Raw genomic sequence first — 72089 nt, forward strand, 5'->3', positions numbered from 1 at the left:
CGAAACCACCTCAAAGTTATTCTTTCCAATCAAACCGTTGGGCTATTCCTATAAGTGTCACAAACAGCCCTAGAGTTCGTACTAGAATAACACCTTAAGACACAAATCAACCAAAACCCTAATGTCACCTAGATACTCCAATGTCACCTCAAGTATCCGTGGGTATGATTATACGATATGCATCACACAATCTCAGATTCATCTATTCAACCAACACAAAGGATCTCAAAGAGTGCCCCAAAGTTCTACCGGAGAATCACGACGAAAATGTGTGCCAACCCCTATGCATAGGTTCATGGGCGAACCCGCAAGTTGATCACCAAAACATACATCAAGTGAATCACGTGATATCCCATTGTCACCACAGATATCCACGGCAAGACATACATCAAGTGTTCTCAAATCTTTAAAGACTCAATCCGATAAGATTACTTCAAAGGGGAAACTCAATTCATTACAAGAGAGAAGAGGGGGGAAGAAACATCATAGGATCCAAATATAATAGCGAAGCTCGCGATACATCAAGATCGTATCACCTCAAGAACACGAGAGAGAGAGAGAGAGAGAGAGAGAGAGATCAAACACATAGCTACTGGTACATACCCTAAGCCCCAAGGGAGAACTACTCCCTCCTCGTCATGAAGAGCACCGGGATGATGAAGATGGCCACCGGAGAAGGATTGCCCCCTCTGACAGGGTGCCGGAACGGGTCTAGATTGGTTTTCGGTGGCTACGGAGGCTTCTGGCGGCGGAACTCCCGATCTATTGTGTGTTCTGGATGTTTTAGGGTATATGGAGTTATATAGGCAGAAGAAGCACGTCAGGGGAGCCACAGGGGCCCCACGAGGCAGGGGGCGCGCCCCCCACCCTCGTGGGCAGCTCCCGTATCTTCTAACGTGGGGTCCAAGTCTATCAGGTGTGTTTCCTTCCAAAAATAACTTCTCTAGTTGATTTCGTTCCGTTTCGACTCCGTCTGATATTCCTTTTCTACAAAACACTGAAATAGGCATAAAACAGCAAATCTGGGCTGGGCCTCCGGTTAATAGGTTAGTCCCAAAAATAATATAAAAGTGGATAATAAAGCCCAATATTGCCCAAAACAGTAGATAATATAGCATGGAGCAATCAAAAATTATAGATACGTTGGAGATGTATCAAGCATCCCCAAGCTTAATTCCTGCTCGTCCTCGAGTAGGTAAATGATAAAAAAATAATTTTTGATGTGGAATGCTAGTTGGCATAATTTCATTGTGATTCTTCTTAATTGTGGTATGAATATTCAGATCTATGAGATTCAAGACAAAAGTTCATATTGACATAAAAATGATAATACTTCAAGCATACTAACTAAGCAATTATGTCTTCTCAAAATAACATGGCCAAAGAAAGCTATCCCTACAAAATCATATAGTCTGGCTATGCTCTATCTTCACCACACAAAATATTTAAATCATGCACAACCCCGATGAGAAGCCAAGCAATTGTTTCATACTTTTGACATTCTCAAAACTTTTTCAATCTTCACGCAATACATGAGCGTGAGCCATGGACATAGCACTATAGGTGGAATAGAGTGGTGGTTGTGAGAAGACAAAAAGGAGAAGATAGTCTCACATCAACTGGGCGTATCAACGGGCTATGAAGATGCCCATGAATAGATATCAATGTGAGTGAGTAGGGATTGCCATGCAACGGATGCACTAGAGCTATAAGTATATGAAAGCTCAAAAAAAAACTAAGTGGGTGTGCATCCAACTTGCTTGCTCATGAAGACCTAGGGCAATTTGAGGAAGCCCATCATTGGAATATACAAGCCAAGTTCTATAATGAAAAATTCCCACTAGTATATGAAAGTGATAACATGAGAGACTCTCTACTATGAAGATCATGGTGCTACTTTGAAGCACAAGTGTGGTAAAAGGATAGTAACATTGTCCCTTCTCTCTTTTTCTCTCATATTTTTTATTTTTTTATTTGGGCCTTTTCTCTTTTTTATGGCCTCTTTTATTTTTTATTTGGGCTTCTTTGGCCTCTTTTCTTTCTTTCTTTTTTATTTGGGCTTCTTTGGCCTCTTTTATTTATTTTTCGTCCAGAGTCTCATCCCGACTTGTGGGGGAATCATAGTCTCCATCATCCTTTCCTCACTGGGACAATGCTCTAATAATGATGATCATCACACTTTTATTTACTTACAACTCAAGAGTTGCAACTCGATACTTAGAACAAGATATGACTCTATATGAATGCCTTCGGCGGTGTACCGGGATGTGCAATGACTCATGGGTGACATGTATGGAAGAATTATGAACGGTGGCTTTGCCACAAATACGATGTCAATTACATGATCATGCTAAGCAATATGACAATGATGAAGCGTGTCATAATAAACGGAACGGTGGAAAGTTGCATGGCAATATATCTCGGAATGGCTATGGAAATGCCATAATAGGTAGGTATGGTGGCTGTTTTGAGGAAGATATATGGTGGGTGTATGATATCGGGGAAAGGTGCGCGGTATTAGAGATGCTAGCAATGGTGGTAGGGTGAGAGTGCGTATAATCCATGGACTCAACATTAGTCATAAAGAACTCACATAATTATTGCAAAAATCTATTAGTTATCGAAACAAAGTATTACGCGCATGCTCCTAGGGGGATATATTGGTAGGAAAAGACCATCGCTCGTCCCCGACCGCCACTCATAAGGAGGACAATCAATAAAAACCTCATGCTCCGACTTCGTTACATAACGGTTCACCATACATGCATGCTACGGGAATCACAAACTTCAACACAAGTATCTCTCAAATTCACAACTACTCAACTAGCATGACTCTAATATCACCATCTTCATATCTCAAAACAATTATCAAGTATCAAAATTCTCATAGTATTCAACACACTCATAAGAGAATTTTATTATTCTTGAATACCTAGCATATTAAGATTTTAAGCAAATTACCATGCTATTTAAGACTCTCAAAATAATCTAAGTGAAGCATGAGAGTTCATCTATTTTTTCAAAATAAAACTACCATCATGCTCTAAAAGATATAAGTGAAGCACTAGAGCAAATGACAAATTACTCCGAAAGATATAAGTGAAGATCAATGAGTAGTTGAATAATTATGCAACTATGTGAAGACTCTCTAATATTTAATAATTTCAGATCTTGGTAATTTATTCAAACAACAAGCAAAGCAAAATAAAATGACATCTAAGAATAGCAAACATCATGTGAAGAAGCAAAAACTTAGGATCAACCGATACTAACTGATAATTGTTGAGAAGAAAGGTGGGATGCCAACCGGGGCATCCCCAAGCTTAGACGCTTGAGACTTCTTGAAATATTATCTTGTGGTGCCTTGGGAATCCCCAAGCTTGAGCTTTTGTGTCTCCTTAATTCCTCTTATATCACGGTCTCCCTAAATCTCAAAAGTTTCATCCACACAAAACTCAACAAGGACTCGTGAGATAAGTTAGTATAAACCATTGCAAAAACCTTATCATATTCTACTGTAGCAAACCACTAAAATTATTATTTAACACTGAATACTAAATGCCTCTGCATATTTAATAGTCCTATCCTCAAATATAATCATTAAAGAAGCAAACATATGCAAACAATGCAAACATAACAGCAATCTGCCTAAACAGGATAGTCTGTAAAGAATGCTGCAACATCCATACTTCACTAGCTCCAAAAATTATGAAATAAAATTCCCACTGTAGTAAATTTATCAGAGCTTATTATTCAAAAGGTTTCAACATTTTATCACATTCTGACTTTTCTAGGGAATTATTGCAACATCGGTAAATTTTCTGTTTTCAAACATCAACATGTATACTTGTAACATAGGCATAGTAAAGGCTATCAATGCCACTTTTATTGAAATAAAAGATGCAAAACATTATTCTAAATAACATCAAGCAAATGCAAACAAAATAAATTGACGCTCCAAGCAAAACACATATCATGTGGCGAATAAAAATATAGCTCCAAGTAAAGTTACCGATGAACGAAGACGAAAGAGGGGATGCCTTCCGGGGCATCCCCAAGCTTAGACTCTTGGCTATCCTTGAATATTACCTTGGGGTGCCTTGGGCATCCCCAAGATTAGGCTCTTGCCACTCCTTATTCCATAGTCTATCGAATCCTTAACCAAAACTTGAAAACTTCACAACACAAAACTTAACAGAAAACTCGTAAGCTCCGTTAGTATAAGAAAGTAAATCACCACTTCAAGGTACTGTAATGAACTTATTCTTTATTTATATTGGTGTTAAATCTACTGTATTCCAACTTCTCTATGGTTTATAAACTATTTTACTAGCCATAGATTCATCAAAATAAGCAAACAATACACGAAAAACAGAATCTATCAAAAACATAACAGTCTGTAGTAATCTGGATCAAACATATACTTCTGGAACTCATAAAATTCTCAAATAAATTGCTGGACCTGAGGAATTTATCTATTAATCATCTTAAAAAAGAATTAACTAAATAGCACTCTCCAAATAAAAATTGCAGCAATTCTCGTGAGCGCTAAAGTTTCTGTTTTTTAGAGCATGATCAACAAGACTTTCTCCAAGTCTTCCCAAAGGTTCTACTTGGCACAGGAACTAATTAAAAGCATAAAACAACATCTAAACAGAGGCTAAATGAATTATTTATTACTAAACAGGAACAAAAGGCAAGGAACTAAAATAAAATTGGGTTGCCTCCCAACAAGCGCTATCGTTTAACGCCCCTAGCTAGGCATGATGATGTCAATGATGCTCACATAAAAGATAAGAATTGTAACATAAGAAGAGCATCATGAAGAATATGACTAGCACATTTAAGTTTAACATACTTCCTATGCATAGGGATTTTGTGCTTAAACAACTTATGAGAATAAGAATCAACTTGCATAGTAAGGTAAAACAAGCATAACTTCAAAACTTTAAGCACATAGAGAGGAAACTTGATATTATAGCAATTCCTACAAGCATATATTCCTCCCTCATAATAATTTTCAGTAGCATCATGAATGAATTCAACAATATAACCAACACATAAAGCATTCTTTTCATGATCTACAAGCATAGAAATTTTATTACTCTCCACATAAGCAAAATTCTTCCCATTCGGAATAGTGAAAGTATCATAAGAGACTTGAATACAATAAATTGTTTTCACATTAAAAGAGTAATGTTCAGAAAATAGGTAACCACAATCATGAAAAGTTTTATAAATATAATCATTAATACTTTTTATAGCATATGTATTATCACAATAATTATCATAAGTAGGAAGCATGCTATCATCATAACAACTTTGCATATCAAAACTTGAGAGGCTAAAGGTGTCATCTTCATTAAACATAGCATCCCCAAGCTTGGGACAAACATTAATTGCAGCAAATATATTCTTAAATATGTCATCCTCATCAAACATAGCTTCCCCAAGCTTGAGCCTTTTCATATCGTAAGCATAATCACTCTCATCATTAATAGTATGGATAGCACCAATAGTGTAGCAAATATTATATCCTTCCAAGCAAATGCCAAAAAAATTCAAGATCATAAGAAATATCATTATCTTGCCAATCATAATCATCACAACAAGTAATAGGCATAATGAGATCATCATCAAGTGTATCATCTTCATTTTCATGAGGCACAACAATAATAGGAGCAACTTTATTTGGGAGAGATACCTTTTTACTTCTCTTCCTTTTTCTTTTCTTCCTCTTCACCATATCATGTGGGGGTTCAATCCTCTTTTTGGAGCTCCTTATTAATGAGATTGGTTGAGTAGAAGGCTCCTCCTCGTTACCTGATTCATCATAAGAAATAATAGGAGGATATTGGGAAGTCTCTTCCCTTTCATTAGTATTCTCTTCATCCTCTATTTGTTTTCTTTTCTTTATGTAATTGGCAATATAAGGATTTTTAATACAATTCACCGCACAATACATATAATTTTCTTCTAGATCAAAGTCAAGAAGTTTGTAACGGGCAAATTCTGGAAGATCATTAGTTAAGCGTTTCATTTCTTCATAACCCAGAAGCAAACTAAGTTCATTACAATGTGCAAGGGAAATCAAGTCATCACAATTTTTGGACACGATTAGATCGTGAAACAATTTGCATCGGATAGCTAAATGACCACTTTCATTGCAAAGTCCACAAGTACGGCCAAGATAATTTAAATTTTCAGCACATTCATCTACCTCTTCTTGCAACAATTTGGTTTCTAAGTATTTATGCTTTTTGCAATATCTATCTTCCCTATTTGGTGTGTACTTACAAACCCAATGCACTCCACAAAAATTGACATGTTTATAGGAGACATTTTCATCATAACTAGTGCAATCATCATTATCATCATGGATATTCAAAGAATTCGTACTAACAACATTACAATCATGCTCATCATTTAAAGATTTAGTGCCAAACATTTTATAGATTTCTTCTTCTAGCACTAGAGCACAATTTTCCTTTCCATCATACTCACGAAAGATATTAAAAAGATGAAGCCTATGAGACAAACTCAATTCCAATTTTTTGTAGTTTTCTTTTATAAACTAAACTAGTGATAAAACAAGAAACTAAAAGACTCGATTACAAGATCTAAAGATATACCTTCAAGTGCTAACCTCCCTGGCAACGGCGCCAGAAAAGAGCTTGATGTCTACTACACAACCTTCTTCTTGTAGACATTGTTGGGCCTCCAAGTGCAGAGGTTTGTAGGACAGTACAAATTTCCCTTAAGTGGATGACCTAAGGTTTATCAATCCGTAGGAGGCGTAGGATGAAGATGGTCTCTCTCAAGCAACCCTGCAACCAAATAACAAAGAGTCTCTTGTGTCCCCAACACACCCAATACAATGGTAAATTGTATAGGTGCACTAGTTCGGCGAAGAGATGGTGATACAAGTGGTATATGGATGGTAGATAATAGTATTTGTAATCTGAAAATACAAAAACAGCAAGGTAACTAATGATAAAAGTGAGCGTAAATTGTATTGCAATGCGTGGAAATAAGGCCTAGGGTTCATACTTTCGCTAGTGTAAGTTTCCTCAACAATACTAACATAATTGGATCATAAAACTATCCCTCAATATGCAACAAAGAGTCACTCCAAAGTCACAAATAGCGGAGAACGAACGAAGAGATTATGAGGGTACGAAACCACCTCAAAGTTATTCTTTCCAATCAATCCGTTGGGCTATTCCTATAAGTGTCACAAACAACCCTAGAGTTCGTACTAGAATAACACCTTAGGACACAAATCAACCAAAACCCTAATGTCACCTACATACTCCAATGTCACCTCAAGTATCTGTGGGTATGATTATACGATATGCATCACACAATCTCAGATCCATCTATTCAACCAACACAAAGGACCTCAAATAGTGCCCCAAAGTTTCTACCGGAGAATCACGACGAAAACGTGCGCCGACCCCTATGCATAGGTTCATGGGCGGAACCCGCAAGTTGATCACCAAAACATACATCAAGTGAATCACGTGATATCTCATTGTCACCACAGATATCCACGGCAAGACATACATCAAGTGTTCTCAAATATTAAAGACACAATCCGATAAGATTACTTCAAAGGGAAAACTCAATTCATTATAAGAGAGAAGAGGGGGGAAGAAACATCATAGGATCCAAATATAATAGCAAAGCTCGCGATACATCAAGATCGTGTCATCTCAAGAACACGAGAGAGAGAGAGAGATCAAACACATAGCTACTGGTACATACCCTCAGCCCCGAGGGAGAACTACTCCCTCCTCGTCTTGGAGAGGACCGGGATGATGAAGATGGCCACCGGAAAAGGGTTACCCCCTCCGGCAAGGTGCCGGAATGGTTCTAGATTGGTTTTCGGTGGCTACGGAGGCTTCTGGCGGCGGAACTCCCGATCTATTGTGCATTCTGAAAGTTTTAGGGTATATGGAGTTATATAGGCAGAAGAAGCACGTTAGGGGAGCCATGGGGGCCCCACGAGGCAGGGGGCGCGCCCTAGGGGGGTGGGCGTGCCCCCCATCCTCGTGGGAAGCTCTCGTATCTTCTGACATGGGGTCCAAGTCTATCAGGTGTGTTTCCTTCCAAAAATAACTTCTCCAGTTGATTTCGTTCCGTTTCGACTCCGTCTGATATTCCTTTTCTTCAAAACACTGAAATAGGCATAAAACAGTAAATCTGGGCTGGGCCTCCGGTTAATAGGTTAGTCCCAAAAATAATATAAAAGTGGATAATAAAGCCCAATATTGCCCAAAATAGTAGATAATATAGTATGGAGCAATCAAAAATTATAGATACGTTGGAGACGTATCACACACCAGCAAAGATTCCTTCTTCGTCGAGCTTGTCTCCCACAAACCTTTATCGGGTGATGCTTGGTTGGCCCTTGGGGATTTTAATCAAATATACCGCGCAAGAGATAAAAACAAGAGAAGGGTAAACTGGAGTAGGATCAATCGTTTCCGTGCTGCACTGCAATCTTGCGAGCTCAAAGAGATTCATCTCCCAAACAGGCGCTTCACTTGGAGCAACGAGAGGGGAAACCCCACCCTTTGCAAGCTCGACTCCTTTTTTTGCAATGCGGAGTGGGACATGGCTTTCAACACACACGTGTTACATGCTTTATCATCTTCCCTCTCGGATCATTGGCCCCTTCTGCTCGCTAACGATAAGGGGCCTAGACGGCCACGTTCTTTCAAATTCGAAAATTTCTGGGTATCTTTGCCTGGTTTCAGCGACGTGGTTCAGAAGGCGTAGGATGAGCGTGTCAACCATATAGAGCCTTTCCAAATACTTCATCACAGGCTAAAGAAAACCGCGATTCGGCTTACTGAGTGGAGCAAGAAATTTTACTCCAAGGCCAAGATCCAACTTCATGCGGCTCATCTTGTGATCCTCCATTTGGATATTGCACATGAGAGTAGGACCCTTTCCCCGGAGGAACGGGACCTATGTGCTAGACTCAAGCGAAGAGTGGTTAGCTTGGCGGTCCTTGAGCGGACTCGAAAACACCAGTGTGCTAGGTTGACAAATCTGAGGGAGGGCGATGCCAACACCAAATTCTTCCACCGTCGCATCAGTGCTCGTAGGCGAAAAAACCACATTCACCGGTTAAAGCATGCACAAGGTTGGGTGACCGAGCACAAGGAAAAGGAGAAGATCATCCACAACCACTTCTCTGAGGTCATGGGTCGGCCAAGCACGAGCAACAACGACTTCAACTGGGAGGAGCTGGGCATCGAGAGCCATGCTTTGCAAGACCTCAACTCTGCCATCACCGAGGAGGAGGTTTGGGAGGCTATAAAGGAGATGCCAAATGATAAGGCGCCGGGTCCGGATGAATTCACGGGGATGTTCTTCAAGAAGTGTTGGGGAATCATCAAGCATTCGATCATGAGGGTCATCCAATGCTTCGATTCATTGCACACCTCCAACCTTCAGTGGCTAAATTCTGCCAATGTGGTTCTACTGCCGAAAAAGGATGGCGCGGAAGACATCTCTGATTATAGACCCATTAGTCTCATCCACGCCGTTGCTAAAATCATTGCCAAGATTCTCTCACTTCGACTTGCCCCCACATGGATGACCTTGTTTCCAACGCCCAGAGTGCATTCATCAAAAGGCGAAGTATCCACGACAACTTCATGTATGTTCAAAATTTCGCCCGACGTCTACACAAATGCAAAACGCCCGCTCTCCTCTTCAAGCCTGATATAAAGCAGGCATTCGACTTAGTCAAGTGGGGATACTACTTCGAGATTCTCCAACAGTTGGGATTCCCCCCAAAATTTCGGGCTTGGATTGCCGCGTTGTTATCATCTTCATCCTCCCGGATTATGTTAAATGGGTTGCCCGGCCCACCGGTCAAGCATGGTCGCGGATTCCGTCAGGGAGACCCCATTTCCCCCTCCTCTTCATCCTTGCGACTGACCCCTTGCATAAGATCCTTGACTTGGCGACGAGGAAAGGTCTCCTCCACAAGATCTGTGGTCGTGGGTCCATGGTGCGTACCTCCCTCTATGCGGACGATGCAGCGGTGTTTGTGGCTCCCATCAAACGGGACATTGCCAATCTCGCCTCTATCCTGAGAGGTTTTGGGGACGTGACGGGCCTTTGCTCCAATTTCCAAAAAAGCTCGGTTGTGCCTATTCGTTGCAACGACCTTGACCTTGAGCAAATCCTTTAGAGCATGCCGGCAACACGGGCCACTTTTCCGATCAAATACCTAGGCCTCCCACTTTCAGTTTGGCAACTTAAGAAGATGGATTTCCAATACCTTGAGGATAAGGCGGCCGGAAAATTGGTTTCCTGGGAGGGCCAAAACATCACTACCATCAGTCGTACGACTCTTGTTAGGTCGGTCATCTCCTCCCAAGCGGTGTTCTCCATCACGCGCCTCGTCGTGCCTCAGGGCTGCCTCGATAGCCTTAACAAAATCGAGAGGGCTTTCCTTTGGTCTGGTGCGGACAAGGCAACGGGAGCCAAATGCAAGGTCAACTGGAAGGTGGTTTATAGACCAAAAGAATACGGTGGCCTGGGGGTGCTCAACACCGACAAATTCGCACGTGCTTTGCGGCTTCGATGGTTGTGGTATGAATGGAATGAGCCCCGCAAATTATGGGTTGGCCTGGGAAACCCCTGTACCGTCGAGGACTTCGAGTTTTTCTATGCTTCTACGACTATCTAGATGCTCCTGAATGATGTCCACATTCGAGAATTTTTCACTCTTTAGATGCTCCTGAATGATGTCCACCTTCATGAACAAACTGAAGATACCATCATATGGAAGCACGCAAACGACGGGATATACACGGCGGCCACTGCGTACAAAGCTCAATTCCTAGGCTTGACTCTTTCCCCCTTGGACCGTATGGTTTGGAAGGCATGGGCACCTCCAAAGGTTAAATTTTTTGCGTGGTTGGCAATACAAGATTGTTGGAAATATGCCCTAGAGGCAATAATAAAAGCATTATTATTATATTTCCTTGTTCATGATAATTGTCTTTATTCATGTTATAATTGTGTTATCCGAAAATCGTAATACATGTGTGAATAATAGACACCAACATGTCCCTAGTAAGCCTCTAGTTGACTAGCTCGTTGATCAACAGATAGTCATGGTTTCCTGACTATGGACATTGGATGTCATTGATAACGAGATCACATCATTAGGAGAATGATGTGATGGACAAGACCCAATCCTAAACATAGCATAAGATCGTATAGTTCGTTTGCTAGAGTTTTTCCAATGTCAAGTATCCTTTCCTTAGACCATGAGATCGTGTAACTCCCGGATACCGTAGGAGTGCTTTGGGTGTACCAAACGTCACAACGTAACTGGGTGACTATAAAGGTATACTACGGGTATCTCCGAAAGTGTCTGTTGGGTTGACACGGATCAAGACTGGGATTTGTCACTCTGTATGACAGAGAGGTATCACTGGGCCCACTCGGTAATGCATCATCATTATGAGCTTAAAGTGACCAAGTGTCTGGTCACGGGATCATGCATTACGGCATGAGTAAAGTGACTTGCCGGTAACGAGATTGAACGAGGTATTGGGATACCGACGATCGGATCTTGGACAAGTAACATACCGATTGACAAAAGGAATTATATACGGGGTTGCTTGAATCCTCGACATCGTGGTTCATCCGATGAGATCATCGAGGAGCATGTGGGAGCCAACATGGGTATCCAGATCCCGCTGTTGGTTATTGACCGGAGAGCATCTCGGTCATGTCTACATGTCTCCCGAACCCGTAGGGTCTACACACTTAAGGTTCGGTGACGCTAGGGTTGTAGGGATATGTATATGCAGTAACCCGAATGTTGTTCGGAGTCCCAAATGAAATCCCGGACGTCACGAGGAGTTCCGGAATGGTCCGGAGGTAAAGAATTATATATAGGAAGTGCTATTTCGGGCATCGGGACAAGTTTTGGGGTCACCGGTATTATACCGGGACCACCGGAAGGGTCCCGGGGGTCCACCGGGTGGGGCCACCTGCCCCGGGGGGCCACATGGGTTGTAGGGGGTGTGCCTTGGCCTATATGGGCCAAGGGCACCAGCCCCAAGAGGCCCATGCACCTAGGGTTCAAGAAGGGAAGAGTCCCAAAGGGGGAAGGCACCTCCTAGGTGCCTTGGGGAGGAGGGATTCCTCCCCTTGGCCGCACCCCCCTAGGAGATTGGATCTCCTAGGCCCCCCCCCCCCTTGGACTCCCTATATATAGTGGGGGAAGGAGGGCCTCTCATAACACATCTTTGGGGCCTCCCTCTCCCTCTCCAACACATCCTCCTCCTCCATAGTGCTTGGCGAAGCCCTGCCGGAGTACTGCAGCTCCACCACCACCACGCCGTCGTGCTGCTGCTGGAGCCATCTTCCTCAACCTCTCCTTCCCTCTTGCTGGATCAAGAAGAAGGAGACGTCACGCTGACCGTACGTGTGTTGAACGCGGAGGTGCCGTCCGTTCGGCGCTAGGATCTCCGGTGATTTGGATCACGTCGAGTACGCCTTCCTCATCCCCGTTCTTTGAACGCTTCCGCGCGTGATCTACAAAGGTATGTAGATGCAATCCGATCACTCGTTGCTAGATGAACTCCTAGATGGATCTTGGTGAAACCATAGGAAATTTTTTGTCTTCTGCAACATTCCCCAACAGTGGCATCATGAGCTAGGTCTTTGCGTAGTTCTCTTGCACGAGTAGAACACAATTTGTTGTGGGCGTTGATGTTGTCAACTTTCTTGCCGCTACTAGTCTTATCTTACTTCAACGGTATTGTGGGATGAAGCGGCCCGGACCAACCTTACACGTACGCTTACGTGAGACCGGTTCCACCGACTAACATGCACAAGTTGCATAATGTGGCTGGCGGGTGTCTGTCTCTCCCACTTTAGTTGGAGCGGATTCGATGAAAAGGGTCCTTATGAAGGGTAAATAGAAGTTGACAAATCACGTTGTGGCTTTCACGTAGGTAAGAAAACGTTCTTGCTAGAACCGTACTTCAGCCACGTAAAACTTGCAACAACAATTAGAGGACGTCTAACTTGTTTTTGCAGCAAGTGCTTTGTGATATGATATGGCCAAAGTTGTGATGAATGATGAATGATATATATGTGATGTATGAGATGTTCATGCTATTGTAATAGGAATCATGACTTGCATGTCGATGAGTATGACAACCGGCAGGAGCCATAGGAGTTGTCTATATTTTTGTATGACCTGCGTGTCATTGAGAAACGTCATGTAAATTACTTTACTTTATTGCTAAACGCGTTAGCCATAGTAGTAGAAGTAATAGTTGGCGAGCAACTTCATGGAGACACGATGATGGAGATCATGGTGTCATGTCGGTGACAAGATGATCATGGAGCTCCAAGATGGAGATCAAAGGAGCTATGTGATATTGGCCATATCATGTCACTATTATTATTTGATTGCATGTGATGTTTATCATGTTTTTGCATCTTGTTTGCTTAGAACGACGGTAGTAAATAAGATGATCCCTCATAATAATTTCAAGAAAGTGTTCCCCCTAACTGTGCACCGTTGCGACAGTTCGTTGTTTCGAAGCACCACGTGATGATCGGGTGTGATAGATTCCAACGTTCACATACAACGGGTGTAAGACAGATTTACACATGCAAACACTTAGGTTGACTTGACGAGCCTAGCATGTACATACATGGCCTCGGAACACAGAAGACCAAAAGGTCGAGCATGAGTCGTATAGAAGATACGATCAACATGAACATGTTCACTGACGTTGACTAGTCCGTCTCACGTGATGATCGGACACGGCCTAGTTAACTCGGATCATGTTATACTTAGATTACAGGAGGGATGTCTATCTAAGTGGGAGTTCATTGAATAATTTGATTAGATGAACTTAATTATCATGAACTTAGTCTAAAATATTTACAATATATCTTGTAGATCAAATGGCCAACGTAGTCCTCAACTTCAACGCGTTCCTAGAGAAAACCAAGCTGAAAGACGATGGCAGCAACTACACGGACTGGGTCCGGAACCTGAGGATCATCCTCATAGCTGCCAAGAAAGATTATGTCCTACAAGCATCGCTGGGTGACGCACATGTTCTCCCTGCAGAAGAAGACGTTATGAACGCTTGGCAGGCACGTACCGATGACTACTCCCTCGTTCAGTGCGGCATGCTTTACAGCTTAGAGCCGGGGCTCCAAAAGCGTTTTGAGAGACACGGAGCATATGAGATGTTCGAAGAGCTGAAAATGGTTTTCCAAGCTCATGCCCGGGTCGAGAGCTATCAAGTCTCCGACAAGTTCTTCAGCTGTAAGATGGAGAAAAACAGTTCTGTCAGTGAGCACATACTCACTATGTCTGGGTTACATAACCGCTTGACTCAGCTGGGAGTTAATCTCCCGAATGACGCGGTCATTGACAGAATCCTTCAGTCGATTCCACCGAGCTACAAGAGCTTTGTGATGAACTTCAATATGCAGGGGATGAAAAAGACCATTCCTGAAGTATTTGCAATGCTGAAATCAGCAGAGGTAGAAGTCAAAAAGGAACATCAAGTGTTAATGGTGAATAAAACCACTAAGTTCAAGAAGGGTAAGGGTAAGAAAGCCTTCAAGAAGGACGGCAAGGGAGTTTCCGCGCCCGGCAAGCAAGCTGCTGGAAAGAAGCCAAAGAATGGACCCAAGCCTGAGACTGGGTGCTTTTATTGCAAGGAAAGTAGTCACTGGAAGCGAAACTGCCCCAAATACTTAGCGGACAAGAAGGCCGGCAAAACGAAAGGTATATGTGATATACATGTAATTGATGTGTACCTTAAGTGTACTCGTAGTAGCTCCTGGGTATTTGATACCGGTGCAGTTACTCACATTTGTACTCAAAGCAGGAGCTGCGGAATAGGGGAGACTGGCGAAGGACGAGGTGACGATGCGCGTCGGGAATGGTTCCAAGGTCGATGTGATCGCCGTCGGCACGCTACCTCTACATTTACCTACGGGATTAGTTTTGAACCTCAATAATTGTTATTTAGTGCCAAGTTTGAGCATGAACATTGTATCAGGATCTCGTTTAATACGAGATGGCTACTCATTTAAATCCGAGAATAATGATTGTTCTATTTATATGAGAGATATGTTTTATGGTCATGCTCCGATGGTGAATGGTTTATTCTTAATGAATCTCGAGCGTAATGCTACACATATTCATAGTGTGAATACCAAAAGATGTAAGATTGATAATGATAGTCCCACATACTTGTGGCACTGCCGCCTTGGTCACATAGGTGTCAAACACATGAAGAAGCTCCATGCAGATGGACTTTTAGAGTCTCTTGATTACGAATCATTTGACACGTGCGAACCATGCCTTATGGGTAAAATGACCAAGACTCCGTTCTCGGGAACAATGGAGCGAGCAACCAACTTATTGGAAATCATACATACTGATGTATGCGGTCCAATGAGCGTTGAGGCTCGCGGTGGCTATCGTTATGTTCTCACCCTCACTGATGACTTGAGTAGATATGGGTATGTCTACTTAATGAAACACAAGTCTGAGACCTTTAAAAAGTTTAAGGAATTTCAGAGTGAGGTTGAGAATCAACGTGACAGGAAAATCAAGTTCCTGCGATCGGATCGTGGAGAAGAATACTTGAGTCACGAGTTTGGCATACACTTAAGAAAATGTGGAAGCACAACTCACGCCGCCTAGAACACCTCAGCGTAATGGTGTGTCCGAATGTCGTAATCGCACTCTATTAGAATATGGTGCGATCTATGATGTCTCTTACCGATTTACCGCTATCTTTTTGGGGCTATGCTTTAGAGACTGCCGCATTCACTTTAAATAGGGCTCCGTCGAAATCCGTTGAGACGACACCGTATGAATTATGGTTTGGGAAGAAACCTAAGCTGTCGTTTCTAAAAGTTTGGGGATGCGATGCTTATGTCAAGAAACTTCAACCTGAAAAGCTCGAACCCAAATCGGAAAAATGTGTCTTCATAGGATACCCTAAAGAAACTATTGGGTATACCTTCTACCTCAGATCCGAAGGCAAGATCTTTGTTGCCAAGAATGGATCCTTTCTGGAGAAAGAGTTTCTCTCGAAAGAAGTAAGTGGGAGGAAAGTAGAACTTGATGAAGTATTACCTCTTGAACCGGAAAATGGCGCAACTCAAGAAAATGTTCCTGAGGTGCCTGCACCGACTAGAGAGGAAGTTAATGATGATGATCAAGATACTTTTGATCAAGCTCCTACTGAAATTCGAAGGTCCACAAGGACACGTTCCGCACCAGAGTGGTACGGCAACCCTGTCTTGAAAATCATGTTGTTAGACAACGATGAACCTTCGAACTATGAAGAAGCGATGGCGGGCCCGGATTCCGACAAATGGCTAGAAGCCATGAAATCCGAGATAGGATCCATGTATGAAAACGAAGTATGGACTTTGACTGACTTGCCCGTTGAGCGGCGAGCCATAGAAAATAAATGGATCTTTAAGAAGAAGACAGACGCGGATGGTAATGTGACCATCTATAAAGCTCGGCTTGTCGCTAAGGGTTATCGACAAGTTCAAGGGGTTGACTATGATGAGACTTTCTCACCGGTAGCGAAGCTAAAGTTTGTCCGAATCTTGTTAGCAATTGCCGCATTCTATGATTATGAAATATGGCAAATGGACGTCAAAACGGCATTCCTTAATGGTTTCCTTAAGGAAGAATTGTATATGATGCAGCCGAAAGGTTTTGTCGATCCTAAGAATGCTGACAAGGTGTGCAAGCTCCAATGCTCGATTTATGGGCTGGTGCAAGCATCTCGGAGTTGGAACATTCGCTTTGATGAGATGATCAAAGCGTTTGGGTTTACGCAGACTTATGGAGAAGCCTGTGTTTACAAGAAAGTGAGTGGGAGCTCTGTAGCATTTCTCATATTATATGTAGATGACATACTTTTGATGGGAAATGATATAGAACTCTTGGACAACATTAAGGCCTACTTGAATAAGAGTTTTTCAATGAAGGACCTTGGAGAAGCTGCTTATATATTAGGCATCAAGATCTACAGAGATAGATCAAGACGCCTCATAGGTCTTTCACAAAGCACATACCTTGATAAGATATTGAAGAAGTTCAATATGGATCAGTCTAAGAAGGGGTTCCTGCCTGTGTTACAAGGTGTGAAATTGAGCTCAGCTCAATGTCCGACCACGGCAGAAGATATAGAAGAGATGAGTGTCATCCCCTATGCCTCAGCCATAGGTTCTATTATGTATGCCATGCTGTGTATCAGACCTGATGTAAATTTTGCCGTAAGTTTGGTAGGAAGGTACCAAAGTAATCCCGGCAAGGAACACCGGACAGCGGTCAAGAATATCCTGAAGTACCTAAAAAGGACTAAGGAAATGTTTCTCGTCTATGGAGGTGACGAAGAGCTCGTCGTAAAGGGTTATGTCGACGCTAGCTTCGACACAGATCTGGATGACTCAAAGTCACAAACCGGATACGTGTATATTTTGAATGGTGGGGCAGTAAGCTGGTGCAGTTGCAAGCAGAGCGTCGTGGCGGGATCTACATGTGAAGCGGAGTACATGGCAGCCTCAGAGGCAGCACATGAAGCAATTTGGGTGAAGGAGTTCATCACCGACCTAGGAGTCATACCCAATGCGTCGGGGCCGATCAAGCTCTTCTGTGACAACACTGGAGCTATTGCTCTTGCCAAGGAGCCCAGGTTTCACAAGAAGACAAGGCACATCAAGCGTCGCTTCAACTCCATTCGTGAAAATGTTCAAGATGGAGACATAGATATTTGTAAAGTACACACGGACCTGAATGTAGCAGATCCGTTGACTAAACCTCTCCCTAAAGCAAAACATGATCAACACCAGAATTCCATGGGTGTTCGATTCATCACAATGTAACTAGATTATTGACTCTAGTGCAAGTGGGAGACTGTTGAAAATATGCCCTAGAGGCAATAATAAAAGCATTATTATTATATTTCCTTGTTCATAATAATTGTCTTTATTCATGCTATAATTGTGTTATCCGGAAATCGTAATACATGTGTGAATAATAGACACCAACATGTCCCTAGTAAGCCTCTAGTTGACTAGCTCGTTGATCAACAGATAGTCATGGTTTCCTGACTATGGACATTGGATGTCATTGATAACGAGATCACATCATTAGGAGAATGATGTGATGGACAAGACCCAATCCTAAACATAGCATAAGATCGTATAGTTCGTTTGCTAGAGTTTTTCCAATGTCAAGTATCCTTTCCTTAGACCATGAGATCGTGTAACTCCCGGATACCGTAGGAGTGCTTTGGGTGTACCAAACGTCACAACGTAACTGGGTGACTATAAAGGTATACTACGGGTATCTCCGAAAGTGTCTGTTGGGTTGACACGGATCAAGACTGGGATTTATCACTCCGTATGACGGAGAGGTATCACTCGGCCCACTCGGTAATGCATCATCATTATGAGCTCAAAGTGACCAAGTGTCTGGTCACGGGATCATGCATTACGGCACGAGTAAAGCGACTTGCCGGTAACGAGATTGAACGAGGTATTGGGATACCGACGATCGGGTCTCGGGCAAGTAACATACCGATTGATAAAGGGAATTGTATACGGGGTTGCTTGAATCCTCGACATCGTGGTTCATCCGATGAGATCATCGAGGAGCATGTGGGAGCCAACATAGGTATCCAGATCCCGTTGTTGGTTATTGACCGGAGAGCATCTCGGTCATGTCTACATGTCTCCCGAACCCGTAGGGTCTACACACTTAAGGTTCGATGACGCTAGGGTTGTAGGGATATGTATATGCAGTAACCCGAATGTTGTTCGGAGTCCCGGATGAGATCTCGGACGTCACGAGGAGTTCCGGAATGGTCCGGAGGTAAAGAATTATATATAGGAAGTGCTATTTCGGGCATCGGGACAAGTTTAGGGGTCACCGGTATTGTACCGGGACCACCGGAAGGGTTCCGGGGGTCCACCGGGTGGGGCCACCTGCCCCGGGGGGCCACATGGGCTGTAGGGGGTGTGCCTTGGCCTATATGGGCCAAGGGCACCAGCCCCAAGAGGCCCATGCGCCTAGGGTTCAAGAAGGGAAGAGTCCCAAAGGGGGAAGGCACCTCCTAGGTGCCTTGGGGAGGAGGATTCCTCCCCTTGGCCGCACCCCCCTAGGAGATTGGATCTCCTAGGGCCGGCGCCCCCCTGGACTCCCTATATATAGTGGGGGAAAAAGGGCCTCTCATAACACATCTTTGGGGCCTCCCTCTCCCTCTCCAACACATCCTCCTCCTCCATAGTGCTTGGCGAAGCCCTGCCGGAGTACTGCAGCTCCACCACCACCACGCCGTCGTGCTGCTGCTGGAGCCATCTTCCTCAACCTCTCCTTCCCTCTTGCTGGATCAAGAAGAATGAGACGTCACGCTGACCGTACGTGTGTTGAACGCGAAGGTGCCGTCCGTTCGGCGCTAGGATCTCCGATGATTTGGATCACGTCGAGTACGCCTTCCTCATCCCCGTTCTTTGAACGCTTCCGCGCGTGATCTACAAAGGTATGTAGATGCAATCCGATCACTCGTTGCTAGATGAACTCTTAGATGGATCTTGATGAAACCGTAGGAAAATTTTTGTTTTCTGCAACGTTCCCCAACAAAGATAGGATTTGGACAGCCGATCGTTTACAGCGACGAGGTTGGCCAAATTGTGGCCTCTGCAAACTTTGCAATAGGGAGTAAGAAACGAGTGCCCACATTTTCTTCAAGTGCCGTTTTACAATTCGGATATGGAAGTCTCTCATTGAGATGCTTGGTCTCGCGCACATAGATACATCCGAGTGGCACACGGATGAATCCGTCTACGAATGGTGGGACAAGAGAACCGACAATCGCAACCCCAACCGACAAGCTTTGGCCTCTCTCATCATGCTTGTCTCTTGAACCATTTGGAATGAAAGAAATGCATCGGTGTTTCGTCATAAGAGTGTGCCAACGACAATTCTTCTCACTGCCATTGTCCACGAGGCCAAGCTTTGGATGACCGCGGGCGCAAAGAAATTAGAAGATATTTTTATGGACGAGTAATTGCCATGCCGTATTTGTGGGTGTTGTAAAACTCTAAACTCTATTCTCTTCTTATTTAAGGACGTCGATAACTACTGAATGTTCGGTCTGGGACACTTCCAGGCCGAACGAGTCGTTCGGTACCGGGTGCTCTATCGATCGAACGATTCTGTTCGGATTGAGAGACTCCCAGCCCGAACCCTGTGAAACTACAGGCCTTTTAAATAGGCCCCCCTTCAACCAAACGTCATCAGTAATCCAAAAAGATAAAAAAGACATAAAAAGACCAAAACTTTCTCCTAGCTACTATGAAGCCTTAAACTTAGAATTTGGAGCTGGTTTTGAATACAAAAACGAAATTAAAAATTTATAATAATTTGTGATAAACTGCCATCATGTTCAAATGGATCAGAACTTGATGAAAAAAGATATTTGGCATCTGATGTTTATGTAAAATTGCCATGCTAAAAACAATTAACATGCTTTATTCAACAAATTTGCCGTGTTTCAATAATGATGTACAAAAGAAACAAAATTTATTATGGCGGTATATATGAGATAAAAAGTTTGCTTGTTGTGTACAAAGTTAAATTTGCCATGGTCGAAATCATAAAATTTGCTATGATTCAGACAATAACTTTGACATGTTGAAAAAATATAGTTGTGATGACGTGAAGAAATATGTAGAATGCAAAGAAAGAAGTGTATCATGTGTATTTTAGTAGTATTACCATGTTTCATAAAAAAAATTGCCATGGCCCCACATGGAAAGCAGGAATTCCCACGAATGATGAATGTAAAAGTTGGCATGGATGTGAAGTAAATTTTGCCATGGCAAATAAGAAGGAAATTTGCCATGGTCCATCAACTAAATTTGCCATGACGAAAAAAGTATAATTTGCGATGAGCAATCAAAGTAAAATTTGCCATGTATTTAAAAGTAAAATTGCCATGGCAACTAGGGGTCATTTTTTTGCCATGGCAAATAAAAAGGAAATTTGCCATGGTCCATAAAGTAAATTTGCCATAGTCCATAAACTAAATTTGCCATGGCAAAAAAATTACAATTTGCCATGAGTGTTCAAAGTAAAATTTGCGTTGTATGTTGAAGTAAATTTGCCATGTATTTAAAAGTAAAATTGCCATGGCAATTAGTGGTCATTTTTTGCCATGGCAAAAAAAAAAATAAAGGTAAATTTGACATGGAAAAGTTAATGTAAAAAATTGAATGGCAATGTAAGTAAAATTGCCATTGGCAATAAAGTAAAATTTGCCAAGCTACAGAGAAAAAACTTCCATGATATTAAAAAGTAAACTTGTTATTAAGATCAAATTTCCATGGCAAGAAAGCTTATTAAATTTGCCGTGTTATTTTTTAAATGGCCGTGGATTTTGTAATAAAAATTGCAATGTAAGTAAGAAAACTAGCCATGTTCCATGTCAACATATTAAGATTTATGTATCCATGAGTGTAGACTTTGTTTCATGTACATTTGCGAAAAGTGTGAGATTTTTTTTACAAAATCAACTTTGAAGAAAGATTGGCAACTACTCCAGAAATATGCCACATCAACTTCTCCAACATGTTGCCATGACAACTTCTCATAGCGATTCTATCAATTGCAATTACTTGTAACAGTTATGTCATGGCACCTAAATACAGAATTTTTCCATGGCAACTACTCCAACATTTTGCCATGGAAACTACTCATATCGATTCTACTCGGATATTACATGGTAATTTGAGAAAAATGAACTAATCAAAAAATGCCATGGAAATTATTTACGAAAACAAAAGATGGTAGCTATCCAAGATATGTAAAATTGCCATGTCAAATTGATGATAATTTGCCATAGAAAATGATGTTGCCATGGGTAGTTGGGAGAAAAATCGGTTTGTTGCCATGTAGCCCTCGGAAAAAGCATGCTGCCATCCTTAGAAATCTACTACAAAATTGCCATGAAGGTAAGAATCAGTATAGGTTTGTTGCCATGCGGGCATGAATAAAACCTGAAAAGGCATGCTCCCAAGGTCATGGGAGGTCGACATCGGGTCGGGGGCGTGGCGTTGGCCCCGTGTTTGCTGCCCAGATGAGAAGATGGCGTCGGGATCCACCGGAGGCCATCGGACGTCGGATCTGGCGCGCGTCCTCCCCTGCCGAGCAGCACCGCTCGCCCGCTCACGCCTCTGTCGGCCGCCGCCCTTCGCGGAGGCTGCACCCTGGTGCCCCCCATGGCCGCAGCCATCCCGCAAGGCCGCAACCTTCTTCAAATCCGGCGACGCGCAGGGCCACAACCGCCGCTCCCACCGACGGAGTCCTTCGTCGATGTCCCCGCCTGCCCAACGCCGGTCGTCCCCTCCTTCAAATCCACGCGACGCGCAAGGCCGCCGCCTGGTGCCCAGCCAACGCCGCATCCCTCCTGCATCTCTCGCCACCATCTGCGCACCCCTTATGCGCCGCCTTCGCCATCTCCGCCTCCGCCCAGACGTGGCCCCGCGTCCGACGGAAAGGAGCTGCCGCCGTTCCAGGGGAGAGCGCCACCATCCCTCGCTCCGGCCGCCGGACGCCTTCGCCGCCGTCCCCGCCTGCCCAGCGCTGGCATCCGGTGGTGTGTGGTGTGCTGTGTGGATAAGAGAGTGGGGGGAACGGGGGGAGGAGAGCGAGGGAGTGGTTCGGTGACTATTGGCTTCGCCCCGAACGCGCTCGCTGGTGATGACGTGGCAAGTGTAGACCGTCAAGATTCGTGCGACGATAAGGAGGGGGTTCGGGACGAGAGGCAAAAAGACCGGACGTTCGGGAGTTATCCATTCCGTTATTTAATTGATGAGACAAATCTTATGCCTCCGTTTCGAAAAAAAAAGAACTGCGTCCGGATGGTGGCGTCGTTTACCCAGACGCAAGGCGTTGGCTTCCTCGGGCACCGCCATGAGCCCATAATCATGTCCTCCTGCTTGTGCCCCGACTCAATGTACTCGATGAACCCTGAAGTCTCCTAGTATGGCACCGAGTAGCTTCCCGTCACAACTGTGACTCCCCACTATGACCAGCCTCAGCAAACACCCACTCCAGCTGCATGCACACGATTTCATACTTGACAGCTAATCTAGGATTCCCTTCATCGCGGCTAATGCGAAGCAAGCACACGCATGACCACACCGGCCGCCACCAACACAAGGATTGCAACGCCAATGACAAGGTTCGCCACAGAGACCACCAAACTGACGGATGCAGCGCCGACACCAGCGGTCCCCTGGCGCCTAGCAGGAGGGAGCGTGGCAAGAATGTATCCTGCAACTGCGCTGACTGAAGAAACGAACTGCGTGCCCTCCGGGACGCCATTCTGCTGCCCCTGTGGTGCGTGCGGCAGTTGTATATCTTGAACTCCCGGTCCTTATCCGCCTGTGGCTGGATTAGCGTCAATGGTGGTGCGCCAGGGCCAAGCGAAGCAAGATGGTCGGCGTAGCCTTGGTGCCACCGGTAGAAATCACATCCCCCACGTGACGGCTGAATTTGACCGGCGAAAAAACCTAAGAAATGAGATATTCAACGGGATCAGACGAGAACGATGCAGAAACTAGATGCTTACGTTGTGATTCCAGGCAAGGCGCGATTGGCAGGGGCGCGGGGTTACCACCTTGATTCACATCTGCCATCTCCTCTCGCACTGTTGTACCTTGCTCCCGATTTGGGGATCTGTCGCATATGCGCTTAGGGTTTGCTCTTCGATTTGGGGATCGATTGGTCCAGACTGACCCTCGTGGTAGATGGTAGCATTCTTAAATTGGGGGTGCCGGAGCGACCCCGAGCTGTTTTCAGTTCAACGCCTCGCGTATTACGAGCTCCGGCGTCCGTGCTGCGCCGGCGTGGTACCTGCAGTGACGCCGCAGATCCAAAGCTACCCCCGGTGTCCACCTTGGACCGCTTCAAGGCAATGCGAAGGGCCAGCTCCTCGTCGAAGTCGAGGTCGGAGCTGGAGTGGCTGCCAGCACTCGACATTGTGGATCGGAATGAGGGAGGGAAGACGATAGGACAGAGCAAGAGACACGAGCGGAGTGAGCTAGGGTTCGGAAATACTGTGCCAACTGCCATGGATAATGCCAGCATCTCAAAAGAGGTGCCTAGAAGTTTCCTCAATGCACTCATGGCAAAACACATAATCATAACAGTCCAGGTGAAATAGTTTTCTTTTTAGCAAATTCCTCGTATTAACTCTATCATGGAGTAGAAGCTAGAAAAATAACATGCCTCAATCTGCAAGCACTCTTCCATAGCCATTTAAAAATTGGCGTTCTTCCTACTGTGAACAGAGATGGTGGTACATTATGATTGAAGAATACTTGCTCTTTGAACCCTTGCATGTCCATCTATCACGCACTTGAGAATTACTTTGATTCTGAAGAATACTCTCCACCTGAGTTAATTGATTGTACGCTTGTGTGGAAGAGTTGGGTTGGGTCTTCAGTCTGATTCCAGATATCCACATATTGAATATCCGTCTTTGTATAGGAATGCATCTGTGGGTGCTTGTGTTTGAGTGGTTGATCTAACCAAAAGCCATGGCAGAGGAGGATTGATTTGCCATTTCCTAATGCAATTGGAGTTCCCCTTATATTCTTGTAGCAGTTTTAGATGATTTCCCACCAACTTGACCCTTCCATCTTAAATCCAGGTAGAGAATCAGAATAGTATTTCTCCCAAATTAGAGACACCTAGGGCAATGGATCTTTGTTGAGAATTTTTTGAATATTCATCATCATCAATGCTTTGGTATGCACAGGGACACATCTATAATCCCCAACCCTCCTGATCTTTGGGTTTACACACATTGTCTCAGGCAATTAGGGTAGGTCCAGCAATTTGTTGCCCAAACTTTCTTCATAAGAAATTCCCGAGATACCTATTTATCTTGCTGATAATGGAAGCATGTAGTGTTAGGGTGCTCATGAAGAATATTGCAAGGGCTGAAAAAACCGACTTAACTAGAAGAAACCTTCCATCATATGAAATCATAGTTGAGCACCCAGACAGTCTTCTAATTTGTTGGCAAGTGAGGATAAAATCTATGTTGGCACTGAGAGCTAACCCTAAATATGTGAATGGGAAGTTCCCTCCTTTGCATCCGAGAGCATTGAGGAGCTGTGTGGAAATCACTTCTTGCACATAACAGGGATCATGACTGATTTGTCATAATTTATTTTTAATTCAGTTTGAGCTGCATAGTGTTCAATAAATTATTCATTTGTTCCACTTGGCTTTGAATGACAGGGATTAAAATGGCACATTCAAGTCCTGATTTTCGAGTAATACAATACAAAGATGCGATTTTAGTTTATTTCATGTCATCCTTACTTATTCCAAAGATAGTCAATACATTCCGCAGATACAAAATAAACACACGCAAGCACACCAACAGTCTAAAGTGTGAGCTAGCTACAGAAGCAGCCGGCGAGCAGTGTGTGCATGCGCAGCGACGAGCGAGATGTCGTCAAAGACAAGACCGCAGAGCGTGGCTTCGGACGTCATGTGGTGGTTCCAGCGTTGGAACACCACGCGCATCAGGTTGGAGATCGCCGTGAAGTGGAGCTCGACGAGCTTGGACCCGCCCGTGCCCTGGGACTCGTACGACACCTTCAGGGTCTCCTGCCCTGCGTACGCGCCCACGACCAGGGACCCGCTGCACCCGTTGCCCGTGTCGCCGTCGGAGAACGAGAGTATGTACGACCGTCCAGGCACAATGCTCACCTCCTGCAGCAGCGTGCACTCCAGACCGGCCACCAGCTCCACGGCGCGCGTGCCGTGCGGAACGACATGGTGCGGCGTGTCGACGTACTTGACAACCTTCGATCCCGACATGATCATCCACCCTAGAAGAGGAGAATGCTCGTCGCCGCGCTCGGGTTCTCCTCGATGCCGATGTTGTGGATGGACATGCATACATTGCTATGCTTTGCCTTGAAGGCCCAGGAGTAGGAGTCCCAGCCGGTGTTGGTGTACACGGTCTGGATGGGAAGCATGCCGGAGTTGGGGGCGACAGACACGTTGAGCTTCTCTTCCTGGGCGCACGACCGAGCGGCGATCAAGGTGACGGAGTAGTACATGTGACGGGTGACATCGAACTGCGTCCGGATGATGGCGTCGTTTACCCAGACGCAAGGCATTGGCTCCCTCGGGCACCGCCATGAGCCCATGATCATGTCCTCCTGCTTGTGCCCCGACTCAATGTACTCGATGAACCCTGAAGTCTCCCAGTATGGCACCGAGTAGCTTCCCGTCACCACCGTGTCGTTCTTCAACTGTGACTTGTCCAGTCCTTTTTTGAAGTTTCAATTGGGTAGCAGGCCTACGCATTAAAGATGCATGGTTATTTTTGCCAAACATATTATGCAGTTAATAAATCTCTTAAACGACGTATACATACAGTTAAATAAGTGGATTATCAGGGTGCAAATGAACAAATTTGTAAAAAGAAGATGGGCACCAAAAGTTCAATCCAATAAATCAAACGGGATCTTGAGAAAAATCATATGAAATATAAATATATAATCCTCTAAGATTACTATGGATTTTCTTTGAATCAAATATGCCTTGACAGCAGTTCTTAAGGATACTGCACATGAGCTCCTGATGTCCAGCTAACAATCAGCACTAGGTATTGAATCTTCAACGATTTCGATCATACACTGATACGTCGATACATTATCATGTAGACCGCCAACAATCACTTGTCACATGATATTTCGTCAAGAAAGATCACTGACATGGCTAGTCTGATGCACTCCAGTTAGCTCGAATGTGAACAGATAATATTCTGAAGAAACAGATCAGTTGGCCATGTTCATGTACATGTGTTAAACTACTGGACATCCCTCCTTTCACCAACATTAGACGGTTGTACGTCAATGCAGGTTACTATACATGAACTGCCCGACCTGACATGGATCCGTTTCCCACTGGCCTGCTGAACACATTGTTCGCTACTGCCGGAGGCCTGCTGTCCCTTCTTCCGGTGCACGCCGAAAGGAGGGATAGAGAAGACTTGCTTGGCGGTGCAATGATTTGGAACGGTGGTGAGAAACCATATGAAGCGGCGGCGGCTAGGGTAGACATCTGCCTGACTATATAGTGCGGGCCGGGTAGGTTGTGGGAGGAAACCCCACGTTCGAGTCGTCACGATCCAAAAGAATCGAAAACGGTTCATTAATTAACACGTCCGTTAATTATTAATTAGTGACTCATTAATTAATTTTTCCCGAGTAGCAAAAATATAGACAACGTGCATAGCTCTGTCCTCGGCTCGGCTCAATCCCGCAACCCGCGGCGCGGCGCGGCGCGGCGCGGCGCGGCGTGACGAGGCGAGCGAGGAGGAGGAGCGCGCGTGTAGGTATCCTCTTCTCATGCTCATACAAGTGGTAGAAGAGCTCACTTTTATAAAGAGGTGCAACTCTCTCTCAACTTCCGGGGTGGGACTAAACTTTAGCCTCACTCACTCCACTCACATGTGTGCATGAATGAGCCAAGAGAATTTCAGAATTTTAGTTGGGCTTTGGGCCAAAAGCCTAGTAGAAAAATTCCAACAATCCCCCACAAAGTCTCATTGGCACATCTCATCATTTAGTTCCAAAACATTGTTTATATACCGGAGCTTAGTGAAGACTGTGAAGTTGAACTTCCACTTAGAGATTTATACTACACTAGATCACAACTTGAATAGTGGACTATGCCTTGAACTACAAGTTTTCTGCGAGACTAGTTTCACACAAATTCTTGTCGATACTGGGCTGCCGCAAGGCTTCCTCGCGGGTGAAGCGTATACGTCATACTCCAGGGCCTTTTCATGAATTTATTAGAGAACACTCAATTCTCACAGACTGCGACATTAATAGTCAAATTCATATAGGTGTGTTCCTCAAAAGATGTTCTGCAGGACAACATCTCTGCTTACCCGAATAAGCCACTTGGAACACATTAAGATAAGTATCAACCTGCCATGCAGATCAGGAGAGTATTGCATCTTCATGAAGTGGGATAGGTAATATAGGGATACTCTCCTCCCAGCTGACCAACAACTTGTCTCCTACTTCTACTTCACGGGATCTCCGATCACATAGAGTGGGTTACCACTATGGACAACTCATGTGGTGGGTCTTAGACCCATCTCCATCGATGCATTATCTATCACATTGCGTGATAGACTCTTTGTGAAGGGATCTGTCAAATTTTTTGACGTTTGGATATAATCCAACGTAATAACTCCGGAGTTTCTCAATTTTTTGACAGATTTCAATCTCCTCTTCACATGCCTTGAGGACTTCATATTGTCCTTTGAACTGTTTATTTTGACGATCACAGTTTGATTATCACAGTTCATCAGGATAGGGGGTATTGGTTTTTCAACCATAGGTAAGTCCATCAAGAGTTCACGAAGCCACTCTGCTTCAATAGTGGCAATGTCTAATGTTGTGAGTTCTGCTTCCATAGTTGACCTCGTTAAGATGGTCTGCTTGCAAGACTTCTAGGAAACAACGCCACCACCAAGTGTGAAAACATAACCACTTGTGGCCTTAATCTCATCAGCATCAGATATCCAGTTTGAGTCACTATAACCCTCCCGTACCCTTGGATACCCGGTGTAGTGAATCTCATAGCTCGCGGTGCCTTTCAAATAGCGCATAACTCTCTCAAGCGCATGCCAATGATCATCTCCCGGTTTTGACACAAACCGACTCAGCTTGCTCACAGCAAAAGAGATGTCAGGCCTCATGACACTCGCCAAATACATAAGCGAGCCAATAATCTGAGAATACCTCAGTTGATCTCTAGCAATCCGTCGGTTCTTTCGAAGCAACACACTAGCATCATATGGAGTTGGACAAGGCGTGCAGTCCAAAACGACTCAAGACCTTTTCCACATAGTGAAACTGAAGCAGTGTGATCCCACCATTCTCATCTCTTAACAGCTTGATGTTTAAGATAACATCAGCTACTCCTAGATCCTTCATCTCAAAACAGCGAGATAAGAAATCCTTAACCTCCTTGATTAAATCAAGTTTGGTTCCAAAGATCAGTATGTCGTCGACATACAGACAAAGAATAACTCCTTCACCCCCACCATAGCGATAGTACACACACTTGTCACCATCGTTTACTACAAAGCCGACAACAGTTAATGTTCTTTCGAACTTCTCATGCCACTCCTTAGGAGCTTGTTTAAGGCCATATAAAGACTTTAATAACTTGCACACCTTTTCTTCCTGACCAGGTACTACAAAACCATCTAGCTGATCCATGTAAATTTCCTCCTTCAACTCTCCATTGAGGAAAGTTGTCTTAACGTCCATTTGATGAACGAGAAGACCATGTGAGGCAGCCAGTGATAGTAGCACCCGAATTGTGGTCAGTCTAGCCACGGGTGAGTAAGTGTCAAAGAAGTCTTCACCTTCTTTCTGGGTATAACTCTTGGCCACAAGCCGTGCCTTGTACTTTTCAATCGTACCATCAGGTCTAAGCTTCTTCTTGAACACCCACTTACATCCTACAGGTTTGCACCCATAAGGACGGTCGGTGATCTCTCAGGTACCGTTAGCTAAGATGGAATCCATCTCGCTACGTACAGCTTCCTTCCAGTAGTCAGCATTAGGAGATGCATAGGCTTTTGAAATAGTCCTGGGTGTGTCATCCACTAGGTACACAATGAAATCATCACCAAAGGACTTTGCAGTCCTCTGTCTCTTACTCCTCACAGGAGTTCCATTGTCACCCTCAACAGGATTCTCAACGTGTTCCATCGCAATGGTGGGTTCAGGAATTACAGTGAATTCCTCACTAGATGGAGTAGGTATCTCCTGATTTGATGAACTCGACATATCCTTCATAGGAAATATGTCCTCAAAGAAAGTTGCATCATTCGACTCCATAATCGTAACAACATGCATGTCGGATACCTCAGATTTTATTATCAAAAATCTATAGCCGATGCTATGAAAAACATAGCCCAGAAGAACACAATCCATGGTTTTTGGTCCAAACTTGCGCTTCTTGGGAATTGGTATATTGACTTTCGCCAAACAATCCCAAGTATGTAGGTAAGAGAGTTTCGATCTTTTCCTTTCCCATTCCTCAAATGGAGTCATGGTCTTATGCTTTGTGGGAACTCGGTTTAGGACATGACACGCAGTCATTAGCGCCTGCCCCCACCATTCCTTAAAAAGACCCGATGTGTCTAACATGGTGTTAACCATATCAGTTAGAGTTCGGTTCTTTATTTCGGCTACCCCATTTGACTGAGGTGAGTAGGGAGGCATCATATCATGGATTATACCATGTTCTGCACAAAACAGATCAAATTCATTGGAAAAATACTCTCCACCACGATCGGACCTAAGCCGTTTAATTTTTCGATCAAGTTGGTTCTCTGCCTCAGCTTTATAGTTTTTGAAGAAAGTTAAAGCCTCATCTTTTGGTTTCAGGAGATACACATAACAATATCTAGTGGAGTCATCAATCAACGTCATGAAGTATCTCTTTCCACCTTTTATCAACACGCCATTCATCTCACAAAGATCGGAATGTATAAGCTCTAGTGGCGCCAAGTCTCTTGCCTCTGCAGTCTTATGGGACTTGCGAGGTTGCTTTGCTTGCACACATACTTGGCACTTAGAGCCTTTGACAGCAGAGATTTTCGGAATTAAATTCATATTGGCTAGCCGCGTCATGCAACCAAAGTTAATGTGACAAAGTCGTGAATGCCAAATATCAGACTCATTGTTGTGGCAAACATTATTAATAACTTTAGTGCAAATATCTGACAAAGACAGGCGGAACAAGCCTCCGCTCTCATAGACTTTTCCAACAAATTGTCCATACTTAGAATTACAACTTTATTGGATTCGAAAACTAACTTAAAACCATCTCGACATAAACGGGAACCGCTAATGAGATTTTTATTTATGGACGGCACATGATGAACGTTCTTTAGACGCACAGTCTTCCCCGAAGTAAACTTCAGATCGATCGTACCAACACCTCAAACGATGGCATGTGACCCGTTCCCCATCAGCACGGGTGAAGTCCCTGTTGCCTGGTAAGAAGAAAACATGGAGGCATCAGCACAAACATGTACATTGGCACCGATGTCAATTAACCAACCAGGGGATTGAAATACTGAAAGTATGGTAGGAAAAATACCGTACCATGATTCCTTCATATCAATATCACCGATGACAACATTAGCGGACTTGCCGCTCTTCTCATGTTCACGCTCCTCAAAGCGGTTAGGACACTTCGGAGCCCAGTGATTAGGATCACCGCAGACATGGCAAAGTCCCTTCCCCTTCTTATGAGAATTCTTCTTGAAGTTGGTAGAATGTGATGGCTTGTTCTTTGTATCAAACTTGTCTTTGCCCTGAGTTTTGTTCTTATTGTTTTTGAACTTGTTGGGCTGGGAGTTCTTCTTCTGTACCATGTGGGCACTAGAACCTCCCTCAGCAACTTGAGCACGTGTGTCCTTTGCTCTCGCCTTCTCTTCAACATCAAGAGTACCAATGAGATCTGCAATGAAAAACTCCTGTCTCTTGTGTTTCAGGGAAGTAGCAAAATTGTTCCACGAAGGTGGAAGCTTAACAATGATACCTCCGGCAACAAATTTGTCCGGCAACACACACTTGAAGTAATCAAGTTCTTTTGCGAGCGACTGTATCTCATGAGCCTGCTGTACAACAGGGCACTCATCAGTCATCTTGTAGTCATAGAATTGCTCCATGACATACAACTCGTTGCCGGCGTCCGAGGCACCAAACTTGGCCTCGAGCGCAGCCCACATGTCCTTGCCGTTGTCAAACGACATATACGAATCCCCAATGGAGTCATCAAGAACACTCAGAAGAGCGCCTTTAAAGAGGGTATCGATCTTCTCGAAAGCTTCCAGCTGTGCTGGATTAAGATCACCCTCAGGCTTGTCCTTGGTGGCGTCATAGCAGCCCATGGTCTGAAACTAGTAGACTGCTCTCGTGCGCCACCTCTTATATTGCGCCCCCTTAAAGGCAGGCGGCTTCAGATGCACAACAAAACCACTCGGAGTAAATTGCCTATAATCAGGTTTTTGGATTGTTGGAAATATGAGCAAGTTACTACGAGATTTAATCCGAATAATTAGAAGATAGATCATGACTACAGTAGCAGAGATTAAACTAATCATGCGAACTAGCATAGCAGATGAACAGATCACATCTAGGGCATATACTAGAAACATGAATTCTACCACGATCTCGAACATGAAGGATAGAATCACATACGGTGCAGCGGGAGCAGCACCGCCGGCGTTGACGTTGTCGCCCATGTCGTCGAGGATGAGGTTGCCGAGGTCGGGGAAGAAGTCGTCGTTCGCGAAGTCGTGCTGCTAGCAGTCGCGCGAGTGCGCTCCCCAAAAACCTGATCGCCCCTCTTCCGTACAGGATCACGAGAGGCGGGGTTCCGGAGGCCTGCTGTCCCTTCTCCCGATGCACGCTGAAAGGAGGGATGGAGAAGACTTGCTTGGCGATGCAATGATCTGAAACGGTGGTGAGAAACCATATGAAGCGGCGGCGGCTAGGGTAGACGTCTGTCTGACTATATAGTGCGGGTCGGGTAGGTCGTGGGAGGAAACCCCACGTCCAAGTCGTCACGATCCAAAAGAATCAGAAACGGTTCAGTAATTAACGCGTTCATTAATTATTAATTAATGACTCATTAATTTTTCCCGAGCAGCAAAAATATAAACAACGTGCATAGCTATGTCCTCTGCGGCTCGGCTCAATCCCGCAACCCGCGGCGCGGCGCGTTGTGACGAGGCGTGGCGAGCGAGGAGGAGGAGCGCGCGTGTAGGTCTCCTCTTCTCATGCTCATACAAGTGGTAGAAGAGCTCACCTTATAAAGAGGTGCAACTCTCTCTCAACTTTCGGGGTGGGACTAAACTTTAGCCTCACTCACTCCACTCACATGTGTGCATGAATGGGCCAAGAAAATTTCAGAATTTTAGTTGGGCTTTGGGCCAAAGGCCTACTAGCAAAATTCCAACATACACTTGGTCATATAATCAAACATGGCGCCTTTGATTGTCAACCCTCGCGGGCACAGTAAGAGAACAACAGCGTGACATCATAGACGCACGTGCATAGCCGTGCGTCTATAATGCCACGCTAATAGATACCTTGAGTCATAGGACCATGCTAATAGATACCTTGAGCCATGGGCCTCCCCGCCGACAAGGCCAGCGATGATGATGATGAGGCATTGGCCCCGCAGTCGCCGTTAGCTGCCAATGGCTTGCCCATGGTGGACACTCAACTGGCTCACATGAGCATGGGTGCGAAGGAGAAGAGGCAAGCAGGAGATGGCAAGATGTGTTGCCTCAGCGTGGTCCACGCCATCCGTCGTTGCCAGCACTAACATTGCCTCCTCACCAATCCGCGCTTGGCTCTTTGGTAGATGTTGTAGATGCCTCGCTCTTCGGCACCATGCGGCTGTTTTTAGAGATCTGCTTCGGTGTTCCTGATGTTTAAACAGTACAAGGATCCGGGTCTATTGCAACAAAATCGTTCGTCGCAATACATACTGATTTGTGGTGATAAGTACCTATTGCCACAAAACGACTTTCGTTGGCAGCCGTTGCGACTGGACACATGGTAATAGGTTGTTGCCACAAAAAAGAAAATGTGGCAATAAAGTGCGCTATTGCAACAACCATGTGGGAAAGTCGCCACATGGTTTTCCGCGGCAACACTCACCTGATGCCACAATTTGGTTTGTGGAGATAGCTTTAATGCAACATGTAACTAATCGTGGCAACTAATAGCTCGTGGCGATAGACATTTGTGGCAACAATCTATGCCAACGACGCTTGTTTCGTAGCGCATACTCTTCCATGGCAATAATTAATTGTGGCAACAATATATGGCAACAATCCTTGTTTTTGTGGTAGCAGGCATTTTGCCACGAACCGTTACACTTGTGGTGCTAAACTTATGGCAACAAATATTTCAGTCGTCGAAACAGGAAATTGCAACACAATCGTTTTGCTGTGATAAATAGGTATCACAACAAGTAAACTATTCATGGCAAAAAACTATTGCGACAATTTAAACTTTTTGTGACGATACTCTATTTCAACAAAACTTAGTTCGGTAGCACCAAATAGTTATCACAACGATCAAAATGCTTGTAGCGAGAAGCTACTGTAACAATGCCAACTTTTCATGGCGATACTCTATTTCAACCAAAAGTTGGTTGTGGTAATAGCCCATTGCAACCGTAAAAAAATACAGGCATTCAATTACAATATTCCAAACCATACATATAATATGTACATTCATAAATTCATAATTCTCATAGCAAATATCCATCAAATGAAACTCAGATGTAATTTAGCCATCCTAATTAAGTGCCAAACTAAACTGTCCATGATCTAGAGTCCAGTCCAGCTAGTTCTTTGGATCCTGCAATCAAGAAAACAAAAAAATAGTTCTAGTTAATGAGTCCAAATAACTTATGCCGTACAATTATTCCAACCCCATTGTGAAAAAAATGTCGTCAGACTAACTGAAGTAACACTGTCTCAACAAGCATATGACTGAGCGATCAGAACAATTTTACAACTGTAAATGTCTAAAGCCTAAGTACTAAAAGCTTCCGATGTGACTTAAGTTGTGATTTGATGTATAGTTTCAGTTAAGTTCATGTCCCTAGCTAGCACATATTCATTTTTTGAAGTTGCGCCTTAATGCAGCAACAACACATGGTGAAAAAGAAGCATCAACTAGCTAATTATGAAGGCCAATGACGTATAAAATGCAGGTGAACATGAAGAGAAAGCAAGGCTGTGACTTACCATTGCTTTAAACATTCGAGAATTCCTCGTTGCAACTTGTATGAGAGCATTTGAAGAAATAACAGTTGGCCTTGCAACTGGAGTCTTATTAGGAGTAGATCTATGTAAAAGAGTATTTTGCAAGTTTGGATACTATTTCCTTTGTTAATCCTCTTCGTTAGCACCTGAAAATAGAAGTGCACTTTTAGCAATGCAATTAAGCAACATAAATCTTACAAGGTCACAAGCATATGAATGTAATCAGCTGTTGGGTTCCCATCTGTTGGCTCAATTCTGTAAACTTTGCCATCATGTTTTTTTTCAAATTCTAGTCTTGATCTTCGCTCCTCTTCTCTGGTTTCCAAGTCTCTCTGCAAATAGTATAACAATGAGATGCTTGACACATGGAAGTACAGTTAGCATCGAAGCATGCATATTTAGTTAGACTCGTACCTTCTCAAAAACTTATTTGTGAGTATGATTTACTCGAGTTCCTGTATAAGGATTAACGGTTTTGATGATTAAGCAATCAAGGATTTTATGCATAATAGCAAGTGTTAGAGATAGCTTAAATGTCATAATTTTTTTACCAGATCTGTGTTGTCCACGTTGGTTTTTGTAAGCTGTTATACTTTCCATCCTTGTTTTTTTTGGCAAATACTTTCCATCCTTGTTATGGGAACAAATCCTTTCTTTACTGAACACAAAAACAATTAAGGGACTTAGCATTATCAATATGCACCATTCAGATAAGTCATTAAGAATTAAGGATGTTGTGTACCTTGCAGAAAGGAGTAATGTGCATCATCTCTTTCCTCTGAAGCGTGCACATTACCTGACGCATCCCTAGCTATTGAAGTGAACATAAATATTATTATCAAGTTGCCGTGTATTGTACTCGATCTGCTATTAGCAGGATATTGCGTTGAATTCATCACCGTGCCCTCCTGTAAGTAATATCATAATTTCAGTCAATTTCAGAAGAAATGCGGTACTTAAAGCAGGCATAAAAAAGTGACCGGAAAAATATCTATTCAAGTCTATACAGAAGCTGTTGTAAGCAAAAATAAGCTAGGCTTTAGAGATTAAATGAAATCAAATGTAGCCTGAATGTGGTAAGCAAACTACCAAGGTCAAATACGCTGAATGTGGCAGTATGGTTCAGTATAGGACAGTGGTTCTGATATTAACTTGGTAATATTTTACATAGTCAAAAAGAAAACTTGGGACTATTTACACAAAACGTGGGACACTCCAAAATACAAAAATACAGGAGTTGTGGTCGTGGTCGCAGCCGCCATGGCCAGGGACGAAGCTAGACAAAAACTACTATAGTGTCAGCCTTCATTGCAAAGGGGTCAGCATACGTATATGGACAGTAATTAACACAGATTTATGAAGAAATTGCAAGATATGACTTGTGTCAGTTGACACCAGTCCCTGGCCATGGCATACACCCACATAGGCCAACTTGACAGGGAAACATCAATACATTCGTACGAAATAACACTATTTAGTGCAGCCGATGATGTTTGTCTACTTCTCTCAGTCGTAGAAAGACACAAACTACTGCAGTATATGTACAGCCGAGGATCACTAGCCAGTGTACAGAAAGAAACAAGATTCAGTAAACGCAACGTTTCAGTTACAGAAAGACACAAGATTCAGTAAACTCAACGTTTTAGTTACAGAAAGAAACAAACTACCTGTGTATGTGCAGCACAAGCAAGACATCTTCAGTATCCTGGTCAGTTAATTTTATAAATAGCATTCTTTCCTGTTCCATAAATGCTATTGAACATTACCCATGGAATATTACTATTGGACAATACCCATGAAAGAGTACAGCAACAAGCCAACAACACTAGTAGAAATTCAACTTCAAGCCAAGTATATCTATATATCTACAAGCGTAGCAGTAATTGTAAAGCATCAAGCAAGTACGTTGGTGAGGATCTTGGATCCTTTCACTTGTAGTTGCAGTGACATCTTCAGATCTTAGGTTCTTGCAGGAGAGGAAAGGGAGCTGTGAGGATGCAGACCATGCGGAAGTGGACGGCGACGAAACGATAACTTCGATGGCAAGGGAAGCGACGGAGGAACATCCTCTTCAATGCGTGAGGGAGTGGCTATGGTCGCCGTGGACGGTATTGACAGTGAGGAGTGCTGCACGGCGGTTGCATCCTGGGGGTTGTTGTAGTAGGAAGGCCAGGTAGGCAATTGCATCCCGGCGGCTATGCCAGAGGCGAGGGTAAGGAGTGTTGCACGGCGGCCGTCCGCGTGGTTGTTCTACGATAGAAAGGGGGCGCTGCTATGGCCATACCACCCACCGCCTCCTGCTGCCCCTCCTCCTCGTCTCCCCATGACCGCCCCCACCCCCACCGCCTCCGCCTCCGCCTCCGCCTCCGCCTCTGCCTCCTCCTGACCGTCGCCACCACCACCAATTTCTGCAGCCCCGCGCGCATCCGCTTCGTCTCTCGCCCCGCCCCTTCCCAACGGAACCCCCCTCCCGGCCTCCTCCTCGTCCTCCTCCGAGAGCGCCCCCGATGTCGCCGGCGAGGACACTGGACACCTACGAAGGTAAGGATCTAATGACCGCAGGGGGCAGGGAGGTGGAAGAGGGCCAGGACGAGCAGTACGCGTTCGAGATGGAGGTGCGGAAACTGTCGGGGAAGAACCGAAGAAGAACCGGCGGCTGGTGCGCGCGCGGGTGCGGGTCGGCGCTCCGCTCGACGTCGTCTGGGCCATGCTCACCAACCACGAGGGCCTCGCCGGTTTCATCCCCGGCCTCTCCTAGTGCCGCCGAGGACGCAGCCTTCGCCCGACTCTAGGCGCTGCGCTGCACGGAGGAGATTTGGGAGAAAGGAATAACCTGAGGCAGTGTATGTTCGATGGACTCCGGTGTGGTCTGCAGTGTCGACGCCGTCATGACGCCGTGAGGACGGAGGAACCAGGACGAGAGAGCTCAGATCTGATCTACGATTTGGTGAAGAGAAATAATCGGGAAAATCTGTGAGGGGTGTTTAACGGGGAGGTTAAGAAATTGTGGCGGTAGAGACGACCAAATTATTTGGTGGGAAATTAAAAAAAATGGAGGGAGACTGAAGGCTTTAGCGGGAAGGTTAAAAATTACTTCCCTAAAGCAGAGTACACGCTTAATTATTTGTTTGGAAAGCAGTGTTTTAAGGAATAATTAAATAAATTTAAAAAAATCAAATCAATATGGAATATATCTGCTGCTGAAAATAATATTACTAAAATTTGTTTGTAATTTTTTTTTCGCTGACTGGCCGAGATAGATGTTCGCGTCGTTGCGAATCGTACATGATGGTGTGCTGGCGGGGAGAGTATGTAGTCGACACAGGAACAACAACCGAGACGGCGAGGGTAATGGAGATGTTGTGTTCTGCACTCATTGGTAGAAATCGTATGTCACCCTCGCTTTACTCTTGCCTTGAACATGAGTAGATATGGGGTGATGAGACGATCGATCTATGTCGGTCCCGATCTCACAGTTCGATCTTGTGATGGGGCGGTAGGACGGGAGATGGCAAAGAACACGAAGGACGTGATGGAAAACGCGCGCGCGCACACATGCAATAAACCCCCAATGGATCGACTGCTTTCTTCTTACCGGTTGGTCCGCAAATCCAATAGAATCGAATCCAAAGAAGACCCAGCTACACATGGAAATACCTACACCAAGAACATATATAAATCATCTCCATCGAAGGTCTTGTGGTTTCCACACGTATTGGGGGGGATAGAGCCATAACTCATCTATCTCCTCATCATCGTCTCTGTCCCTGATCAACAAGTAGTTTATACACATATATAGGGAATCATCATGTTAATCATACAACCAAAAATCAAATGCCACCACATATATTCGGCATTTTCCAACTAGCAAACCCTAGCTAACCGTAACAGGCGATCCCAGGCTACCAACTCACCGGGGCTTACAGTGCAAACTCGATCCAATATAATCCAATCCAAGAAAGATCCGACGACCACGCCGAACTAGAATCTCACATGGAAAGATTGATACTAGAATCACATGGGAGAAAGAGTAGTTGTCAGGGCATACTAGAACCTTGCATGGAAATTCCAATACCAAGAACATATATAGATCATCTTCATCGAAGGTCTTGTGGTTTCCACACATACCGGGGGAATAAAATCAAATGACACTACATATATTCGGTATTTTACAACTAGAAAGCCCTAGCTAATTGTAACCGGAGCTCCCAAGGTACCAACTCATCGGGGCTTCTAGTGCGAGGACGATGCCGACCCAATATAATCCAATCGGAGATCCCTTTTTTGAGAAAAAGGGCATGTACGTCTAGTTTGTCTACATAAACCATGTCTGAATTGAAGTTGTGCACTCATCAGAAGGTCCTGATAGAGAATACACTTTCTGATATCCTTGTTTGTAGATTCAATGTTTGAACTCAGAAATTCCAATCTGTCAAGTTTGAACAGGTAAGTCTCTCGTAAAGTTGGAATTTCACTTTCAGTTCTGCAAAATTTTTGGAAAATGGTCAAAACTCTGTTGACCCGGAACTCTGTCACCTGGGCTCTGAATACTAGGTTGAATATAGTAGCGCTCTACATTAGCCCATCAGCAAAGATAGCCCTACTTCTCTTCACCTTCTTTCCAGTTCAACCACGCGTCTGCCGCCCTCCATTGCGATCTCGCCCAAATCGCTAGGTCTGCTCCTCTGCCTCTCGATCGGGGGATCCCATATGGCGCACAGGTCGCCCGCAAGCGACCTGGCATGCACACACACCCCCTCGTGCATTGGGCTGTCATATTGGCCGGCCCATTTTCCACGTAAAACAAAAGTTTAACGATTCAAGAAATCTTCATTGAATTCAATTTTTTGTTCACCTATTTCAAAAATGTTCTTCAAAATTCTAAATTTGGCCATTGAACTAAAAATATGTTCATAAAATACGAATTTTGTTCATAGTTTTCGAAAATTGTTCATTGAATTTAAATTTGTTCATCCATTTGTTCAAAAAGGAAATATTGAACAAATTTTGTTCATCAAGTTCAAAAAAGGTTCCTCGAACTCAAACGTGTTCATCAAATACAAAAATTATTCACCATTATTAAAAATGCTCATAAAAATTTGTTCTTCAAAATAAAAATGTTCAATTAAATTGAAAAATGTTTATTATTTTGAAATCATGAACAGTTTTTTAATTCAAGAACTTTTTTTGAAAATTCATATTTTTTGAAAATTTAGAATCTTTTTGCAATCGCAAATTATTTTAACATAGAATAAAACAAAATCAGAAAATATAAAGGAAAAGTAAAAACGAACAAAAAACACAGGGCCGGTGCAACAGGGGGCGCGGGGTGGAGCTATAGGCTGGGTTATTTACTAGGAGGATGGCCCGAGAAAAAAAGCCCAGGAACAGCCTACTGCCTAGACTGCTCGTCCCGTGCCTGTCGACGCCAGCTGATTGCCCTGATCCCCTCTGCTCTACGCGTTCGATCCGCCGCCAGCACCTGCCTCAGTGCCTCGCCCAGTCATTTTCGCCGCCTCGCCGGCCCCTCCCGTCAGTCCCTGCCGGGCTGCCGACTACAACGCCTTCGGCAGTACGGCACCACCGCGAAGCAGCGCCGGCGTCGGCGTGCCCATCCGCCCCTGCCAGCGCAAGGAGACCGCGCTTGACCTGACCAAGTTCGTCGACAAGGGCGTCCACGTGAAGCTCACCAGCGGCCGTCAAGGTTACTTCGTAAAGACGAAAACCCTTTTCTTTCGTGCTAAGCTCTGCACCATCAGATCCCCCCGTAGTTGTTTGTGTTAGCCACTTAGCCTGCTAACTGCCTCTCTGTCATTGTCACAAGTGCGCTATTTGGTGTAGGGTAATCCTTACAGACTTGCTACAAATGTTACTGGCGCGAGTACGCGACTTGTTAGTTTGGTTTTTGTCTGATTTAGTTGCTTCGTCTTGTGTTTCTTTAGTATTGACGTGCTGTTGTCTTTTGAGAAGCAAGCAGATTAAAATTGCCACGTTAAATTGTAACTACTTGTTTGTCTTTTGAGATTGATCCTAAAACTTTATTAGAAAATGTTCAATGTATATATAAGAAAATTGTTCATATATTATACAATAGTCTTCAGTGTGTATTTATAAAAGAATTTTTGGTGTGTATTTTCAAAAAATGTGACATAATAAAAAGTTCAGTATAAATTAAAAATATGTGGACAGTATTGAAAAAACATATACCGTTTATTACAAAACTTATATAAAAAAGAAGTGTGCATAAAAAAAATGGAAACCCGAAGAATACCCAAGATCTGAAAAAAGATAAAAGAAATATAAGAATGATTTTACACAATAATTTTTTAATACACGTCTAACCTTATTTGGAATACACATTGTCAATTTTCTGAATGCATGATGAACATTTAAAAACAAATACACGTTCAACATTTTCCAAAAGCGTTCTCAACATTTTTAAAATTTTCCAGAAAATAAATATGCAGCAAAATTTCCATTTTTTTAGTAGAAGCAGATAAATATATTACTTACTGTACATGGCAACAAATATATCTGCAGGTAAATATACTACTTCCTACAGTTGGCCCAACACGCTTTAGGTCGCGGGTATGATAGCTCTGTGAATCACGTATTTTTTGTTCCAGAATGTAGATTAATCTTCAGTTTGAAGAAAAACCAAAATTACTGTCCTGGAGGGAGTACTTATATGAGATAGAAATATGTGTGCCTCAACTTTTATATATACAAATATGAGTTAGAAATATGCGCGAGCTCCTGTGTTCGAATCACTTAGGCGCCATTTTTTTGTGTCTAAAAAGATAAAAGAAACCCAAAAACATATTAAAAACGAAACAGTCGTCCATAAAAGAAACAGGGTATAAGTTAGAGTATAAAAACAAGAAAGCCTCAACTTTATCACATGCAATTGTGTGGAGTAGTGGTCAGCGAGCTTCTACCGCATTCTGTGCGTCCAAGTTTCGAATCCTGGCGGGCGAGCGTGTCTTTTAATTTTTGGTGCCGGATTTTTAGTTTTCCCTGCAAATGAGGCCATTTGTGTCATTAAATGTAAACCAAGCAAAAGAACATGCCACATCAGCCCTTGACAGGGGATCCCGCTGGTCAGTTTCCGTCAATACGTGTTTATATGTGGTACCAATCCGCTTGCACTACACCAATTGTGGTACTTATATGTAACTAAACCACATGGTTTAGATCATTTTGTAACAGCTTGACCTAAATATGGTACTGATATGCAAAATTTTAAATAGTGATACTAATTCGTTACAACTGTCTCAAGTGTTGTTTCTGGATGAAATTAACTCGGGGAGGGGGATTGAGTGAGGATGGAGGCCAACCGAAAGTGACAGAGGACCTAGGCACCTAGTGATCTGCTACCGAAGCCGCATGGAGATGAGAAGAAGTTGTCCCGTTCATCTAGGTCGTTCTCTATTTTTTTACAGAGTAGGTCGTTATCTCTAGCTATGTATTGTGGTCATATGGCAACCAATCATGGACTGATGGGCTGCAGGCCATGATAGGATTAGGGCTACTAAAAAGAATGCAATTTTGCTAGTGGGCCACATGCCAGAAGGCCCCAGTGAAGGTCCGTCGTTAACTATATGAATATCGTTGCCAATATCTTGTTCTTTTTCATAACAATAGGGGATTTTTGCACTATGCTCTACATATTACCATGGATACACAATTTGTCGCAATAAACAATAGTTATTGCAACGCAACGAAATTGAGGCCATAAACATATATACTGTTGTGACCAATACATATTTTGTTGCAATATTTAGCCAATTTTCGCAACAATATTTATAACTAATGCAACATCATACGGATGTTGCAATATCTTTCCAAATATTACCACGAATAGTTATTCTGTTGAAATACCTAGTCTCTATTGCAACCAACTAACTGGCTCACGCAACGAAACTTGTTTGTCGCAATATCGCTACCGTATTGCAATGACACTATAGTTTGTTGCAATACGGAGCCTCTATTGCAACAAAATGAGTATTTATCACGATAAAACTTAGTTGTGGCAGTACGTTGTTCCTATTACCACAACCCAGTAATTTGTGGTAATATTGTGTTCTATTGCAACGAAACATAATTGTGGCAATAAATTTTGTTGCACTAGACCGGAATCCTTGCAGTGAAAGAACGGTCACAACGTATGCGAGTGCCACAATCCTTGGCGTCCGCTCAGCCCGCTGGCATGCCTTGTCACGCCGTCAGTGCACTGCCTCGGTGCTGAGCATCATCAAGCTCCAGATGCATGTGAGAGTCCAATGGGTTCCACGCTCCCCTCCAAGGTGCTTCATCGTGGGTCTTCGGTGTCGGTCGTTTCTGCTCTCGTTGGCCCGACAACCTCATCTCATGTGGTGCTTCAGTCTGCTCTGCAACAAGGCTATCTAGCGCGGATTGAGAGATTGTTGGAGCAGGCGGAGACTGTTTTTAGCAGGTTTTCCCTTGTGTCGGCCATACTACTCATATGTCGTGTCTTCTTGGTGGGGTCGGTGTTGGCCCCTCAGGGGGATAAGGGTGTGGAGCTCTATGCTCGTTTCTCCCTCGTGTTGGGGACACTTCGTCGGCTCTGCCCTCCTTGCCCATTGTTTCATCCTCCACTGAGGGCCCGTCCATTGTTGCGGTCGTGGCTCCAGCGTTGCAGATCATACCAAAGCTTCGTGAGCTTCTGTGTTATCCCTGCATTGCCCCTCGTAGTGGAGCATATTGACGGAGTGAATTCCCGTCAGATCCCTCGGTAGGGTTCATGACAAGACCAGAAGTATCAGAATGGAGTTTGCACACACTATTTACCCAGGCCCGGGCCTCCAAAGAGTAATACCCTACATCCCGCTTTGTCTTGGTATTCATGGTGAGGGATACCTCGTGTAGAGGATTACAATGGTGTTTGAGATGTCTACCAAGAATTGAGTTCCAGATAGGATCCCTAATGAGAACCCTAGGTCGTAGATAGAGAGGACTAGGGTTTACACGCGCCCGGGCCTCCTCATATCCATCCCAGATTTGGCCTAGATATGAGGGGTGCCAATCAGCCTGGTTCTTTAGGGCCGGTATGAGGAGCCCGTTTGGGTCACATTTTTATGATCGGACCGTCCGTCTAGGTGTGTGACGTGGGTTTGATGCGCCCGACTGTAGATGATCTTACTATACATTACACTACATATGGAGCATGAAATAAGTATTGTTTAGTAAACAAATGACAGCTCATCCTACCTACTACTTGCCCCGATCCAAAGTGTCGTGGTTTTAGGTTTAAACTGAAACCATGACACTTATTTTGGATTGGATGGAGTAACAAATTGCAATACAAATCAACAATCATATGTCTTAACAGGGGAATGTTCAATGGTGTTGAACTAGGGGTAAATCGATCCTCGTCTTCTTCTTCTCCCGTTGTTGCTTCTCACTCTGCTTCTTCTTCTTCTTCTTCAGATCCTTGTGTTACCTCTATTTACGCACATTACCTTAGCCACTTCGACCTTTTGCTCTTCGAAGCTTCATTCTCATGTGCCTCCACACCATGGCCGGAGTCATCAACATCATTAGCCGACACATCTTTCTCCTCTAGCACAAGATCATCACAACACCATTCTTCTAGGGTCCAATTGTGAATAATGCAACATACAAGAAAAAGCTTAACTTGGGTGGGAAAAGGGAGGAATGTCTTCTGATCCAGAATCTTAAATCTATTCTTTAGAGCTCCAAATGCCCTCTCAAACGTAACTCTAAGGCTAGACTGTTTGATATTGAACAATTCTGCAACTGTCCTAGGATAGTTCCTAGAAGAGTGAAGGAAATATGCCCTAGAGGCAATAATAAAGTTGTTATTCATATTTCCTTATATCATGATAAATGTTTATTATTCATGCTAGAATTGTATTAATCGGAAACTTAGTACATGTGTGAATACATAGACAAACAGAGTGTCCCTAGTATGCCTCTATTAGACTAGCTCGTTAATCAAAGATGGTTAAGTTTCCTAGACATAGACATGTGTTTTCATGTGATGAATGGGATCACATCATTAGAGAATGATGTGATGGACAAGACCCATCTGTTAGCTTAGCACTATGATCGTTTAGTTTATTGCTATTGCTTTTTTCATGACTTATGCATGTCCCTATGACTATGACATTATGCAACCCCAGAATACCGGAGGAACACTTAGTGTGCTATCAAACGTCACAACGTAACTGGGTGATTATAAAGATGCTCTACAGGTGTCTCCGATGGTGTTTGTTTAGTTGGCATAGATCAAGATTAGGATTTGTCACTCCGATTGTCGGAGAGGTATCTCTGGGCCCTCTCGGTAATGCACATCACTATAAGCCTTGCAAGCAATGTGACTAATGAGTTAGTTGCGGGATGATGCATTACAAAACGAGTAAAGAAACTTGCTGGTAACGAGATTGAACTAGGTATGATGATATCAACGATCGAATCTCGGGCAAGTAACTGTTGGGGAACGTAGTAATTTCAAAAAATTTCCTACGCACACGCAAGATCATGGTGATGCATAGCAATGAGAGGGGAGAGTGTTGTCTACGTACCCTCGTAGACCGACAGCGGAAGCGTTATGACAACGCGGTTGATGTAGTCGTACGTCTTCACGGCCCGACCGATCAAGCACCGAAACTACGGCACCTCCGAGTTTTAGCACACGTTCAGCTCGATGACGATCCCCGGACTCCGATCTGGCAAAGTGTCGGGGAAGAGTTCCGTCAGCATGACGGCGTGGTGACGATCTTGATGTTCTACCATCGTAGGGCTTCGCCTAAGCACCGCTACAATATTATCGAGGAGTATGGTGGAAGGGGGCACCGCACACGGCTAAGAAAACGATCACGAGGATCAACTTGTGTGTTTAGAGGTGCCCCCCTGCCCCCGTATATAAAGGAGCAAGGGGGAGGCCGGCCGGCCCTTGGGCGCGCCAAGGAGGAGGAGTCCTCCTCCTAGTAGGAGTAGGACTCCCCTCTTTCCTACTCCTACTAGGAGGGGGAAGGAAGGAGGAGAGGGAGAAGGAAAGGGGGGCGCCGCCCCCCTCTCCTAGTCCAATTCGGACCAGAGGGGGAGGAGGCGCGCGGCCCACCCTGGCCGCCCCTCTCTCTCTCCACTAGGGCCCATAAGGCCCATTACTTCTCCCGGAGGGGTTCCGGTAACCCTCCAGCACTCCGGTTTTCTCCGAAATCACCCGGAACACTTCCGGTGTCCAAATATAGCCGTCCAATATATCAGTCTTTATGTCTCGACTATTTCGAGACTCCTCATCATGTTCATGATCACATCCGGGACTCTGAACAAACTTCGGTATATCAAAATATATAAACTCATAATGAAACTGTCATCGTAACGTTAAGCGTGCGGACCCTACGGGTTCGAGAACAATGTAGACATGACCGAGACATGTCTCCGGTCAATAACCAATAGTGGAACCTGGATGCTCATATTGGCTCCCACATATTCTTCGAAGATCTTTATCGGTCAGACCGCATAACAACATACTTTGTTCCCTTTGTCATCGGTATGTTACTTGCCCGAGATTCGATCGTCGGTATCTCAATACCTAGTTCAATCTTGTTACCGCCAAGTCTCTTTACGCGTTTCGTAATACACCATCTTGTAACTAACTCATTAGTTGCAATGCTTGCAAGGCTTATGTGATGTGCATTACCGAGAGGGCCCAGAGATACCTCTCCGACAATCGGAGTGACAAATCCTAATCTCGAAATACGCCAACCCAACATGTACCTTTGGAGACACCTGTAGAGCTCCTTTATAATCACCCAGTTACGTTGTGACGTTTGGTAGCACACAAAGTGTTCCTCCGGCAAACGGGAGTTGCATAATCTCATAGTCATAGGAACATGTATAAGTCATGAAGAAAGCAATAGCAACATACTAAACGATCGGGTGCTAAGCTAATGGAATGGGTCATGTCAATCACATCATTCTCCTAATGATGTGATCCCGTTAATCAAATGACAACACATGTCTATGGTTAGGAAACATAACCATCTTCGATTAACGAGCTAGTTAAGTAGAGGCACACTAGTGACGTTTAGTTTGTCTATGTATTCACACAAGTATTATGTTTCCGGATAATACAATTCTAGCATGAATAATAAACTTTTATCATGATATAAGGAAATAAATAATAACTTTATTATTGCCTCTAGGGCATATTTCCTTCAGTCTCCCACTTGCACTAGAGTCAATAATCTAGATTACATAGTAATGATTCTAACACCCATGGAGCTTTGGTGTCGATCATGTTTTGCTCGTGGAATAGGCTTAGTTAACGGGTCTGCTACATTCAGTTTCGTATGTATCTTGCAAATCTCTATGTCTCCCACCTGGACTAGATCCCGGATGGAATTGAAGCGTCTCTTGATGTGCTTGGTTCTCTTGTGAAATCTGGATTCCTTTGCCAAGGCAATTGCACCAGTATTGTCACAAAAGATTTTCATTGGACCCGATGCACTAGGTATGACACCTAGATCGGATATGAACTCCTTCATCCAGACTCCTTCGTTTGCTGCTTCCGAAGCAGCTATGTACTCCGCTTCACATGTAGATCCCGCCACAACGCTTTGTTTAGAACTGCACCAACTGACAGCTCCACTGTTTAATGTAAACACGTATCCGGTTTGCGATTTAGAATCGTCCGGATCAGTGTCAAAGCTTGCATCAACGTAACCATTTATGATGAGCTCTTTGTCACCTCCATATATGAGAAACATATCCATAGTCCTTTTCAGGTATTTCAGGATGTTCTTGACCGTTGTCCAGTAATCCACTCCTGGATTACTTTGGTACCTCCCTGCTAGACTTATAGCAAGACATACATCAGGTCTGGTACACAGCATTGCATACATGATAGAGCCTATGGCTGAAGCATAGGGAACATCTTTCATTTTCTCTCTATCTTCTGCAGTGGTCGGGCATTGAGTCTTACTGAATTTCACACCTTGTAACACAGGCAAGAATCCTTTCTTTGCTTGATCCATTTTGAACTTCTTCAAAACTTTGTCAAGGTATGTGCTTTGTGAAAGTCCAATTAAGCGTCTTGATCTATCTCTATAGATCTTAATGCCCAATATGTAAGCAGCTTCACTGAGGTCTTTTATTGAAAAACTCTTATTCAAGTATCCCTTTATGCTATCCAGAAATTCTATATCATTTCCGATTAGTAATATGTCATCAACATATAATATCAGAAATGCTACAGAGCTCCCACTCACTTTCTTGTAAATACAGGCTTCTCCAAAAGTCTGTACAAAACCAAATGCTTTGATCACATTATCAAAGCATTTATTCCAACTCCGAGAGGCTTGCACCAGTCCATAAATGGATCGCTGGAGCTTGCACACTTTGTTAGCTCCCTTTGGATCGACAAAACCTTCTGGCTGCATCATATACAACTCTTCTTCCAGAAATCCATTTAGGAATGCAGTTTTGACATCCATCTGCCAAATTTCATAATCATAAAATGCGGCAATTGCTAACATGATTCGGACAGACTTAAGCATCGCTACGGGTGAGAAGGTCTCCTCGTAGTCAATCCCTTGAACTTGTCGAAAACCTTTTGCGACAAGTCGAGCTTTGTAGACAGTAACATTACCGTCAGCGTCAGTCTTCTTCTTGAAGATCCATTTATTCTTAATTGCTTGCCGATCTTTGGGCAAGTCAACCAAAGTCCACACTTTGTTGTCATACATGGATCCAATCTTAGATTTCATGGCTTCAAGCCATTTTGCGGAATCTGGGCTCACCATCGCTTCTCCATAGTTCGTAGGTTCATCATGATCTAGTAGCATGACTTCCAGAACAGGATTACTGTACCACTCTGGTGCGGAGCTTACTCTGGTTGATCTACGAGGTTCAGTAGTATCTTGTTCTGAAGTTTCATGATCATCATCATTAGCTTCCTCACTAATTGGTGTAGGTGTCATAGAAACCGGTTTCTGTGATGTACTACTTTCCAATAAGGGAGCAGGTACAGTTACCTCATCAAGTTCTACTTTCCTCCCACTCACTTCTTTCGAGAGAAACTCCTGCTCTAGAAAGTTTCCGAATTTAGCAACAAAAGTCTTGCCTTCGGATCTGTGATATAAGGTGTATCCAATAGTTTCCTTTGGATATCCTATGAAGACACATTTCTCCGATTTGGGTTCGAGCTTATCAGGTTGAAGCTTTTTCACATAAGCATCGCAGCCCCAAACTTTTAGAAACGACAACTTTGGTTTCTTGCCAAACCATAGTTCATAAGGCGTCGTCTCAACGGATTTTGATGGTGCCCTATTTAACGTGAATGCGGCCGTCTCAAAAGCATAACCCAAAAATGATAGTGGTAAATCAGTAAGAGACATCATAGATTGCACCATATCTAGTAAAGTACAATTACGACGTTCGGACACACCATTACGCTGTGGTGTTCCGGGTGGCGTGAGTTGCGAAACTATTCCACATTGTTTCAAATGTATACCAAACTCGTAACTCAAATATTCTTCTCCACGATCAGATCGTAGGAATTTTATTTTCTTGTTACGATGATTTTCAACTTCACTCTGAAATTCTTTGAACTTTTCAAATGTTTCAGACTTATGTTTCATTAAGTAGATATACCCATATCTGCTTAAGTCATCTATGAAGGTGAGAAAATAACAATATCCGCCACGAGCCTCAACATTCATCGGACCACATACATCTGTATGTATGATTTCCAACAAATCTGTTGCTCTCTCCATAGTACCGGAGAACGGTGTTTTGGTCATCTTGCCCATAAGGCACGGTTCGCAAGTACCAAGTGATTCATAATCAAGTGGTTCCAAAAGTCCATCGATATGGAGTTTCTTCATGCGCTTTACACCGATATGACCTAAACGGCAGTGCCACAAATAATTTGCACTATCATTATCAACTCTGCATCTTTTGGCTTCAACATTATGAATATGTGTGTCACTACTATCGAGATTTAATAAGAATAGACCACTCTTCAAGGGTGCATGACCATAAAAGATATTACTCATATAAATAGAACAACCATTATTCTCTGATTTAAATGAATAATCGTCTCGCATCAAACAAGATCCAGATATAATGTTCATGCTCAACGCTGGCACCAAATAACAATTATTTAGGTCTAATACTAATCCCAAAGGTAGATGTAGAGGTAGCGTGCCGACCGCGATCACATCGACTTTGGAACCATTTCCCATGCGCATCGTCACCTCGTCCTTAGCCAATCTTCGCTTAATCCGTAGTCCCTGTTTCGAGTTGCAAATATTAGCAACAGAACCAATATCAAATACCCAGGTGCTACTGCGAGCATTAGTAAGGTACACATCAGTAACATGTATATCATATATACCTTCGTTCACCTTGCCATCCTTTTTATCCGCCAAATACTTGGGGCAGTTCCGCTTCCAGTGACCAGTCTGCTTGCAGTAGAAGCACTCAGTTTCAGGCTTACGTCCAGATTTGGTTTTCTTCTCCTGAGCAGCAACTTGCTTGCTGTTCTTTTTGAAGTTCCCCTTCTTCTTCCCTTTGCCCTTTTTCTTGAAACTAGTGGTCTTGTTGACCATCAACACTTGATGCTCCTTCTTGATTTCTACCTCCGCAACTTTCAGCATTGCGAAGAGCTCGGGAATTGTCTTATTCATCCCTTGCATATTATAGTTCATCACGAAGCTCTTGTAGCTAGGTGGAAGTGATTGGAGAATTCTGTCAATGACGCAATCATGTGGAAGATTAACTCCCAATTGAATCAAGTGATTATTATACCCAGACATTTTGAGTATATGCTCACTGACAGAACTGTTCTCCTCCATCTTGCATCTATAGAACTTATTGGAGACTTCATATCTCTCAATCCGGGCATTTGCTTGAAATATTAACTTCAACTCCTGGAACATCTCATATGCTCCATGATGTTCAAAACATCGTTGAAGTCCCGATTCTAAGCCGTAAAGCATGGCACACTGAACTATCGAGTAGTCATCAGCTTTTCTCTGCCAGACGTTCATAACATCTGGTGTTGCTCCAGCAGCAGGCCTGGCACCCAGCGGTGCTTCCAGGACGTAATTCTTCTGTGCAGCAATGAGGATAATCCTCAAGTTACGGACCCAGTCCGTGTAATTGCTACCATCATCTTTCAACTTTGCTTTCTCAAGGAACGCATTAAAATTCAACGGAACAACATCACCGGCCATCTATCTACAATCAAACATAAACAAGCAAGATACTATCAGGTACTAAGTTCATGACAAACTTAAGTTCAATTAATCATATTACTAAAGAACTCCCACTTAGATAGACATCCCTCTAATCCTGTAAGTGATCACGTGATCCAAATCAACTAAACCATGTCCGATCATCACGTGAGATGGAGTAGCTTCATTGGTGAACATCACTATGTTGATCATATCTACTATATGATTCACGCTCGACCTTTCGGTCTCCGTGTTCCGAGGCCATATTTGTATATGCTTGGCTCGTCAAGTATAACCTGAGTATTCTGCGTGTGCAACTGTTTTGCACCCGTTGTATTTGAAAGTAGAGCCTATCACACCCGATCATCACGTGGTGTCTCAGCACGAAGAACTTTCGCAACGGTGCATACTCAGGGAGAACACTTCTTCATATTTAGCGAGAGATCATCTTAAAATGCTACCATCAATCAAAGCAAGATAAGATGCATAAAAGATAAACATCACATGCAATCAATATAAGTGATATGATATGGCCATCATCATCTTGTGCTTGCGATCTCCATCTTCGAAGCACCGTCATGATCACCATCGTCACCGGCGCGACACCTTGATCTCCATCGTAGCATCGTTGTCGTCTTGCCAATCTTATGCTTCTACGACTATCGCTACCGCTTAGTGATAAAGTAAAGCATTACAGGGCGATTGCATTGCATACAATAAAGCGACAACCATATGGCTCCTGCCAGTTGCCGATAACTCGGTTACAAAACATGATCATCTCATGCAATAAAATTTAGCATCATGTCTTGACCATATCACATCACAACATGCCCTGCAAAAACAAGTTAGACGTCTTCTACTTTGTTGTTGCAAGTTTTACGTGGCTGCTACGGGCTTAAGCAAGAACCAATCTTACCTACGCATCAAAAACCACAACGATAGTTTGTCAAGTTGGTGCTGTTTTAACCTTCGCAAGGACCGGGCGTAGCCACACTCGGTTCAACTAAAGTTGGAGAAACTGACACCCGCCAGCCACCTGTGTGCAAAGCACGTCGGTAGAACCAGTCTCGCATAAGCGTACGCGTAATGTCGGTCCGGGCCGCTTCATCCAACAATACCGCCGAACCAAAGTATGACATGCTGGTAAGCAGTATGACTTATATCACCCACAACTCACTTGTGTTCTACTCGTGCACAACATCAACGCATAAAACCTAGGCTCGGATGCCACTGTTGGGGAACGTAGTAATTTCAAAAAATTTCCTACGCACACACAAGATCATGGTGATGCATAGCAACGAGAGGGGAGAGTGTTGTCTACGTACCCTCGTAGACCGACAATGGAAGCGTTATGACAACGCGGTTGATGTAGTCGTACGTCTTCACGGCCCGACCGATCAAGCACCCAAACTACGACACCTCCGAGTTTTAGCACACGTTCAGCTCGATGACGATCCCCGGACTCCGATTCAGCAAAGTGTCGGGGAAGAGTTCCGTCAGCACGACGGCGTGGTGACGATCTTGATGTTCTACCGTCGCAGGGCTTCGCCTAAGCACCGCTACAATATTATCGAGGAGTATGGTGGAAGGGGGCACCGCACACGGCTAAGAAAATGATCACGAGGATCAACTTGTGTGTTTAGAGGTGCCCCCTACCCCCGTATATAAAGGATCAAGGGGGGAGGCCGGCCGGCCCTTGGGCACGCCAAGGAGGAGGAGTCCTCCTCCTAGTAGGAGTAGGACTCCCCTCTTTCATACTCCTACTAGGAGGGGGAAAGGAAGGGGGAGAGGGAGAAGGAAAGGGGGGCGCCGGCCCCCTCTCCTAGTCCAATTCAGACCAGAGGGGGAGGGGGCGCGTGGCCCACCCTGGTCGCCCCTCTCTCTCTCTCCACTAGGGCCCATAAGGCCCATTACTTCTCCCGGGGGGTTCCGGTAACCCTCCGGCACTCCGGTTTTCTACGAAATCACACGGAACACTTCCGGTGTCCGAATATAGCCGTCCAATATATCAATATTTATGTCTCAACTATTTCGAGACTCCTCGCCATGTCTATGATCACATCTGGGACTCCGAGCATACTTCGGTATATCAAAATATATAAACTCATAATGAAACTGTCATCATAACGTTAAGCGTGCGGACCCTACGGGTTCGAGAACAATGTATACATGACCGAGACATGTCTCCGGTCAATAACCAATAGCGTAACCTGGATGCTCATATTGGCTCCCACATATTCTTCAAAGATCTTTATCAGTCAGACCGCATAACAACATACTTTGTTCCCTTTGTCATCGGTATGTTACTTGCCTGAGATTCGATCGTCGGTATCTCAATACCTAGTTCAATATTGTTACCGGCAAGTCTCTTTACTCGCTTCGTAATACACCATCTCGCAACTAACTCATTAGTTGCAATGCTTGCAAGGCTTATGTGATGTGCATTACCGAGAGGGCCCAGAGATACCTCTCCGACAATCGGAGTGACAAATCCTAATCTCGAAATACGCCAACCCAACATGTACCTTTGGAGACACCTGTAGAGCTCCTTTATAATCACCCAGTTATGTTGTGACGTTTGGTAGCACACAAAGTGTTCCTTTGGCAAACGGGAGTTGCATAATCTCATAGTCATAGGAACATGTATAAGTCATGAAGAAAGCAATAGCAACATACTAAACGATCGGGTGCTAAGCTAATGGAATGGGTCATGTCAATCACATCATTCTCCTAATCATGTGATCCCGTTAATCAAATGACAACACATGTCTATGGTTAGGAAACATAACCATCTTCGATTAACGAGCTAGTTAAGTAGAGGCACACTAGTGACGTTTAGTTTGTCTATGTATTCACACAAGTATTATGTTTCCGGATAATACAATTCTAGCATGAATAATAAACTTTTATCATGATATAAGGAAATAAATAATAACTTTATTATTGCCTCTAGGGCATATTTCCTTCAGTCTCCCACTTGCACTAGAGTCAATAATCTAGATTACATAGTAATGATTCTAACACCCATGGAGCTTTGGTGTCGATCATGTTTTGCTCGTGGAAGAGGCTTAGTTAACGGGTCAGCTACATTCAGTTCCGTATGTATCTTGCAAATCTCTATGTCTCCCACCTGGACTAGATCCCGGATGGAATTGAAGCGTCTCTTGATGTGCTTGGTTCTCTTGTGAAATCTGGATTCCTTTGCCAAGGCAATTGCACCAGTATTGTCACAAAAGATTTTCATTGGACCCAATGCACTAGGTATGACACCTAGATCGGATATGAACTCCTTCATCCAGACTCCTTCGTTTGCTGCTTCCGAAGCAGCTATGTACTCCGCTTCACATGTAGATCCCGCCACAACGCTTTGTTTAGAACTGCACCAACTGACAGCTCCACTGTTTAATGTAAACACGTATCCGGTTTGCGATTTAGAATCGTCCGGATCAGTTTCAAAGCTTGCATCAACGTAACCATTTACGATGAGCTCTTTGTCACCTCCATATATGAGAAACATATCCTTAGTCCTTTTCAGGTATTTCAGGATGTTCTTGACCGCTGTCCAGTGATCCACTCCTGGATTACTTTGGTACCTCCCTGCTAGACTTATAGCAAGACATACATCAGGTCTGGTACACAACATTGCATACATGATAGAGCCTATGGCTGAAGCATAGGGAACATCTTTCATTTTCTCTCTATCTTCTGCAGTGGTCGGGCATTGAGTCTTACTGAATTTCACACCTTGTAACACAGGCAAGAATCCTTTCTTTGCTTGATCCATTTTGAACTTCTTCAAAACTTTGTCAAGGTATGTGCTTTGTGAAAGTCCAATTAAGCGTCTTGATCTATCTCTATAGATCTTAATGCCCGATATGTAAGCAGCTTCACTGAGGTCTTTCATTGAAAAACTCTTATTCAAGTATCCCTTTATGCTATCTAGAAATTCTATATCATTTCCGATTAGTAATATGTCATCTACATATAATATCAGAAATGCTACAGAGCTCCCACTCACTTTCTTGTAAATACAGGCTTCTCCAAAAGTCTGTACAAAACCAAATGTTTTGATCACATTATCAAAACATTTATTCTAACTCCGAGAGGCTTGCACCAGTCCATAAATGGATCACTGGAGCTTGCACACTTTGTTAGCTCCCTTTGGATCGACAAAACCTTCTGGCTGCATCATATACAACTCTTCTTCCAGAAATCCATTTAGGAATGCAGTTTTGACATCCATATGCCAAATTTCATAATCATAAAATGCGGCAATTGCTAACATGATTCGGACAGACTTAAGCATCGCTACGAGTGAGAAGGTCTCCTCGTAGTCAATCCCTTGAACTTGTCGAAAACCTTTTGCGACAAGTCGAGCTTTGTAGACAGTAACATTACCGTCAGTGTCAGTCTTCTTCTTGAAGATCCATTTATTCTCAATTGCTTGCCGATCTTTGGGCAAGTCAACCAAAGTCCACACTTTGTTCTCATACATGGATCCCATTTCAGATTTCATGGCTTCAAGCCATTTTGCGGAATCTGGGCTCACCATCGCTTCTCCATAGTTCGTAGGTTCATCATGATCTAGTAGCATGACTTCCAGAACAGGATTACCGTGCCACTCTGGTGCGGATCTTACTCTGGTTGATCTACGAGGTTCAGTAGTATCTTGTTCTGAAGTTTCATGATCATCATCATTAGCTTCCTCACTAATTGGTGTAGGTGTCACAGAAACCGGTTTCTGTGATGTACTACTTTCCAATAAGGGAGCAGGTACAGTTACCTCATCAAGTTCTACTTTTCTCCCACTCACTTCTTTCGAGAGAAACTCCTGCTCTAGAAAGTTTCCGAATTTAGCAACAAAAGTCTTGCCTTCGGATCTGTGATAGAAGGTGTATCCAATAGTTTCCTTTGGATATCCTATGAAGACACATTTCTCCGATTTGGGTTCGAGCTTATTAGGTTGAAGCTTTTTCACATAAGCATCGCAGCCCCAAACTTTCAGAAACGACAACTTTGGTTTCTTGCCAAACCATAGTTCATAAGGCGTCGTCTCAACGGATTTTGATGGTGCCGTATTTAATGTGAATGCGGCCGTCTCTAAAGCATAACCCAAAAACGATAGTGGTAAATCAGTAAGAGACATCATAGATCGCACCATATCTAGTAAAGTACGATTACGACGTTCGGACACACCATTACGCTGTGGTGTTCCGGGTGGAGTGAGTTGCGAAACTATTCCGCATTGTTTCAAATGTACACCAAACTCGTAACTCAAATATTCTCCTCCACGATCAGATCATAGGAATTTTATTTTCTTGTTACGATGATTTTCAACTTCACTCTGAAATTCTTTGAACTTTTCAAATGTTTCAGACTTATGTTTCATTAAGTAGATATACCCATATCTGCTTAAGTCATCTGTGAAGGTGAGAAAATAACGATATCCGCCACGAGCCTCAACATTCATCGGACCACATACATCTGTATGTATGATTTCCAACAAATCTGTTGCTCTCTCCATAGTACCGGAGAACGGTGTTTTGGTCATCTTGCCCATAAGGCACGGTTCGCAAGTACCAAGTGATTCATAATCAAGTGGTTCCAAAAGTCCATCAGTATGGAGTTTCTTCATGCGCTTTACACCGATATGACCTAAACGGCAGTGCCACAAATAATTTGCACTATCATTATCAACTCTGCATCTTTTGGCTTCAACATTATGAATATGTGTGTCACTACTATCGAGATTTAATAAGAATAGACCACTCTTCAAGGGTGCATGACCATAAAAGATATTACTCATATAAATAGAACAACCATTATTCTCTGATTTAAATGAATAACCGTCTCGCATCAAACAAGATCCAGATATAATGTTCATGCTCAATGCTGGCACCAAATAACAATTATTTAGGTCTAATACTAATCCCGAAGTGTGACGCCCCCGATTTGACCGTACACTAATCATGCACGCAAATGTGTACGATCAAGATCAGGGACTCACGGGAAGATATCACAACACAACTCTAAAACATAAATAAGTCATACAAGCATCACAATACAAGCCAGGGGCCTCGAGGGCTCGAATACAAGTGCTCGATCATAGACGAGTCAGCGGAAGCAACAATATCTGAGTACAGACATAAGTTAAATAAGTTTTCCTTAAGAAGGCTAACACAAACTGGGATACAGATCGAAAGAGGCGCAGGCCTCCTGCCTGGGATCCTCCTAAACTACTCTTGGTCGCCGTCAGCGGGCTGCACGTAGTAGTAGGCACCTCCCGAGTAGTAGTAGTCATCATCAACGGTGGCGTCTGGCTCCTGGACTCCAGCATCTGGTTGCGACAACCAGAAAGAAAGGAAAAGGGGGAAAAGGGGGAGAAAACAACCGTGAGTACTCATCCAAAGTACTCGCAAGCAAGGAGCTACACTACATATGCATGTGTATCAAATGGAATAAGGGTATCATATGTGGACTGAACTGCAGAATGTCAGAATAAGAGGGGGATAACTAATCTTGTCGAAGACTACGCTTCTGGCAGCCTCCATCTTGCTGCATGTAGAAGAGAGTAGACTGAAGTCCTCCAAGTAGCATCGTGTAGCATAATCCTAACCGATGATCCTCCCCTCGTCGCCCTGTGAGAGAGCGATCACCAGTTGTATCTGGCACTTGGAAGGGTGTGTTTTATTAAGTATCCGGTTCTAGTTGTCATAAGGTCAAGGTACAACTCCAAGTCGTCCTGTTATCGAAGATCATGGCTATTCGAATAGATTAACTTCCCTGCAGGGGTGCACCACATAACCCAACACGCTCGATCCCATTTGGCCGGACACACTTTCCTGGGTCATGCCTGGCCTTGGAAGATCAACACGTCGCAGCCCTACCTAGGCACAACAGAGAGGTTAGCAGGCCGGTCTAAATCCTATGGCGCAGGGGTCTGGGCCCATCGCCCATTGCACACCTGCACGTTGCGTACGCGGCCGGAAGCAGAACTAGCCCCCTTAATACAAGAGCAGGCTTACGGTCCAATCTGGCGCACGCCACTCAGTTGCTGATGTCACGAAGGCTTCGGCTGATACCACGACGTCGAGTGCCCATAACTGTCCATGCGTAGATGGTTAGTGCATATAGGCCAATAGCCAGACTCAGATCAAATACCAAGATCTCGTTAAACATGTTAAGTATCCGCGAACACCGACCAGGGCCAGGCCCACCTCTTTCCTAGGTGGTCTCAGCCTTCCCTGTCGCTCTGCCAGAAAGTAACAGTCGGGGGCCGTCGGGAACCCAGGCCCACCTCTACCGGGATGGAGCCACCTGCCCCTTCAGCCCCCATCTCCAAACAGTATCACCGGTAACGTAACAGTGTAAAGTATATAGTATATGCCCGTGATCACCTCCCGAAGTGATCACGGCCCAGTAGTATAGCATGGCAGACGGACAAGAGTGTAGGGCCACTGATGGAACACCAGCATCCTATACTAAGCATTTAGGATTGTAGTTAAGGTATCAACAGTTGTAACAACAATGACAGGCTATGCATCAAAATAGGATTAACGGAAAGCAGTAACATGCTACACTACTCTAATGCAAGTAGTATAGAGAAGAGTAGGCGATATTTGGTGTTCAAAGGGGGGCTTGCCTGGTTGCTCTGGCAAGAGAGAGGGGTCGTCAACACCGTAGTCGTACTGGGTAGCAGCGGCGTCGGTCTCGATGTCTAGCGAGAGAAGAGGGGGAAGAAACAATAAATATAATGCAAACAAATGCATGACGATGCATGACATGACAAAGCGTGATGCTAGATGTGCCCTAACGCGGTACGAGGTGGTACCGGTGAAGGGGGGAACATCTGGGAAAGTATCCCCGGTGTTTCGCGTTTTCGGGCAAAGGAGCCGGAGGGGGAAGTTGCGAGTTTGATATGTTAGGGGTGCGTGGCGGACGAACGGGCTGCATATCCGGATTCGTCTCGCCGTTCTGAGCAACTTTCATGTAGAAAGTATTTTCATCCGAGTTACGGATTAAAAGATATGATTTTCTAAAGATTTTATTAATTTCTGGAATTTAATTAATTAATTAATTCGAAAATGAATTAATGACATCAGCATGATGTCATGCTGACATCAGCAGTCAACAGGGTTGACTGGTCAACCTGACCAGTGGGTCCCACTGGTTAGTGACACATTTTAATTAAACAATTTAATTAACCTAATTAGTATTAATTAGGGGTGGGCCCCACTGTCATTCTCTATTAGTTAGTTAATTAACAGTAGTTAATTACGTTAATTAATCATTAGATTAATTAATCTTAGTTAGTTAATTTAATCAGAATTAATTAAGTTAATTAATTAATTAATTATTTTATTTTTATTATTACTTAATTTTTTTTATTTTTTTAAAGAAAACGTTCTGGGCGCTGGGGCCCCCTTGTCATTGACCCATAGGGGCCAGTCGGGCGCCGCTAGCGGGCGGGGGGGGGGGGGGGGCGTTGCGGGCGCCCGAGTACAGCGGGCTTAACGGGGCAGAAGCCCGTGCGGGCACGCGGCATCAGGGGCGCCGGCGAGACCCCGACGCGGGTGGAGGGGCGGCCGCGGCCACGGCGGGGCCGCCGGTGGCGTAGGGAGCAGAGGCGGGGAGGCAGCAGCGGTGCCGGAGCTGCGGGCGTCGGCGGGCGAGCGGCGTAGGCGCGGGCGAGCGCGAGCGCGAGCGGAAGCCGTCGGGCCGATGCGTGCGCGGGCGCGCACGGGGCGCGGCGAGTGCGTGGGAGACAGGGGGAGAGAGGAGGGGCCGGGCCTCACATCGAGGAGTAGGGCAATGGCAGCGAGGGTCGAGGGGGGTGACGGGGACGACGTCGGCGGAGCGGGTGCAGGCCGGTGGGGAAGGGCGCCGGCGAGGTCCGGGCGGCGTGGTCCGGACGAGGTCCACCTGCGACGCGGCGACGGGGAAGCCGGCTGCCGTCAGGGGGAGAGCCGAGGTCGGGGGGTCGCGCTGGGGCTGCGGGCTCGGGTGCCCCCGATCCAAATCGGGGGGGGGGGCGAGGAGCGAGGGGAGTGGCGAGGTTGGTCCCCAATCCAGATCTGATCGGGAGAGGGAGTGGCGACGTGGGGCGACGGTTAGGGTTTGGGTGTCGTGGGGGGGGGGGTTATGGAGGCGTGGGGGTGGGCCGGCCTAGTCGGCATGATGGCCAGTTGGGCCAGTTGGCCCAGTGGGGGGGGCTCCTTTCCTCTTTTTTTGTTAGTTTTGTTTTCTATTTTTTGTGTTTTCTTTTCTTTTATTTATTTTCCTTTTCTGTTTTGTTTAATTTAGGGAATTTTAAGTATATTCTAAACATGTGCTTTCTTCACTATAATTACATATGTAATATTTGGCACCGTCCGAACATTTTTGTTTTAATGTTTGAAAACTTTGTTGTTTGCCATATTTTGAATTTGAATTTTGAACCGGTTTCGAACTAACGTGAGATTATCAACACTAACCGAGGTGACGTGGCATCATTTCCAGAGGGTTACTGTAGCTTAATTACCCGGGCGTCACAATTCTCCTCCACTACAAGAAATCTCGTCCCGAGATTTAGGAGCGCTTGTAAGGTGGAAGGGATATGGTTACGAAATTCTAACGATTCTTCTCGGTCCTAGTTGCTCTTCTCGAAGAGGTCGGTCCATTACATTGATGTCTTCATTTCTCTGCTTCAGGTCGTCATGATGGAGTTGTCGTCCTTCCTTCTGGATCTTCACCATATTTACGAAATGGTAAGAAGGGAAAACTCTATAAGGACGGATTCTAACAAGATCGAGCATCAGACGGTTAACTCGGTGGAAGAAGCATAAGTATCTCCCGAATTGGAACTTAAGAAGATATCGAGAGCAAAGTAAGAAGGTACCATGAGAATTTTCAAACGGATAGGCAAGCGTTTGATGCCTAATCAGAAGGTGAAAGGGGTTCAGAGCAATGTGAACAAGTATTGCGTCTGATACCAGAATATATCACTAGGACGGTGGCCCGTGAATTACATACGAGGCCACACACGAGGAATAACTTTAGGAACAGGGGGTGTACAGGAGAGTCGGTTTCGATCCTGTGGAACTGTGGGTTATGGGCCCACCATGTGGTTAAAAGTAGGAAGGTCGGTGACATCCTGCACGATCTTGTAAGCAAGGCATGTCAGAGGATAGTCTGTCGGTCATGTCGACAACACATTAGTACCAAGGGCGGGGGACGAAGAGAACCATCTTCCTGCTCGTTGAACGAGGCGGACCAGTAGGCAAGATTCTCGTCCATCGGTGGTTACCGGAATGCCATCAACAAAAGTAACAGGGTCTTTCTAACAGAGTGGTACAACTGCTTATACCATATAGATCATAAGAAGGTTTAAACAAACCAATGTAAAGGAAAAATGATTATCAGGTTTAAACAGAACAATGGAAAGGAAAATGTGTTTAAACACATATTTCAAGGGTTATATCCTTCCCATGGACAAGCAGAGCATGATATCCATGACAGGATATAATGTAGAAAATTCTTTAAGTATGGGGAGAGAAATTTCCTGACATTACCCATACCATGGTGTTTGGATAATTGAGCAGGAAACATTTAGCATTGGGCTTCAAATGCTCTTGTGGAAAATCGGAGTACCATAGACATGCTTCGAGATAGCATTGGCATGGTCTCCAGGTGAAGATCAAACTTTGCATACAAAGGATCCACCGAAAACAACTTATAGAATAAGTTTTACAATTTCGTCATGGTAGAATGGTTAACCTTGCTAAAAGGGAAGTTATAACAATAGGGCCTACGACCAGGTGTGCTAAGTATGACATCACCTTACCGGGTCATAAAAAAGACCAGTGTTATAACTCTTGGGAATATGTTCCAACCATCAGATCTGACCGAGATTCAGATCTGATCAGTGTTAGGAAACCTCAGACTCGGAATGCCCGAGAAAAGGTGCGACACAAATTGACGAGATGACATTGTAAGATTCTCGGGACATGAACTATGGAAGTGAGTCCATCCTTAAACCAATAAGAGGAAGAGGGGGTGGCTGATGGACTCAGCGACAATTCCTCGAGATTTCCAAAAAGACGGATTCCCACAATTATGAGAACAAGGAGATAACATTTGTCGGATCAAATGATATATTGATGTATGCTTGAGGAAAACATACACAATTAAACTTTGGTTGAAAGGTGCACGCGAGATATGGGCTTAGGTAGCCTGATCAATTGTTAGAATGGTGATTCAATAACCAATGGTCTAAGAATGAAATATCGACCATTAACTTCAAAGCAATAGGGTTGCTAGAAGTTTAAAATTTACACATCACAGACCATTTGTCGGTATTCCGGTTAGAAACAACACGAGGACCAAGAAAAAATGGTGATGTTAATAAGTATCACTTGTATCTAGAATTCTTAAGGGTGGTGAATTTCTCACGACATTCTTGACATAAAAGATGGTAATACTCCAAGGTAAAGAACAAATTCTGGATAGCAAGGAGCTCCATAACATGTACAAGTTTGTGTTGGAGGGAAGGCAATAAAGTGGTCGATGATAACACAAATCATCAAGGGAAAGGAGGGTACTTCTCATCATGAATTCAATTGATATCTTGGAAGGGGTCAAAATGTTGATGGTGATCACGACACATTTGTCGAGAGGTTTCAAGAAGATGTAACCGATCGGCGATGACATCAAGTCAACGGAATGATGAAGCAAGAAGTTATTGAAACCATAGGTACGACACAAACTTGAAATCAAGCTTGATGTTCAAGGAGAAATTATATGATGAGGAAGTTCGACGTAATATTAGCTCATCATCGAAAATCGTGTGCTGAGAAGAAGGACCAGGTAGCACAATTAAAAATTTAGCACGATAATGATATAGCCGATCAGGCTAGGAATGACGTGATTGTGTACAAACTCATAAGTAAAGAAGATTACTAAAAGTTGTTGAACCGTAGTGCGGACTCGGTTCAGTTATCGGTGTCTATGAGTGTTTAATAACTCAGAGCCCATGAAAAAAATGGAATCAGTGAGAATGTAGTACTTGATGAAGAACTCATAAGAAGTTATGCAGTTCTATGATAATCTCGAGATACCAGGGGGGTAATACTCGACGACAGGTCAAAGTAGAGGTTGGACTAGGGTATTGCCCTGCAGAAGACAAGTGCTTAAACTTGTCCGAGAAATGGGATCAAAGAAGAGCAATATGGTCAGAAACCACAATCATAAATGATTGAACCACATATACAAGATGAACTTATAACAAGGGGGTAATTATATTTATGAGCAGCTTCCATGATAAGGTATACATCGTGTCCATGGGAATGAACACAGGGTTCAAGGTCGACTCCCACTTGTTCAACGCATAACCATTCATTTTACTTCTCGCTTTTGATGACGCTGTAGTGTAGAAATTTTATTTAGCAAAATACCAGATGAGTATGACTCGTGAAAACTTTCGAGTTCACACATAATAAGGAAGGCATAGGTTCAACCCATCGGGGTATCGTGGAAACATATTCCGCAAGCTTCAATAATAAACATCACCAGCTCGATAGTAGAGCATTGTTCAAAAGCAGATGATACAATTTACCAAAGGTATTGTATACCCATGGAAAGGCTCACAAGGTTATTCAATATGAAGGACACTATCGGATAAAATCCAACAAAGGAACCGATGGTCCACAAGGGATCTGATGTGAGCATCGGTACTCAACCAGAGGAAGAAAATGCAAGGAGATCTGATTATAGAAACAACTGACTAATTCAAAGTTCAAATGCAAAAGACTTATGATTTCCAAACCAGGGGATCAGAAGCAACGCTCTGATCAAGGATGGATAAGTTGAGTAGGCTTAGGGGTAAAATTGACAACAATTTGATTGGTCGAGATCCAGCTCATGTTTAAAATGACGTCTGAGCCGAAAGGATGAATTCTAGGATCTGATCGAGGATTGCGAGCATTCGCAATATTTTGAATCAATGGACTCAAAATGATAGTGACAAAGGCTGCCAATAAGAGTACTATACTTATGGGATTAACCATAATGCAAGTAAGCAAGAATTTCAAGAGCAATAAGCTGCTAAGGATTTTCGGAAGATCGAATATTATTTCGAAGACCTTAGTGAACACATAAACAACCGGGGATGGGCGGATACTCGGTATGTGCAAGGAATAATCCGTAGGGGTGTCCATGTGGTTAATGAACTGCAAGGCAGTAGGCACAAAGTATTCTCGGAACAATAGAGAGAATTATTAGGGTATCTTGTAATAACAAGATCCATGGGATTGAAAAGGCAAGTGTATGTAGTTATCAGTAATGATATAACAGTGGTAGGGAATTGCAAAAGCAACGGGCACAAAGTCTCAAAAGAGTATCGGAGAGTAACTTCGAAATCTTCTAGTGTAGTAGGCGATCATTTGTGATAAGGGGCTCTCCGGGTGAAGTATTTACGAGAACCTAGAGTTAGAGTTAGCAAAACCATTTAACCCGAATAGAAGAGATGTTAGAATCCCAGAGTATAGGTCCAGGAGTAAAAGATTCTAATACCACCCAGATGGCGACGTGGGCCCGTAAGCCGCACAACCATGTTAGTAAAAAGTTTTTCAACGACTAGACTCGACTTCGGCCAAGGAATTGGAAAGGGGGATTCCTACAGGCAGTCGGCTCTGATACCAACTTGTGACGCCCCCGATTTGACCGTACACTAATCATGCACGCAAATGTGTACGATCAAGATCAAGGACTCACGGGAAGATATCACAACACAACTCTAGACACAAATTAAAATAATACAAGCTTTATATTACAAGCCAGGGGCCTCGAGGGCTCGAATACAAGAGCTCGATCATAGACGAGTCAGCGGAAGCAACAATATCTGAGTACAGACATAAGTTAAACAAGTTTGCCTTAAGAAGGCTAACACAAACTGGGATACAGATCGAAAGAGGCGCATGCCTCCTGCCTGGGATCCTCCTAAACTACTCCTGGTCGCCGTCAGCGGGCTGCACGTAGTAGTAGGCACCTCCCGAGTAGTAGTAGTCGTCATCAACGGTGGCGTCTGGCTCCTGGACTCCAGCATCTGGTTGCGACAACCAGAAAGAAAGGAAAGGGGGAAAAGGGGGAGAAAGCAACCGTGAGTACTCATCCAAAGTACTCGCAAGCAAGGAGCTACACTACATATGCATGGGTATCAAATGGAATAAGGGTATCATATGTGGACTGAACTGCAGAATGCCAGAATAAGAGGGGGATAACTAATCCTGTCGAAGACTACGCTTCTGGCCACCTCCATCTTGCAGCATGTAGGAGAGAGTAGATGGTAAGTTCCATCCAAGTAGCATCGTATAGCATAATCCTAACCGATGATCCTCCCCTCGTCGCCCTGTGAGAGAGCGATCACCGGTTGTATCTGGCACTTGGAAGGGTGTGTTTTATTAAGTATCCGGTTCTAGTTGTCATAAGGTCAAGGTACAACTCCAAGTCGTCCTGTTACCGAAGATCACGGCTATTCGAATAGATTAACTTCCCTGCAGGGGTGCACCACATATCCCAACACGCTCGATCCCATTTGGCCGGACACACTTTCCTGGGTCATGCCCGGCCTCGGAAGATCAACACGTCGCAGCCCTACCTAGGCACAACAGAGAGGTCAGCACGCCGGTCTAAATCCTATGGCGCAGGGGTCTGGGCCCATCGCCCATTGCACACCTGCACGTTGCGTACGCGGCCGGAAGCAGAACTAGCCCCCTTAATACAAGAGCAGGCTTACGGTCCAATCCGGCGCGCGCCACTCAGTCGCTGACGTCACGAAGGCTTCGGTTGATACCACAACGTCGAGTGCCCATAACTGTCCCCGCATAGATGGTTAGTGCGTATAGGCCAATAGCCAGACTCAGATCAAATACCAAGATCTCGTTAAACGTGTTAAGTATCCGCGAACACCGACCAGGGCCAGGCCCACCTCTCTCCTAGGTGGTCTCAACCTGCCCTGTCGCTCCGCCACAAAGTAACAGTCGGGGGCCGTCGGGAACCCAGGCCCACCTCTACCGGGATGGAGCCACCTGCCCCTTCAGCCCCCATCTCCAAACAGTATCACCGGTAATGTAACAGTGTAAAGTATATAGTATATGCCCGTGATCACCTCCCGAAGTGATCACGGCCCAGTAGTATAGCATGGCAGACGGACAAAAGTGTAGGGCCACTAATGGAACACTAGCATCCTATACTAAGCATTTAGGATTGTAGTTAAAGTATCAACAGTTGTAACAACAATGACAGGCTATGCATCAGAATAGGATTAACGGAAAGCAGTAACATGCTACACTACTCTAATGCAAGTAGTATAGAGAAGAGTAGGCGATATCTGGTGTTCAAAGGGGGGGCTTGCCTGGTTGCTCTGGCAAGAGAGAGGGGTCGTCAACACCGTAGTCGTACTGGGTAGCAGCGACGTCGGTCTCGATGTCTAGCGAGAGAAGAGGGGGAAGAAACAATAAATATAATGCAAACAAATGCATGACGATGCATGACATGACAAAGCGTGATGCTAGGTGTGCCCTAACGCGGTACGAGGTGGTACCGGTGAAGGGGAGGAACATCCGGGAAAGTATCCCCGGTGTTTCGCGTTTTCGGACAGACGAACCGGAGGGGGGAAAGTTGCGTGTTTGCTATGCTAGGGATGCATGGCGGACGAACGGGCTGCGTATCCGGATTCATCTCGTCGTCCTGAGCAACTTTCATGTACAAAGTTTTTCCATCCGAGCTACGGTTTAAAATATATGATTTTCTAAAGATTTTATTAATTTCTGAAATTTATTTAATTATTTAAATTAATTCAAAATTGTGTTTATGACATCAGCATGATGTCATGCTGACATCAGCAGTCAACAGGGTTGACTGGTCAACCTGACCAGTGGGTCCCACTGGTTAGTGACACATTTTAATTAAACAATTTAATTAACCTAATTAGTATTAATTAGGGGTGGGCCCCACTGTCATTCTCTGTTAGTTAGTTAATTAACAGTAGTTAATTAGGTTAATTAATCATTAGATTAATTAATCTTAGTTAGTTAATTTAATCAGAATTAATTAAGTTAATTAATTAATTAATTAATTAATTTTATTTTATTATTACTTAATTTTTATTTTTATTAATTTTTAAGAAAACGTTCTGGGCGCTGGGGGCCCCCTTGTCATTGACCCATAGGGGCCAGTCGGGCGCCGCTAGCGGGTGGGGGGGGGGGGCGTTGCGGGCGCCCGAGTACAGCAGGCTTAACGGGGCAGAAGCCCATGCGGGCCACGCGGCATCAGGGCGACGGCGAGACCCCGACGCGGGTGGAGGGGCGGCCGCGGCCACGGCGGGGCCGCCGGTGGCGTAGGGAGCAGAGGCGGGGAGGCAGCAGCGGCGCCGGAGCTGCGGGCGTCGGCGGGCGAGCGGCGAGCGCGAGCGGAAGCCGTCGGGCCGATGCGTGCACGGGCGCGCACGGGGCGCGGCGAGTGCGTGGGAGACAGGGGGAGAGAGGAGGGGCCGGGCCTCACATCGAGGAGCAGGGCAATGGCAGCGAGGGTCGAGTGGGGTGACGGGGACGACATGGGCGGAGCGGGTGCAGGCCGGTGGGGAAGGGCGCCGGCGAGGTCCGGGCGGCGTGGTCCGGACGAGGTCCACCTGCGACGCGGCAACGGGGAAGCCGGCTGCCGTCAGGGGGGAGAGCCGAGGTCTTGGGTCGCGCTGGGGTGGCGGGCTCGGGTGCCCCCGATCCAAATCGGGGGGGGGGGAGGAGCGAGGGGAGTGGGGAGGTTGGTCCCCGATCCAGATCGGATCGGGAGAGGGAGTGGCGACGTGGGGCGACGGTTAGGGTTTGGGTGTCGTGGGGGGGGGGGGTTATGGAGGTGTGGGGGTGGGCCGGCCTAGTCGGCATGATGGCCAGTTGGGCCAGTTGGCCCAGTGGGGGGGGCTCCTTTCCTCTTTTTTTGTTAGTTTTGTTTTCTATTTTTTGTGTTTTCTTTTCTTTTATTTATTTTCCTTTTCTGTTTTGTTTAATTTAGGGCATTTGAATATATTCTAAACATGTGCTTTCTTCACTATAATTACCTATGTAATATTTGGCACCGTCCGAACATTTTTGTTTTAATGTTTGAAAACTTTGTTGTTTGCCATATTTTGAATTTGAATTTTGAACCGGTTTCGAACTAACGTGAGATTATCAACACTAACCGAGGTGACGTGGCATCATTTCCAGAGGGTTACTGTAGCTTAATTACCCGGGCGTCACACGAAGGTAGATGTAGAGGTAGCGTGCCGACGGCGATCACATCGACTTTGGAACCATTTCCCATGCGCATCGTCACCTCGTCCTTAGCCAATCTTCGCTTAATCTGTAGTCCCTGTTTCGAGTTGCAAATATTAGCAACAGAACCAGTATCAAATACCCAGGTGCTATTGCGAGCACTAGTAAGGTACACATCAATAAGATGTATATCATATATACCTTTGTTCACCTTGCCATCCTTTTTATCCACCAAATACTTGGGGCAGTTCTGCTTCCAGTGACCAGTCTGCTTGCAGTGGAAGCACTCAGTTTCAGGCTTAGGTCCAGATTTGGGTTTCTTCTCCTGAGCAGCAACTTGCTTGCTGTTCTTTTTGAAGTTCCCCTTCTTCTTCCCTTTGCCCTTTTTCTTGAAACTAGTGGTCTTGTTGACCATCAACACTTGATGCTCCTTCTTGATTTCTACCTCCGCAGCTTTCAGCATTGCGAAGAGCTCGGGAATTGTCTTATTCATCCCTTGCATATTATAGTTCATCACGAAGCTCTTGTAGCTAGGTGGAAGTGATTGGAGAATTCTGTCAATGACGCAATCATGTGGAAGATTAACTCCCAATTGAATCAAGTGATTATTATATCCAGACATTTTGAGTATATGCTCACTGTCAGAACTGTTCTCCTCCATCTTGCAGCTATAGAACTTATTGGAGACTTCATATCTCTCAATCCGGGCATTTGCTTGAAATATTAACTGTTGGGTAACGGGGTAATTTCAAAAAAATTCCTACGCACACCCAAGATCATGGTGATGCATAGCAACGAGAGGGGAGAGTATGATCTACGTACCCTTGTAGGTCGACAACGGAAGCGTTTGGTTGATGTAGTCGTACGTCTCCACGGCCCGACCGATCAAGCACCGAAACTACGGCACCTCTGAGTTCTAGCACATGTTCAGCTCGATGACGACCCCCGGACTCCGATCCAGCAAAGTGTCGGGGAAGAGTTCCGTCAGCACGACGACATGGTGACGATCTTGATGTACTACCGTCGCAGGGCTTCGCCTAAGCACCGCTACAATATTATCGAGGACTATGGTGGAAGGGGGCACCGCACACGGCTAAGAATATGATCACGTGGATCAACTTGTCTCTCTAGGGGTGCCCCTGCCTCCGTATATAAAGGTTCAAGGAAGGGGGGCCGGCCGGCCAGGAGAGGCGCGCCAGGAGGAGTCCTACTCCCTTTGGGAGTAGGACTCCCCCCTTTTCCTAGTTGGAATAGGATTCGTGGAGGGGGGGGGGGGAGAGGAGAGAGAGGAGGAAGGGGGGCCGGCCCCCTCTCCTTGTCCAATTCGGACCAAGGGGGGGAGGGGCGCGTGGCCCATCTCTGGCTACCTCTCCTCTCTTCCACTAAGGCCCACTAAGGCCCATATACCTCCCGGGGGGTTCCGGTAACCTCCCGGTACTCCGGTAAAATCCCGATTTCACCCGGAACACTTCCGATATCCAAACATAGGCATCCAATATATCAGTATTTATGTCTCGACCATTTCGAGACTCCTCGTCATGTCCGTGATCACATCCGGGACTCCGAACAACCTTCGGTACATCAAAATGCACAAACTCATAATATAACTGTCATCGTAACCTTAAGCGTGCGGACCCTACAGGTTCGAGAACAATGTAGACATGACCGAGACACGTCTCCGGTCAATAACCAATAGCGTAACCTGGATGCTCATATTGGCTCCTACATATTCTACGAAGATCTTTTATCGGTCAGACCACATAACAACATACGTTGTTCCCTTTGTCATCGGTATGTTACTTGCCCAAGATTCGATCGTCGGTATCCCATACCTAGTTCAATCTTGTTACCGGCAAGTCTCTTTACTCGTTCTGTAATACATCATCCCGCAAATAACTCATTAGTTGCAATGCTTGCAAGGCTTAAGTGATGTGCATTACCGAGAGGGCCCAGAGATACCTCTCCGACAATCGGAGTGACAAATCCTAATCTGGAAATACGCCAACCCAACATGTACCTTTGGAGACACCTGTAGTGCTCCTTTATAATCACCCAGTTACGTTGTGACGTTTGGTAGCACACAAAGTGTTCCTCCAGCAAATGGGAGTTGCATAATCTCATAGTCATAGGAACATGTATAAGTTATGAAGAAAGCAATAGCAACATACTAAACGATCGGGTGCTAAGCTAATGGAATGGGTCATGTCAATCAGATCATTCATCTAATGATGTGATCCTGTTAATCAAATGACAACTCTTTGTCCATGGTTAGGAAACATAACCATCTTTGATTAACAAGCTAGTCTAGTAGAGGCATACTAGTGACACTCTGTTTGTCTATGTATTCACACATGTATTATGTTTCCGGTTAATACAATTCTAGCATGAATAATAAACCTTTATCATGATATATAAGGAAATAAATAATAACTTTATTATTGCCTCTAGGGCATATTTCCTTCAGTCTCCCACTTGCACTAGAGTCAATAATCTAGATTACATAGTAATGATTCTAACACCCATGGAGCCTTGGTGTTGATCATGTTTTGCTCGTGGAAGAGGCTTAGTCAACGGGTCTGCTACATTCAGATCCATATGTATCTTGCAAATCTCTATGTCTCCCATCTGGACTAGATCCCGGATGGAATTGAAGCGTCTCTTGATGTGCTTAGTTCTCTTGTGAAATCTGGATTCCTTTGCCAAGGCAATTGCACCAGTATTGTCACAAAAGATTTTCATTGGACCCGATGCACTAGGTATGACACCTAGATCGGATATGAACTCCTTCATCCAGACTCCTTCATTCGCTGCTTCCGAAGCAGCTATGTATTCCGCTTCACACGTAGATCCCGCCACGACGCTCTGTTTAGAACTGCACCAACTGACAGCTCCACCGTTTAATGTAAACACATATCCGGTTTGCGATTTAGAATCGTACGGATCAATGTCAAAGCTTGCATCGACGTAACCGTTTACGATGAGCTCTTTGTCACCTCCATATACGAGAAATATCCTTAGTCCTTTTCAGGTACTTCAGGATGTTCTTGACCGCTGTCCAGTGACCCACTCCTGGATTACTTTGGTACGTTCCTGCTAGACTTATAGCAAGGAACACATCAGGTCTGGTACACATCATTGCATACATGATAGAGCCTATGGCTGACGCGTAGGGAACATCTTTCATTTTCTCTCTATCTTCTGCAGTGGTCGGGCATTGAGTCTGACTCAACTTCACACCTTGTAACACAGGCAAGAACCCTTTCTTTGTTTGATCCATTTTGAACTTCTTCAAAATCTTGTCAAGGTATGTGCTTTGTGAAAGTCCAATTAAGCGTCTTGATCTATCTCTATAGATCTTTATGCCTAATATGTAAGCAGCTTCACCGAGGTCTTTCATTGAAAAACTCTTATTCAAATATCCCTTTATGCTATCCAGAAATTCTATATCATTTCCAATCAGTAAGATGTCATCCACATATAATATCAGAAATGCTACAGAGCTCCCACTCACTTTCTTGTAAATACAGGCTTCTCCAAAAGTCTGTATAAAACCAAATGCTTTGATCACACTATCAAAGCGTTTATTCCAA

At 44.4% G+C, this 72089-nt stretch overlaps 1 long non-coding RNA gene and 1 pseudogene across 5 annotated transcripts; both read right to left on the minus strand.

Annotated features, from left to right (window-relative positions):
* Positions 1-25537: 25537 nt before the first annotated feature.
* On the minus strand, positions 25538-33414 carry LOC123191768 (uncharacterized; annotated as a pseudogene).
* Positions 33415-34430: 1016 nt separating this feature from the next.
* Positions 34431-37984, minus strand: LOC123189639 (uncharacterized). Of its 5 annotated transcripts, none has more exons than XR_006495917.1 (6): positions 37819-37984; positions 35728-35893; positions 35537-35643; positions 35400-35440; positions 34968-35317; positions 34431-34575 (listed from the first exon to the last, which is right to left on the minus strand). It is a non-coding gene; the product is annotated as an uncharacterized lncRNA (long non-coding RNA). The 5 variants fall into 5 exon arrangements; XR_006495920.1 differs by having other exon boundaries at positions 37586-37944; XR_006495919.1 differs by lacking the exon at positions 37819-37984 and adding an exon at positions 36989-37327.
* Positions 37985-72089: the final 34105 nt, after the last annotated feature.

This window comes from Triticum aestivum, chromosome 2A, assembly GCF_018294505.1.
Source record: "Triticum aestivum cultivar Chinese Spring chromosome 2A, IWGSC CS RefSeq v2.1, whole genome shotgun sequence".
NCBI classification, from domain to species: Eukaryota; Viridiplantae; Streptophyta; class Magnoliopsida; order Poales; family Poaceae; genus Triticum; species Triticum aestivum.